This window comes from Neofelis nebulosa, chromosome 16 (assembly GCF_028018385.1).
Source record: "Neofelis nebulosa isolate mNeoNeb1 chromosome 16, mNeoNeb1.pri, whole genome shotgun sequence".
Taxonomy (NCBI): domain Eukaryota; kingdom Metazoa; phylum Chordata; class Mammalia; order Carnivora; family Felidae; genus Neofelis; species Neofelis nebulosa.
Window position 1 is genome coordinate 39,437,111 of NC_080797.1, and position 58,202 is coordinate 39,495,312.

At 48.2% G+C, this 58,202-nt stretch overlaps 1 protein-coding gene across 1 annotated transcript; it reads left to right on the forward strand.

The window, feature by feature from the left end:
• The first annotated feature begins 1,131 nt into the window (after positions 1–1,131).
• On the forward strand, positions 1,132–46,114 carry B4GALNT2 (beta-1,4-N-acetyl-galactosaminyltransferase 2). Its single transcript, XM_058702842.1, is given in 15 exon segments — positions 1,132–1,194; positions 3,440–3,528; positions 3,583–3,735; positions 20,875–21,063; positions 21,598–21,735; positions 26,719–26,825; positions 27,851–27,888; positions 30,192–30,372; positions 31,188–31,274; positions 40,256–40,443; positions 41,390–41,530; positions 43,975–44,105; positions 44,107–44,186; positions 44,678–44,870; positions 45,113–46,114. Coding segments are annotated over 14 exon segments (1,776 nt in total). The 3' UTR covers positions 44,869–44,870; positions 45,113–46,114.
• Positions 46,115–58,202: the final 12,088 nt, after the last annotated feature.

Sequence of the window (58,202 nt, forward strand, 5' to 3'; positions counted from 1 at the left end):
AATACAAAGATCTGTCCGTCGAATATAGAGCTTGCCCTTGTGACTTGGCTAAACTGAATATTAATGTAAAACCTAGTAATCACAGAAAGACTTCTCAAAGTACAAAAGCTTCCCTTCCGATAATAATTCCTAACACTTACTCTGGAAGTATGACGTTCTTGGGGTACTGTTCGAAGGACTTCACATGTGCCAACTCACTTAATTCTTAAACCAGCCTCACAAGACGGGTGCCATCATCATCTACAATTTTTAGAGAGCGAGAAGGGGAGAGGACAGTTGCAGATGGAGAAAACACAGAGAGAGAACGTTAAGCAGGTTCCATGCTCAGCATATAGCACGACGCAGGACTCGATCCCCCAACCCTGGGATCGTGACCTGAGCCGAAATCAAGAGTCAGACGCTCAACCAAGGACTGAGTCACCCAGACGTCCCTGTCATCTACAGTTTTACAAGTGAGGGTACTGAGGCACAGAGAGGTTAAGCAGCATGTCCAAGGTCACACAGCAGGAGTCAGAGCCAGGCTCTGGAGTTCATCTTTTAACCAGTACGCTGTGCTGTCTCTTGAAGGCGTCCAGACGGTTCAGAGAACAAGTGAGAAGAAATCCACGGCCTCTCGAGTCTGTGGGCCTTTTGCTCTGGTCCACGCCAGGGAAGCACGTTCTCGGCACCACGGTCAAGCTGAAGCCAACGGGACCCCATCCTTGACTTCTGTCCTTGTTCCACTGGTCCTTCCTGACTTCCTTTCTGCCTCTTCTGTGTCTCTTTCATTTTCACTAACCTGGGCTCTCCCTGACACCGGGCAGCGGGGCAGAGGAAGGGCTACGCAGCCAGCAAATCTGGCTCCAGTCCCTCTGGGTCTGTCACACAGCCCTGAAGTTCACCTGTCTCGTGTAAAAATGAGACCGACCAACACTGAAGGCCCGCCATTGTTCTGAGCTTTGAAAGGCATAATGAAACTCATTCATTCCTTTCTCCATCAGACGGGTTTTGAGTATCAGTTGTGAGCCGACCCCTCGGTTAGTGCCCGCGGGCGACAAAACCGTCCCGCCACTCCAGGCGACCATTCATTCAGCCGGTCAATGAATCGTACCCACTCTGAGCGGCCCTGTGCGAAACTCGAGGAGTAGCAAAATGACCAGCATGCAGTTGCCTTCCTCGGGAGCTAATAAGTGGCTGCTAGGCACCAGCACTCAGGTAGGGTGTCAGAAATCCTCTGACTTCCTTCTTCGCAGAGCTCCCCGCCTCTTGGCCAAAGGCACTGTTGTCATCGGACCAGGATGCAAAGCTGGCTTGATCGGTCTTCCAAAGAACATCTCTCAGAAGGCTCACCTATGACAACAGGATCCGCCAGAAGCACTCGCGTCCCCTGTGGGCCACTCGGAGCTCCTCCCACGGGGGACAAGTTGCCTGCTGGCCAAGGTGACAATGGAGGTGCGGGGAGTGGCTGCAGTCACCAAGCAGAGAGGTGATTCGATTACCTGAGAACCTGCCAACGGGCCCACAGCCAAGGAGAAGTGGAGGGCACGTCCCGGTGGTAAAAACTGTCACGATGAAAAAGCCACCCACTGGGGGAGAAGAGACCTACCTTCAGGGGGACCCCAGACAGCACCCGGAGTGAGAGATGGGCACAGGCCCGGCCACCCATCAGCTCTCCGGGGTCATTTCTTGTCTGCCCCTCAGGGCAGCAACGAACATCCTGCTTGGCTCTGGGTCTAGACATCCGGGGACCACAGCCCGTCAATGCCAGGCAGAGCTGGTGTTAGAGCTTCTCTGGCTGATCAAGCTGAAAAACAGCAAACACGTCGTCGCTTCGCCAACGCTTCCCTTCCAGCATGGTCACAGGGGTTAAATTGAGAAGGGTGATGGATGTGACAGCCTTGTGTAAGCAGTGACTTTGTATTGCAGGCACATGGTAAGCACAATGCTTTACCGATGTGATTTGTCCGGGAAAGCAGAGGATCCCTTTTCTAGCCGTTTTCAGAAAGCCGTCATCTGTAATCGTAAATCCTCCGGGCATTTCTTTCTACCCTTTTTGGACTTACCTGGTTTGAGTGATTGGACTATAGCATTTTTCTTTTAGTCACACGGCCTGGTATGCATTTGTGTCTTAAGTCCTCTTGGGGACCCAGCAGCATATAATTACATACATGCCGCATCAAAATAGAAACCTTGGTCATTTGGCAAGCGTTCTGCATGCTGTTGTTTTGTTTACTTAAAAAAAAAAATGTTATAGGGGCGCCTGGGTGGCTCACTCGGTTGAGCAAGGGTCTGACTTTGACTCAGGTCATGATTTCACGGTTCCAAGTTCGAGCCCCACATGGGGCTCTGTGCTGACTGCTCAGAGCCTGGAGCCTGCTTCAGATTCTGTGTCTCCCTCTCTCTCTGCCCCTCCCCTGCTCATGCTCTGTCTCTCTCCGTCTCAAAAATAAATAAACGTTAAAAAAAATTAAAAAAAAAATGTTACCTTTGCAATGTAAGCTAAGTGCTGGTAAAATATAGGACAGTCACACTGGGGCTGAACCACAGAAGGCTGCCCAGCACTGCGCCTGGCCTATGAAAAGGGTCCTGCGATATTTTCATCTGAAATGCACTAGATTCTTCCAGGCACAGAGGTGGGCCCACAGGTCTCTTAGAGAGAGGGATTCAACCCACTCCAGCTTCCCTCCCCGCGTCTTTTGCCAGAACCGAGTGGGTGAGGCGGTGGGTGGAGGCGGGGCCAGGGCAGAACCTGCCCTTGCGGGTATGTGAGCTGTAGGCTGGCGGTTTGGCTCAGGGTCGCGTGCGCCCAGTTTTCCACGGGGAGGAAAATGGAGGGGCCGCGGTGACAGGGAGGCTAGAGGTGACCGCACGGATTTTGTTGTTCTTTAAGGGGATCATAGATGTCCTATTACCATCCGAGGACAAGGAAAAGAGGTCCCAGACAGAGGCTGGGAGACGGGGCGAGAGAAGCGCGGGGGTGGGGTGCGGTGGGGTGGAGCCTGACCGCAGCTCCGGGCAGGGTGCGCTCCGGGTTCCGAGCGCGCAGCGAGGACCGGCTCCGGCAGCCCGGGAAGGAGACAAGCGCAGGTGACGCCGTGACCACCCGCGCTCCCGTCCAGCCTCTCGCAGCCCCTGGCCATTCGGAGGTCTGCGTCACGCGCTGAAGCCACGCGCTCCCGGGCACGGAGGGCCCCTCTGCCACCTCGGACCGCCGACGCGGTGGAGACTGGCGCGCTGGGGACGCCAAATGCGCCACTCGCCGGAGGGGCTTCCCAGTCCCTCAGACTCCGTTCCCACCCAGCTCCTCCACCTACTAGCCGATCGCCCCGTGGTGCCTCAGTATCCCCGCCCTAAAAAAGTGGGGCAAAGCGCAAAGAAAACGTTTAGCGCCCGGCCGGTCCCTAGGAGGTATCGCGAGCGGGGGCTGTGGACTTTATCACCACCTTCTCGAGTTCTCCAGGGCGTGGGCCCGCGGCGGGTCTGTTGGCGCGAGGGTCAGTGGTCCCCAAACGACGGCACAGATGCTTGGGCGGACCCGGAGAGCCGCAGGTGGGCGGGGACTGCCCAGAGCTCTCCAGCCCCGTGCACCTGCCCGGATCCCAGAAATTTGCCTCTGGCAGTCGGCGCGGGGAGGGGGGAAGGGGAGCCCCCGTCCTCCTCGACGGCCGCCGGGTCCCTGCGAGGCGGCGGGATTCGAGATGACTTGGTGCAGGCGAGTGTTGCGGGCGGTGGGGCGCGCCGTCGGGGAGCCGGCAGGTGCGGGGGCGGCCGGGGACGCCAGGGAGGGGGCCGCGGTCTCCGGGTGGGGCCCGACCCGTCCCCGCCTAGGTGAGAAGGGCAGCTGGAAGGGGACGGCGCTCGGGGACGCGACGCTGTGGCCAGCCCCTGCTCTTTCTGGAACGCTGCGCCCCCCTCCCCGGGGAACCCTGGTTTCCCCAGCTGGAAAATGGGACGTGGACGTTGCGTCTTGGTCCCGGGGAAGGTGTCGCGTGGATGTCCCGAGCGTGGGATTTTGCCCCGGGGGACCGCGGGCTCTGCCGGGACGCGTCCCCTCCGCGGCTCAGAAGCCAACCGGCGCTGTCGGCCGGGGAGGGGGGGGGCGGGGGGGGGGATTTTAGAAAGTCGGGTTTTCGGAGCGTCTGTTCTGTCGCCAGGGCGCAGTGGAGCCTGAGAACTGGTGCAATCAATAATGCGGAGAAGTGGACTGGGAAGTCTAATTTCATTTTTGTAGCCCGCCCCCCCCCCCCGCCCCCAAGGATCAAAATCGAAACACATTCTGTGCCCTTTTACCCTCAACGTTTATTTTCTCCGAATTTTTCAATACTAGAACAATCCTTAACACTGACAAGGCAGGCGTCTTGCGAAAATCTTGCAAAAGCGTCCGTAAGATGATTGATGTTTTCTTTTTTTTTTTTTTTTTTCAACGTTTTATATTTATTTTTGGGACAGAGAGAGACAGAGCATGAACGGGGGAGGGGCAGAGAGAGAGGGAGACACAGAATCGGAAGCAGGCTCCAGGCTCCGAGCCATCAGCCCAGAGCCTGACGCGGGGCTCGAACTCACGGACCGCGAGATCGTGACCTGGCTGAAGTCGGACGCTTAACCGACTGCGCCACCCAGGCGCCCCAGATGATTGATGTTTTCTAAGCATGAACGCGAAGCACGGGGTATCTATCCAGAGGATGTGACGGAGGGAGGGGAATATTCTGGCTCCGGCTTGGCTTTCGTTCCAGGCGTTCAGGCTCCTTCCGCGCCCCCCCCCCCCATTCTTTAGTGTGTGACCCAGGAGTCCTGGCATCAGGCTAGGTGCCAACGAATTATAGCTGGCAAGGCCTCGGCAAATGTGATTTTCCCTTCACACAAAGACAGCTGGAATGCAGAAAAGGTCTTGGGTTTTAATGGATGGTGTTTGCTCTCTTTATAACCCTGGGACCTTAAGGCTGTTGGCCTTTGCGACCATGATGGAACTAATGTTTCTTTTTCAGAAGAAACTTTTTTTTTTTTTTAAGAGAGAGAGAGAGAGAGAGAGAAGAGGGGCTCACCTTAAGCAGGGCTTGTGTTTTTTGTTTGTTTTTACCCAGTGAGAGGGACTCAGAAACCGTGAGATTCTGACCTGAGCTGAAGTTAGATGCTTAACCCGCTGAATCACCCAGGGGCTCAAGAAACTAATTCTTTAAAAAAAATTTTTTTTAATGTTTATTTATTTATTTATTTGTTTGTTTAATGTTTATTTTATTTTTGAGACAGGGAGAGACAGCATGAACAGGGGAGGGTCAGAGAGGGAGGGAGACACAGAATCTGAAACAGGCTCCAGGCTCTGAGCTGTCAGCACAGAGCCCGACGCGGGGCTCGAACTCACGGACCGAGAGATCATGACCTGAGCCGAAGTCGGATGCTTAACCGACTGAGCCACCCAGGCGCCCCAATGTTTATTTATTTTTGAGAGAGACAGAGACAGAAGGAGAGTGGGTTAGGGGCAGAGAGAGAGGGAGACACAGAATCCAAGCAGGCTCCAGGCTCCCAGCTGTCAGCACAGAGCAGGACACGGGGCTGGAACTCATGAACTGTGAGATCATGACCTGAGCTGAAGTCAGACGCGTAACTGACTTGAGCCACCCAGGCGCCCCAAGAAACTAATTCATTTAATCTTTTATTTGCTTTTTAGTTTCTTCCTTTCCTTTCCTTTCCTTTCCTTTCCTTTCCTTTCCTTTCCTTTCCTGTCTTCTCGTCTCCTCCTTTTTCTTTTTTCTTTTCTTTTCTTTTCTTCCTTCTTTCTTTTCTTTTTTTTTCTTTCCTTCCTTCCTTCCATCCTTCTTTCCCTTTCTTTCTTTCCTTCTTTCTTTTGAAAATTTTCTTGTCTTTTTTATTAAGTAATCTCTACACCCAACTGGGGGCTGGAACTCACCACCCAGAGATCAAGAGTCACATGCTCCCCTGACTGAGCCAGCCAGGCACCCCTAGTTTCCTTTTTTCAATTAAAAAAAAAAGTCTGATTTTGACAGGAGTATTTCTGATTTTGTCCAAGACAGGGTAGTTCGCCCCAACACGGGAAATAATCATTATAGTGTCAGCCGCTAAGCTCCGTAAACTGGTGAGTTCATGTCATTTCATACACTAGGCTTATTTATGTGTGGACCCTGTTTGAGATTGACCCAGTACTGCTCACAGCGGCACCCTCCTCTTGTGCCCACGCTACAGTTGTGGAGACTGAGGAAGGAAGTTGCCCAAGGAATACACTGGAAGAGGCAGGTTGGGATTCAGCGCCATGTGAGGCTACAGCTGATGCTTTTTGATTGCATGGGGCATTTTGGTCATAATATTTCACTTGACAAGTGTTTGATAATCTATTATGTGCTAGGCATCGTGGTAGGTACTGGGCACACAACTGTCCTCACCTCTCGGAGAAGCGGTGACCCTAGCATATTTGTCGTTCTCAGCTACTCATTTTTAAATCTTTAAAAAATGTGTATTTATTTTTGAGAGAGAGACAGACCACGAGTGGGGGAGGGGCAGAGAGGGAGACCCAGAATCCGAAGCAGGCTCCGGGCTCCGAGCTGTCAACACAGAGCCCCATGTGGGGCTCGAACTTGGAAACGTGAGATCATGGCCTGAGTCAAAGTCCGACGCTTAACCAACTGAGCCACCCAGGCGCCCCTCAGCTACTCATTTTTTTTAACACCCCCATCCTCTACAGGACAGAATCATTTTCAGCAAAAAGCGTGTAATAATAATGATTATTCTCTTGCTTTTCATTTTAAGATCATTAAGAAGACTGTCATTTCTAAAGATACCAAAATTGGGTAGAATATGTTACGTATGAATTAAAATTCGCACCCACCAAACAAAATACCACCCCTGGCAGTTTGTGCTGTGTTGCTGTTTTAAATTTTAAGCACTAATGGGGCTCCTGGTTAAACGTCCTCCCCTCTTGATCTCACAGTCTTTTGGGTTCAAGTCCCAAGCTGGGCTCTGTGCTGAGCGTGAAGCCTACTTAAAAGAAAGAAAGAAAGAAAGAGAAAAAGGGAGGAAGGAAAGGGAGAAAGGAAAGAAAGAAAAGAAAGCAAAGAAAGAAAGAAAAGAAAAGAAAGAAAGAAATGAAGGAAGGGAGGAAAGGAAAAGAGAAAAGAAGGGAGGAAAGGAAAGAAAGAAAGAAAGCAAAGAAAGAAAAAGAAAGAAAGAAAAAGGGAGGAAGGGAGGAAAGGAAAGAAAGAAAAGAAAAGAAAGAAAAAGAAAAAGGAAGGAAAGAAGGGAGGAAAGGAAAGGAAAGAAAAGAAAGAAAGAAAAAGAAAAAGGAAGGAAAGAAGGGAGGAAAGGAAAGGAAAGAAAGAAAAGAAAGAAAAAGAAAAAGGAAGGAAAGAAGGGAGGAAAGGAAAGGAAAGAAAGAAAAGAAAGAAAAAGAAAAAGGAAGGAAAGAAGGGAGGAAAGGAAAGGAAAGAAAGAAAAGGAAGAAAAGAAAGAAAGAAAAGAAAGAAAGAAAGAAAGGAAGGAAGGGAGGAAAGAAAAGAAAGAAAGAAAGAAAGAGAAGAAGGAAGGAAGGGAGGAAAGGAAAGAAAGAAAAAATGAAGCAAAGAAAGAAAGAAAAGAAAAAAGAAAGAAAGGAAGGAAGGGAGGAAAGGAAAGAAAGAAAGGAAGGGAGGAAAGGAAAGAAAGAAAAGGAAAGAAAGAAAGCAAAGAAAGAAAGAAAGAAAGCAAAGAAAGAAAGAAAAAAAAATTAAGCGCTAATGAAAAGGTCCGCAGTCACACGGAAAGACAATTAAAGTGACTGAAATTTGGTTTATTCATCTTTAAAATAGGTGATGGGGAGATAGGAGCTTGCTCGGGTCACTCCAAGCGTCGACCCGGTATTGTAGTACTTCCGGGAACGGTGAACCCTCTTGGGGATTAAAAAAAAAAAAAAAAAAAAAAGTGTGCTATTTGTGTTTATATCACATCCACTGCTTAAATGGAGGAGGAGTAGGTAATACCACCTGGGTTAGAGCCAAGCCACTCCCTGAGCCAGCCTGAACAATTCCCAGCGCTCTCCATTTACTCTGGTTCCAGGCTTATCTTTGAAAGGAACCTAGGGGGGTCCCCGAACAGCTCAGTCGGTTGTGTCTGTGCCATGATCTCGCTGTTCAGGAGTTCGGGCCCCGCATCAGGCTCACTGCTCTCAGCACAGAGGCCTCTTTGGATCCTTTCTCCCCCTCTCTCTGCCCGTCCCCTATTTTCTTTCTCAAAAATAAATAAACGTTAAAAAAAAAAAAGGGAAAGGAATCTATGTAGCTGAGTGAGGTGTGTGTTGGGAGCCGGCTGTGTAACTGAGTTGTTCACGTCAAATTCCACGAAGAATATAATTTTTATAAAGGATAGACAATAAATGGCGCTAATTTGAAGCTCGAATGGATTATTAAAACAACAAGGTAAGTGCAACGGTTGCTTGGAACTTAGACCAACGGTTCTCAATCTTTTTGGTCTCAGGATCCTTTACGTTCTTAGAAATTACGGAGGACCCACCTCCCCAGGGAGCTTTTGTTTATGCGAGTTGTATCATTCCCATTACCACATGAGACATTAAAGCTGAGAAAGTTTAAAAGATGTATTTGTGAAGTTGTTAAAAACATGGGACGCCTGGGGGGCCCAGTGGGTAAAGTATCCAACTTTGGCTCAGGTCATGATCTCATGGGTTGTGAGTTCGAGCCCCACGTCGGGCTCTGTGCTGACACCTCGGAGCCTGGAACCTGCTTCGGATCCTGTTTCCCTCTCTCTGCCCCTCCTCCACTCACGCTCTGTCTCTCTCTCTCTCTCAAAAAGAAAATAAACATGAAAGAATTAAAAAAAAAAAACCCAATCATCAACCTACCAGATGTTAACATAATGCATTTTCTTTTTTTTTCTTTTTTTAATTTTTTTTTAACGTTTATTTATTTTTGAGACAGAGAGAGACAGAGCATGAACAGGGGAGGGACAGAGAGAGAGGGAGACACAGAATCTGAAACAGGCTCCAGGCTCTGAGCGGTCAGCACAGAGCCCGATGCGGGGCTCGAACTCATGGACTGTGAGATCGTGACCTGAGCCGAAGTCAGCCGCTTAACCGACTGAGCCACCCAGGCGCCCCAACATAATGCATTTTAATGAAAAATTAATCATTTGAAGGCTTGACCGGGACTGACACCCTTCCTAGGTGACTCATGGGATTATTGGCTGGAGGCTTTGCTGTGTCTCTACATGGCACTTCATGGGCAACTCACAACACGACAGCGAGCTAATTACTTGAGAGGAAACGCGTCACCAAGGCGAAGACCACAGTGGCGTTTACTACCTAATTTCAGAAGTGACTGAGAAGTGACTTTCTCATCGTGTCTTTCTCAGGTTTTCATAAAACGGTTATGTTGTTTCACAAAATAAGCTGGGGAGTATTCCCTCTGTTCCTATTCTCTGGTCTTCCAAAGAATAGAATTTTCTATGCTTACAGAAAATGAAATAAAAATGAAAATGTGGCATTAAAATTATAATTATACCATTTGGATTATTCAGAATTTTCTTTTTGCCCGTGTCCGCTTTTCTAAGTTGTATTTTTTCTCGTTCCTCTGTGCTTTCAAATTTATTGGTACAAATTGTTAATTTATATTCTCTTATTGCTTCTTTAATGGCTGTAAGATTCTAGCGATGCCCTCAATGTTCCTGCCATTGGCGATTTGTGCCTACTCTTGTTTTTTTCTTGATCCCGCCAATGGGTTTATTAATTTTATTGGCTTTTAAAAATAAAACAACTTTGGCTTTGATGATCCTTTGTAGTGTATATTCCTATCTCATTAATTTATGCCCTCACATTTAATACTTCCTCCTTTCTATTTTATTTGATCCTAATCTGCTCTTTTTTCTAAACTCTGAGATAGATGTTTGGTTTCCCAACTCAGATTTTCATCTTTCTTAATGTAGGTGTTCAAGCCCCATAAATGTCTCCTTTTTTTCCTTCCCACTCCCCAGAGATGTCCAGTGCTAACAATCTGATGATATATTTGCTTTTATTTTTACACAAATAGGATCCTACTATATATGTTATTCTGGAACCTACTTTGTTTTTTTTTAAGACATATTTTATTTTTATTATTTTTTCAAGTTTATTTCTTTTGAGACAGACAGAGAGAGAGAGCACAAGCGGTGGGGGGGTGGGGGCTGTCGGCACAGAGCCTGATGTGGGGCTCGAACCCGTGAACTGTGAGCTCATGACCTGAGCTGAAGTCGGACACTTGACTGACTGAGCCACCTAGGCACCCCTAAAATTCTTTTTTAGAAACAATAAACTTAAAAAAGTTTTTTTAAATTTACTTTTGAGAGAGAGAGAGAGAGAGAGAGAGAGAGAGAGGGAGAGCGCATGAGCAGGGGAGGGCCAGAGAGAGGGGGAGACACAGAATCTGAAGCAAGCTTCAGGCTCTGAGCTGTCCGCACAGAGCCCGATGAGGGGCTCGATCCCACGAACCGTGAGATCGTGACCTGAGCCGAAGTCAGACGCTTCATTGACTGAGCCACCCAGGGGCCCCTCGCCGGAGTTTTTTTGTTTTTTTGTTTTTTTTTTTTTTCAACGTTTATTTTATTTTTTGGGACAGAGAGAGACAGAGCATGAACGGGGGAGGGACAGAGAGAGAGGGAGACACAGAATCGGAAACAGGCTCCAGGCTCTGAGCCATCAGCCCAGAGCCTGACGCGGGGCTCGAACTCACAGACCGTGAGATCGTGACCTGGCTGAAGTCGGGCGCTTAACCGACTGCGCCACCCAGGCGCCCCTCCTCGCCGGAGTTTTTGTCATGGGTGCAGAGGCCTGCATGACTGAACAGCCTTCAACCCTTACGCCATCAAACAAACTGAACCATTTGCGAGTTCGACAAAGAGGAGAGGAGGCGCTCCCCCAGGTTGGTTGAAAACACAGGCAAAGAAATGATTAGCTTCTAAAAACAATTGTTTAAAACTGTGCGGTAGCCAGGCCCTCTCAATGTGGAACCTCTTCCTCTGCGACCTCTTCATCAGGCTTCAATGCTTCATCCCTAGGATGAAGCCAGATTATTTTGAATGGTCACGTTTACCATCATCATATATGATATATTTTTTTAATATTTTTAAAGTTTATTTATTAAAAAAAATTTTTTTTAATGTTTATTTTTGAGACAGAGAGAGACAGAGCGCGAGCAGGGGAGGGGCAGAGAGAGAGAGAGGGAGACACAGGATCCGAAGCAGGCTCCAGGCTCCGAGCTGTCAGCACAGAGCCGGACGCGGGGCTCGAACTCCCGAACCGCGAGATGATGACCTGAGCCGAAGTTGGACGCTTCACTGACTGAGCCACCCAGGCACCCCAAAAGTGTATTTATTTTGAGGGAGAGAGAGTGCATGTGTACGAGCTGGGGAGGGGCAGAGCGAAAGGGAGGGAGAGAGAGAATCCCAAGCAAGGCTCCATGCTATCAGCGCCCCACGACTGTGAGATTGTGACACGAGCCAAAACCAAGAGTCAGACGTTTAACCCACGGAGCCACCCAGGCGCCCCTGCTACTTTTCCACGTAACAAGTTTAAGAGCCTCTTGTAATGTGCAGGGCGCTGTGACACAGGCATCGGGAAACAAAAGCGAATCAGGCCCCCTCTGCACCATCCAACCCCCTCTGTCCACACCAGCGCTTTTTAGCCTCTTTTGCAGCCACGGACCCCCCTTGAGAACCTGATGAAGACTGTGGCGGTAGGAACAGGTGCCCGTGCGACGTCCTGCAGTGAGGAACGCAGTCATCCCTTACTGTACTCTTCTCATTCATCCCGGAGGAGAAGGCACCCTCCCGGTGCCTCTCAACACCCTCACCTCGGTTTTTGACAGATGAGATAATGTGCTCAGAGAGATGATGTCACAAGCGCGCTCAGCTGGAAGCTGGAAGAACGCTGACCAGAATCCGGGCCCACGACTTGTGCTGTTTTGCCCCAAACGGCGTGGGTGACCGGTGTGATACGCCGCGAGCAAGGCGTACCCACGATCCTAGGCTCCTCCGTCCGGAGATGAAACGTCCTGCCCCGTGATCAGGAAGGATGACCTTTGTATTTGGACCTTTTTACATTTGGGAAAGGATTTCCCTCCGGTCTCTCCCTCTCCCCTTCTCCCCCTCCTTCTGTTCCCCTTCTTTCTCACCTAGAACCCTTGTGTTTATACGACTAGTCTCCGCCCCCATCAAGGGATGGATTCCTGGAGGAAAGAGACAAGAGTTGGTTTGTTTCCGTTTTCCCCCTGCTGCCTCCGGCGGGGCGGCGTCCGGGCTGGTCGGCACCTGCTGTGGCCTGCGGGCAAGTTCATTCTCTGCAAGAAGAGATCGGAGGCGGAAGCTTTTAGTAAATGTGTTGGCCTTCAGCTCACGCTGTGCCTTCAGAGATGATCTCTGTTACTCACCTGCCTGGCCTCCTCCTGACATTCATTCACCTTAGCCTTGGGGGGCGGTGCTGACCCACAATGGCAGGTGGTGGGGGCCAGACTTGGAAAAAGGGGCTTAGGGAGGGTATCACGTCGCGCTGAAATGCCCGTTTTATGAAGGCTCAATGTGTTTTTAAGGAAATGGTTGGCGAGACAGAGGGTTACGGCCGGCAGGTCATTGGGGACTTTATGGAAAATGCGTAATAGTACGCTTCTAAGTACTGCTCTCCAGCCGCCTCCCAGGGCCTCTGCTAGGTGCTATTTTCGTCTTCCTTTAGGTCACGCCATTGTCCAGTTTCCATTGTGGTTTCTTCTTGGGCCCGCGGTTACTTAGAAGCGTATTTGTGAATTTCCCAAATCAGGGATTTTTCTAGTTATGTTTTTGTCCTTCGCTGCTAGCTGCACGGAGTGGGGACCAGAAAATATGCGCTATGTATGTTCTTTGAAATTTTGGACGCTTGTTTTCTGACCCAGCATTTGTAATGTTCTGTGTATGGTTTTTTTTTTTTTTAATGTTTATTTATTTTTGAGAGAGACAGACAGACAGAATATGAGCAGGGGAGGGGCAGAGAGAGAGGGAGATGCAGAATCCGAAGCAGGCTCCAGGCTCTGAGCTGTCAGCACAGAGCCCGACGCGGGCCTGGAACCCACGAACCGCGAGATCATGACCTGAGCCCAAGTCGGACGCTTCACCGACTGAGCCACCCAAGCGCCCCATGTAATGTTCTGTGTACGTTTCAAGGAATGTGTATTCTGCCGTTGTTACATGTACTATGCTGTATGTTCTTTATATCAAGTTTGCTGATTGCCTGGTTCAAGTAATCTGAACGCTTGCCAATTTTTTTATTTGCTTGCTCCTTGGTTAGGGAGGGAAGTGAGTTAAAAATCCCTCACCATGGTTCCAGATTTGTCTGTTTCTCCTTGTCATGCTTTCACTCTTTTGCGTTTCGTCTTTTGAGGCGTTATGAGAAAAAGGAATTGTTACCTCTTCTTGTGAACTGAATATTTTACAACTTTGAGGTATCTGCGTTTGGCTTTTTGTCTTTAACATCTGCTTCCTCTGATGTTAATCTAGCGAGATCAACTTTATCTTGGTTACTTGGTATATTTATCTTCCTTATTATTCTCAGCATTTCCATATCCGTGTTTGTTTTTGACGTTTCTCTTGCAAAAGCGCATGTGACTGGGCTTCTTTTTTCCATGTGGCCTGACTATTCCTTGCATTTTAACTGGAGCATTTAACTGATTTGCATTTATGTAATTACTGGGGTGGTTGGTTTAAATCCAGCATCTCACGGAGAGCTTTCTATTTGTTTTACCTGATCTCTGTTCTTTCCTTTCTTGCCCCTTTTTGATATCGATTCTTTTTTTATTATCCCATTTGCCTGACTCTGACCTTGAAACTTACTCACTATTTATACTATTTCCATAGTATTTATGCAGTAGATCATAACATACTTTTGACCTACGAAAGTCTAGAATTACTCGGTATTTTTAATCCTCTTGGGCAATTCAAAGACCTTATCACACTTCTAGTCTACTTACTGCCTTTCCTGAGTTCCTTTCCTTTCCTTTTTTTTTTTCCTATGATATACAAAACAGTATTGTTGCTTTAGGCAGTCAGTAGTGACCTAGATTTACCCACTTATCTGCCATTTTTATTTCTCTTCATTCTTTCCTTATGACCTTCCCTTCCATCTGGGATAATGTGCCTGCGGGAGCTCCTTAGTGGGAGTATGCTAGTAACAGATTCCCTCAAACCTTGTTCATCTGAAAATGTCTTGGTCGCGCCTTTATCCTTGAATATTTTTTTCTGGTATAGAAGATATATATTTCTTAACATTTATTTATTTTTGAGAGACAGAGCATGAGCAGGGGAGGGGCAGAGAGAGGGAGACACAGAATCGGGACCAGGCTCCAGGCTCTGAGCTGTCAGCCCAGAGCCCGACGCGGGGCTCGAACTCACAGGCCCACGAGATCATGACCTGAGCCGAAGTCGGCCGCTTCACCGACGGAGCCACCCAGGCAACCCCTGAAAAAAATTTTTTTAACGTTTATTCATTTTTGAGAGACACGGAGAGAGCAACTCACTATCTTGGTAGCCACCCGAGTCCTTCACGCAGATGTGTTGGTTTTCCTTCCGTTTTTCTAGTTCTCATCGGTGGGCTGAACCAGGAGAGCAGGTGGAGTCCGCATGCATCGGGTGCGGGCGCCGACGCTAAGAGTGGGGCGTGGCTAACTTTAATTGAGCTCAAGAAAATAGGGGCGCCTGGGTGGCTCAGTCGGTTGAGCGTCCGACTTCAGCCCAGGTCACGATCTCGCGGTCCGTGAGTTCGAGCCCCGCGTCGGCTCTGGGCTGATGGCTCAGAGCCTGGAGCCTGCTTCCGATTCTGTGTCCCCCTCTCTCTCTGCCCCTCCCCCGTTCATGCTCTGTCTCTCTCTGTCTCAAAAATAAATAAACATTAAAAAATTTAAAAAAAAAAATAAAGGAGGTATTACTGGTGCTCAATATTGTGAAGCGATTCATAGTTATTATTATATAACGGCAGGTGATCCTCGGAGAAAAATGGGGGTTACGGGCACTGACCTCCCCCTTTCACCTCCTGTGTAGTCGAAAATCCATGTGTCACTTTTGACTCCCTCCGCCCCAGCTTAACAGTTTACTGTTGACTGGAAGTCTTACCGATAGCATAAACGGTTTGACACATACTTTATATGTATGCATGTTAGGCAATGTGTTCCTTTTTTGGTTGGGGAGAGAGAGAGAGCAGGTAAGAGTGAGGGCGAGCAGGGGAGGGGAGTGGGGGTACATGGGGAGAGAGAGAGAGAGAGAGAGAGAGAGGATCTCAAGCAGGCTCAATGCTCAGCATGGAGTCCCATTTGGGGTTCAAGCTCACGACGCTGGGCTCATGACCTGAGCCGAGATCAAGAGTTGGGACACTCAAGTGACTCAGCCACCCATGCACCCCCAAAGTTATTATATTAATTTCAATTTTTTTTTACCTCTCTGATGAAACAAATATATATCTTTAAAGTTTTTATTTATTTATTTTGAGAGAGAGAGAGAACAAGCAGAGGAGAGGCAGAGACAAGGGGAGGGATTCGTGTGATAAAGCAAACAGAAATTATGAGATTACTTTCTCACGCGGTAGGCAAATCCTGACTAACCGGCTTCCGTTGTCTGCTGAGACGTGGGGCCATCTGGACCAGCCCTGCTAGGGTACAAGAGCCCCTGAGGGCCGGGAGTGACACGATCTTCTGACTTGGGACCCAGGAGGTTCCTCCAGTTTCTTCCTGGTCCCAAAGTTCTGTACCTGGAATATGAGAACTGCTCGGCAGGGGTAAATAGCTTTATGGGACTTGAAGGGACAGGTTGCCATCAGCCGACACGGGTGACTGACTCATTGTTCCTCAAACATGGTCCCACCAGAATAGCAGCCTCATACAATTACAATTTGAACCGGTCCCCACGTTAAGAACGTGAAGAGTGCAATTTTAACATCGTAGGACATTTGTAGTTATCTGATAAAAATTTGGCTGCTTAATATTTGATTGGTAATCTCTCACCAACCAGTTCTGCTTCATGACTGAATCACAAATGCTGTCCTTGGCTGGAACCAAGGTTTGGTAAAATCAGAACTCCAAAGCTGAGACGGGGGTGATCACATGGTCGAACTTGAGTAAGGGTTAAGTAAAGGTGTATTTTCTGCCGGGGTTTCTAGAATGTGATTAGTTTAAACATGTCTGTCTTTGTCTGAATGTCATTTTATTGTTATTTTTAAAATTATTTTGGAGAGAGAGAGAGAGAGAGAGCGTGAGCGAAGGAGGGGCAGAGAGAGAGGGAGACACAGAACCCGAAGCAGGCTTCCAGGCTCCGAGCCGTCAGCGCAGAGCCTGACGCGGGGCTCGAACTCGCGGACCGCGAGATCATGACCTGAGCCCAAGTCAGACACTTAGCTGACTGAACCAGCCAGGTGCCCCTGAATGTCATTTTTAGAAGATGCAGATGTTACAGAAATCTATAACAACAGAGTGAAAATTCCACGTGAACCTTTTATATATATACTCAAGTATTTCTGGGCTTTGGTTTATTCCATTCACCTATTTGCTTATTCTGGAATCAGTATTATGCTTTAAAAAAATTTTTTTTTTGACGTTTATTTATTTTTGAGACAGAGAGAGAGACAGAGTATGAACGGGGGAGGGGCAGAGAGAGAGGGAGACACAGAATCGGAAGCAGGCTCCAGGCTCTGGGACATCAGCCCAGAGCCCGACGCGGGGCTCGAACTCACAGACCGCGAGATCGTGACCTGAGCCGAAGTCGGACGCCCAACCGACGGAGCCACCCAGGTGCCCCAAGTATTATGCTTTTAATAACTGTAGCTAATAGTTTTATGCTTTAGTAGTACAGCCATCCCTCTTATTTATATTTTCGCTGCTATTCTCGTGTGTTACTTCCCGTTAGAGTCATTTTGACAAACAAATCCTGTTGTGGATTCGTTGACGTGTCATTATGCTGAACTTACAGGTTGATATAGAGTGAAGTTACATCTCTGAACTGTGGAGTTACTCTAGTTAAAAATAAGAAATTGGGGCGCCTGGGTGGCTCCGTCGGTTAAGCGTCCGACTTCAGCTCAGGTCATGATCTCGCGGTCCGTGAGTTCGAGCCCCGCGTCGGGCTCTGTGCTGACAGCTCGGAGCCTGGAGCCTGCTTCGGATTCTGTGTCTCCCTCTCTCTCTGCCCCTCTCCTGCTTGTGCTCTGTCTCTCTCTGTCTCTCTCTGTCTCTCTCTCTCTCTCAAAAATGATATAATATTTTAAAAAATTTTAAAAAGGAATATGTTGACTGAAAAATTCCTCACTGTAATCTGATTCTTAGCATTGACTATAATTAATAACTTGTCACTTCAGATATTTTTTCTGTGACTCTATGCTTTAAATATGCATGTGGTCTTGTATTCAGTCCAATAAGGTCTTAGTGTTTTAAAGGATTTATACTATGTCTACTCAGTCGTCTGCTTTTTAAAAATTTTTTTTTAATGTTTATTTATTTTTGAGAGAGAGAGAGAGGCAGACTGCCAGCAAGGGAGGGGCAGAGAGAGAGGGAGACACCGAACCGGAAGCAGGCCCCAGGCCCTGAGCTGTCAGCCCAGAGCCTGACGCGGGGCTCGAACTCGTGAACTGTGAGATCATGACCTGAGCTGAAGTCGGACGCTGAACCCACCGAGCCACCCAGCCGCCCCTCAGGGATTTGCTTTTCAAAATAAATGGAATTTCAGTATTTATTCAGCTGTTTAAAGTCTCACACTAGGGCTTTACAAGCTGTTGGACATTTGACAAATTATTTCTCCCGAAGAAACGTAACGCACATTCCCAGACAGTATAAATATATAATGGAACTAGTATTAATGTATATCATTATTTATAAACGGATTATCAAGTACGGCTCAGTTCATTGCCAGAAATTCACTTCCTTTTTTTTTTTTTTTTTTTAAAGGAGAGGCTGGGAAGAGGGGAAAAAATTCACACTTCAAACAAAAATAGTGGTAAACAACTTCCGATAGGTCTGTAAAAGGAGATGTCCAGAAATTTTATGATTAAACTTCGTTTTAGTTTCAATAACAAAGCCTCACTGGCCTTTCAGAAATAGTTACTAAGTTAAAGGATATATTCTACATGTTTTGCACAAGACAAAAGGCAACCTTTTATTAAAAGTAGGAATCGGGGCGCCTGGGTGGCGCAGTCGGTTAAGCGTCCGACTTCAGCCAGGTCACGATCTCGCGGTCCGTGAGTTCGAGCCCCACGTCAGGCTCTGGGCTGATGGCTCGGAGCCTGGAGCCTGTTTCCGATTCTGTGTCTCCCTCTCTCTCTGCCCCTCCCCCGTTCATGCTCTGTCTCTCTCTGTCCCAAAAAAAAAAAAAAAAAAAAAAAAAAAGTAGGAATAACGCCTGGGGCGCCTGGATGGCTCAATTAAGCATCTCGACTCTTGATTTCAGCTCAGATCTCAGATTTGATCTCACAGTTCGTGAGTTCGAGCCCTGCATCGGGCTCCGTGCTGACGGTAGGGAGCCTGCTTGGGATTCTCTCTCTGCCTCTCTCTCTCTCTCTCTCTCCCTCAAATAAACTTTAAAAAATTAATAAAATAGGAATAGTCTTCTCATTCTTCTTTTTTTGAAGTTTATTTTTCATTTATTTTTTTGAGAGAGAGAGAGAGAGAGAGAGTGCAAGTGAAGGGCCGAGAAGGAGAGAGAGAATCCCGAGCAGGCTCTGTGCTGACAGCATGAAGTCACAGGGACTCAAGTTCCTGAACCGTGAGATCATGACCTGAGCTGACGTCGGGAGTTGGACACTTAACCGACTGAGCCACCCAGGCTCTAATTTTCTCACTAATTTTCAGGCTTTCCCTGTTAAGTTGCACAGCAGGTGCAAACATTCCATGAACTGTAAGGCTTTTGCCTGAAGACTTTACAGGGTGTGCTGCTGTCCAATGTAGAGTTTCCAAGTGGAGGTTTTCTATTACAGCACAACGTGAGACTTACAGAAAGACAAATCATCACGGTAAGAACTTGGTTGACATCCAGCAGAAATCAGCGATTGTAGAAACCCGATGTACTTGGGTACAAATTCGGCAGAAGTGAACATAGAGTAAGCAGGCAAATCACCATGCGAGCTTCCACTGGCAATGTTTGAAATTCCTGAAGGCATATACCACATCCAATGAGAGTGTTCATGGCGCCTGGGACTTTCATCCATGTGATACTGAAAATATACACATATTGGGCTGGGTATTTTGGTACTTCGCATCTCTAAATTTTCTTGGCTGTCGATAAGATCTTGGGATGAGAACGGATTTTTTTAAAAAAGTTTATTTATTTATTTTTGAGAGACAGCGTGCAAGTGGGCTTAAGCGGGGGAGGAGCAGAGGAAAAGGGGGGAGAGAGGATCCCAAACAGGCTCCGTGCTGTCGGCGCGGAGTCCAATGCGGGGCTCGAACCCACAGACCGTGAGATCGAGACCTGCGCCGAAGTCAACAGCCAGACGCTTAACTGACTGAGCCACCCGGGTGCTGCTGGGATGGGAATAGATTAAAAAAAAATTTTTTTTAAACGTTTATTTACTACTGAGAGAGACACAGAGCGTGAGCAGGAGAGGGGTAGAGAAAGGAGGAGACACAGAATCTGAAGCAGGCTCCAAGCTCCGAGCTGTCAGCACAGAGCCCGATGCGGGGCTTGAACCACAAACCGTGAGATCGTGACCTGAGCCGATGTCGGACGCTTAACCGACTGAGCCACCCAGGCGCCCCTTAAAAAAAAAAAAAAATTAATGTTTATTTATTTTTGAGAGGGAGCGCAAGTGGGGGAGGGGCAGAGAGAGAATCCGAAGCAGGCTCCAGGCTCTGAGCTGTCTGCCCAGAGCCCGATGCGGGGCTCGGACCCACGAACCGGGAGATCATGACCTAAGCCGAAGTCAGACCTGAGCTTAACCTGAAGACTGAGCCACCCAGCCTCCCTTCAAAGTTTTATTTTTTAAAACTGTCAAACTGAAGAAAACTTAGAACAGTGTCACCATGAATACCACGAATACACCTTCCACCTGGACATAACAATTATTAATATTTTATCACATTTGCCTGATGTCTCTTTTTGTCTTTCAAATGGCTGAGCCATCTGAAAGGACGTTTGAGACACGTGGACACGTCACCTCTAAAGATTTCATCGGACTTCTCAGAATGACCCCATTCCTCTATATAATCACAAGAGTACCAGCTCACCTAAAAAAAAAAAATGAACAATTCCCTAAGATAATCTAACCTTCAGCCCATGTTCAAATATTCACGATTGTCCTGAAAACGTCATTTAAAATTGTTTTTTGGAACAACGATCCCAACAAAGTCCACATGTTCTGTCTGGTTGCCAGATTTCTTTGATTTCTTCAGTATCGAAAGCTTTCCCCCTCCCTCCACTGTTTTTCCTTTTGGTAATACTGTCTTTTTCAAGAGTCTAAGCCAGGGGCACCTGGGTGGCTCAGTCAGTTAAGCGTCCCGCTCTTGATTTCAGCTCAGGTCACGATCTCGTGGTTCTTGAGATCGAGTCCCACGTTGGGGTCTGTGCCGACAGCGTGGAGTCTGTTTGGGATTCTCTCTCTCACCCTCTCTTTGCCCCTCCCCCCATGCACCTTCTGTCTCTGTCTCAAAATAAATAAGCAAAAACATTTTTTTTAACATTTATTTTATTTTTGAGAGAAGGAGGGAGAGAGATTGACAGAGCATGAACAGCGGAAGGGCAGAGAGAGGGGGAGGCACGGAATCGGAAGCAGGTTCCAGGCTCTGAGCCGTCAGCACAGACCCCGACGTGGGGCTCGAACCTATGAACCGGGAGATCATGACCTGAGCCGAAGTCGGACGCTCAACTGACTGAGCCACCCAGGCGCCCCTCAAGAAAAGAGATTCTAACACAACTTGTTCTTTCGTGTGCCTACAGGTGTGAATTTCTACGGCTCCTCAAGATTTCAGTGTTTCTCTTAGGCCTTGGCACCATTGGGTTTCTGTGCGTAAGAGTGGGGCTCAGTAGGCTCACACCAGAGCTCCCTCCTTCTGCTCTGGCTGACCAGCCGCCGAAGCTTCTACCTGAGGAACGTCTCCGGAACCTCTTTACCTACAATGGAATCTGGTGAGGTTCAAGTCAGTCCACGTTGTTCTGATGTCTACCTTGCTCCCCCTACGGTTTACTGTGCCTCCTGGTGCCCCTTGTACAGCCCCTTCCCCGCCTTCCCGAGCCTGTGCCCGTCGCCAAAGTGAACCAAACCGGGGGACCAGGAAGGGGTTCGGGCTGCAAGGTGCACAGCACCTACCAAAGTCCCTTACAACTACGGAGGGCCTGTCCGGCCAACAGTGTGAGAAAGGGGCAGCCTTTTCCATCCGCTGGCCTCCTCCTCTGGTGGGGCCAAGATGCCCCTGGCATCCATGTGACTCGAGTTTAAAGAAAGTGGGTGCAGGGGATAATTCCAGAGAGGGGACCTTCTCCCCCTTCTCCGTCCCCTCCCCTCCCTGCGTCTCTGGGAGGTGTTGCTGCTGGGATCCCAAGTAAGACCTGGGCGGGTGTGGGAAGGAGATGCCCAGGGTGGATGGTGAACCGCACACTGGGTTTTAGATGGCAGGTTCTCCCCCCTCCCACCCCCTGTGCACAGCCCTTTTCTGGTTTTAGGCTGTTCCCGAAAAACCAGTGCAAATGTGAAGCCCCCAAAGGGCAGGGAGGCTATAACTTCCAGGATGCCTATGGCCAGAGTGAACTCCCTGCGGTGAAAGCGAGGAGGCGGGCTGAATTCGAACACTTCCAGAGGAGGCAATGCAGACCGGGGCGGGGGGCGGGGGGCTTCTGGGTCTCTCCTGCGTCCTGAGGGTGTGGGTCCCAAGAAAACAGGGAGGATCTCCTCTCTTGCAGGGGCCCCTGGGGGTGTGGGGGAACCGTTAGGAATAAAGCAAGGAGTGAGAACCGAGGAAGATGGAAAATGGTCCGTCCATGAAGATGTATCAAACTTTGCACGTCTAGGGCATTTCCTCGTAAGAATCGAGCAGAGGAATGAAGATAGTCTGAGGCGTCCCTTCTTTCCTTCCTCCCGTCCTTTCCTTTTTTCCAGCAATCATTTATGAATCATAGTGGAAGGCATGCTATAATAAAAAATAAAAAGAACAGAACCACGCTTAGGGACTTGAACTCTGGAACAAGCTGGATGCCAAGTTACCTGACCCCCCCCAGTACTTAAGTATCTTTATATGAAAAATGGCGATAGAGATACTTCTTTTGGAGGTTTGTGAAGGCTCGTAATGAACATTGTGTTAACACAGCTAGTATCCCGTAAAGGGTCTGACGGACTGAAGCATTGCAAAAATATCACCTACTATTATTGTTGTGGTTTACTATTCATATTATTCTTCTTATGGTTCTTACAGGAGATACATGATTCATTAAGAGATACATAAGTCACCTAAATATTAGATCGTTATAAGTGCCCTATGGAGGTGCCAGTTAAATTTGTGTGGTAGAATGCTACTAAATGCCTAAGATTTAATGGGATGGTGAAGCAAAGTGACCTTGGACTCTGATTTGTATATGAAGCAGGAGTCCCCAGCGTCTCCTGTAAGGGAGCATCTCAGAAGGAAGAGTTAAGGCAGGGCCCAAAGCCCGGGCAGGTGGTGGAGGCGGGGGGTGGATTTTGTGATGGCTGAATGACAAGAAAGCAGGAGACGGCTGTTGGAACCTAGTAAGTCAAGGGAGGGCTGGTGGTGCATGAACTCAGAGAGGCCAGGAGGCCAGGAGGAAGGGTGCGCATTTTGCTTTCTGAGTAATGCAAGGAATTAGACGGGGTTTTTGTTTTTGTTTTTAATGTTCATTTATTTATTTTGAGAGAAAGAGAGAGAGAGAGGAGAGGGAGAAAGAGAGGGAGAATCCCAAGCAGGCTCCAAGCTGTCAGCACAGAGCCCCACGCGGGGCTTGATCTCACGAACCATGAGATCACGACCTGAGCCCAGATGGAGAGTCAGACGTTTAACCGGCTGAGCCACCCACGAGCACCAGAACGGTTTTTAAAAGTGGCCCGTTCTTACCTGAGATGCTTTTGTAAAACGGGGCTCTGGCTTTTCGGTGCAGAGTACACAGTAGGGAAGGTATAGGGAAGGCGGGGCGACCTGTTGAGGAGGCAGCTGGAAGGTACATGTTCCTTCTACTCCTGGGACAGCGGTGTCTCTGGGATGAATGGTCCCCGGGTGCTCAGTTGACTGAGCCTGAGTCATGAGTCAAGGAAGGGGAAGGGTGAGTAGGGCCCCTCCGGGTTTGCTTGTGGGAATCAACCACTACCCGCCCCCCTCCCCCAAACTACATACAAATAGAAGACTCCAGAAAAAGAGATGGGGCAGTGGCAGGAGGCAGCGTTGCAAGTCGAAGAGCCAGGGGAACCCAACAGATGATTCTGGCATGGCTTTGAAGCCTGGCCCCACCTAGCTGCGTGAGGAGCATTCGGGCTCCGCGGTTAACAGTGCGTCTTCCGTGTCCCAGTCGGATGACCTTGGGCGAGCTGCTTACCCTCTTCTGTATAATGGGGACAATAACAGTACCCGGGGTTGTTGGGACCTGTAATGAACTGATCCACGAAAGGGCTCAAAACGGTACCGAGGTTGTAGCCTCAATGAACTGATAGGACAGCAGAGGTCAAAAAAGCATATAAACAACCATAACTTGATGTGATAAAGCTGTCACGCCAAGCGGGACCTGTGCCTGGCTCTGCGCCCCATGGCAGCCTCTGCTTGCCTCCTGCCAGTACTGTGGTTCCCACTGGCTCTCCTGGTCTCCCTTTGCCACTGCCTGTTAGGTCCCTGTAGTCGGGGACTTGAGGTGGCCTCGGCGAGATGCCCGCTCTGGGCGAGGCGCCGAGTTAGGTACCGAGACAGGACTGATCTGAATGCTGCTCCCGGGACGCTCCCAGAGGAACAGAGAGGACACAGTCCGCGTCCACCTCGCCGTCCCTGCCGCTGCTGTAAGGACCACCGAGCCCCAGCCCGGTGCGGGGTGACTGTGGGCGGGCTGTGGCCCACGGAAGGTGGTCAACGACCCGCGCGGAGCTCAGAAGTTCAGTCCCAAGCTCAGTGTTTACAGGACCAGTCAGAGGGAGGGCCGGGGAGGGGGGCGATGCCTGAGGAGGGAGAACGGCTTCCCATTCTGGGAATTCCAAAAGGGATGGTTCCAGAAGGCGGCCTTCAGAGCTGGCCTCATTTCTGTGACTGAACAAGTGACCTAGGATTCCAGTTATGGGTGCTTTAGTCCTCCAGGAGTGGGACCTTCTCGTCTCCTTGCCTCCTCTGTAACACAGGGGGGCAACGCGATCACATAGAATAAATAACCCAGAATCTTCGGCCCCTGGTGAATGTCACCTAAGCTGTGCAACTCTCTGGGGGTCATAGAATGGAGATGATTCATACCTTACATGCTTTCTGCCATGTGAGGGAATTCAGCCAACCCCCATTTGGAGATCACATTATCCTCGGCCAGAGAGCACGTCTGACGTGGGAAGGCATGACAGGGGATCCCCCCCCGGGATTCCCAAGATCTCTGTGTGCTCTGTCTGTGCCGCGTAATTGTCTGTATCCTTGAAACTATTATCATGATTTTATTTATTTTGAGAGAGAGGGCGCATGAGAGCAGGGGAGGGGCAGAGAGAGAGGGAGAGGGAGAATCCCCAAGTAGGCTCTGTGCTGTCAGCCGGGAGCCCTACCCGGGGGCTTGATCTCACCAACCATGAGATCATGACATGAGCTGAAATCCAGAGCCTGTCACTTAACCGACTGAGCCACCCAGGCGTCCCTGTATCCTTGAAATTATTGGTGGAGCTTAATATTGGCTAAGATCTCGGGTTCATTTGAGTCTGGTTAGCGCCGTGTTATACTTCAATTAGAAAATGGTGCATGGGGGGGGCACTTGGGTGGCTCAGGGGGTTAAGTGTTGGACTCTTGATTTTGGCCCGGGTCACGAGCTCATGGTTTGCGAGTTTGAGCCCCGCATCAGGCTCTGCGCTGACAGCCCCCATTGTGGGGCTCGAACCCATGAGCCCTGAATTCATGACCTGAGCTGAAGCCGGACGCTTAACCGACTGAGCCACCTGGGCACCTCTGCTTAAAAAAAATTTTTTTTTTCTGTTTATTTTTTTAAATTTTTTTTTTTCAACGTTTTTTTATTTTTATTTTTGGGATAGAGAGAGACAGAGCATGAACGGGGGAGGGGCAGAGAGAGAGGGAGACACAGAATTGGAAACAGGCTCCAGGCTCCGAGCCATCAGCCCAGAGCCTGACGCGGGGCTCGAACTCACGGACCGCGAGATCGTGACCTGGCTGAAGTCGGACGCTTAACCGACTGCGCCACCAAGGCGCCCCTTTTTCTGTTTATTTTTGAGAGAGAGAGACACACAGAGTGTGAACAGGGGAGGGAGGGGTAGAGAGAGAGAGGGAAACACAGACTCGGAAGCGGGCTCCAGGCTCTGAGCTGTCAGCACAGAGCCTGATGCGGGGCTCAAACCCACGAACTGCGAGATCATGACCTGAGCCGAAGTCGGACGCTCAACTGACTGAGCCACCCAGGCGTCCCAGCACCCCTGCTTTTTTTTTGTTTTATTTTAAGTAATCGGTACACCCACCGCGGGGCTCGAACTCACAACCCTGAGATCAAGAGCTGCATACTCTGCTGAGTGAGCCGGCCAGGGGCCCCTATGTCATTGTTTTAGAAGCTGCATTTCCCCGATTAATTTTGAAGCAGAGCACGTTTCATATATGTATTCGCCATTTGTAGTGTCTCTTCTGCTAGTTGCCTATTTATATCATTTTCCATTTTAAAATTTTCTCTCTTTTGTATCGTCATAAATACTCGCTACAGTCGTCTGATCTTTCTTCCGGGTGATCTAAATGATACCCTTGGCCACACTGGATCCCTAAAAGGCTGCGTTTCAACCATATTCCCTTAGTGCCTCAAAGACTCAATCTCACTGGATTCTTCCGCGCTTGCCCTTGACTGAGGTTGTTATAACAACAAAACCATATGAAAACTGTCACTGTGTTTGCTCTGAAAATATCAAGGCAACGAGTCACGTTTCTTACGATGTATCTTCTTTGTGAGTTCAGTGCCAGGAAGAAGTGTATTCACCTCGGGAGTTGTTTGCTTTTGTCTTTTTGATAATAAGACCAGAGTCCGGACTGGCCACCCGTTTGTACCCTGGCTACCAGGAAGTGACCCTGGCATTGGGCTACCGCAGCTGGGTTGGCCCATATGCTCTGATTATTTTGTTTCTTCTTTTTCGCTGGTTGTGATTTGGATTTCGCATGTGCCTTGTTGTAAACTGCCTCGATTCCTTTGTGGGATTCCAGGCTGGAGGGAAGGGCAGGAATAAAGGAGGGAGGGGATGGAGGGGTGCACAGGGCAATCCGCTTTCACTTTCTCCCCCTGGCAGCACAAAGCTCTGGACACAGGTACCACTTTAAGAACTGACCAGGGTGGGGTGGGGGGGGCGCCTGGGTGGCGCAGTCGGTTAAGCGTCTGATTTCGGCTCAGGTCATGATCTCGCGGTCCGTGAGTTCAAGCCCCGGGTCAGGCTCTGTGCTGATCGCTCAGAGCCTGGAGCCTGTTTCCGATTCTGTGTCTCCCTCTCTCTCTGACCCTCCCCTGTTCATGCTCCATCTTTCTTTGTCTCAAAAATAAATAAACGTTAAAAAAAAAAAAAAAAAAAAAGAACCGACCGGGGAGACACGTCAGAGCGGCTGCTAACGGTTCCGGTTCTGTCCCCTGCAGAGAAGGGTTGCCCCGTTCACCACCGCTGCTGGCTCAGCCCAACCTCCCCTTTGGGTACCCGGTCCATGGGGTAGAGGTGATGCCCCTGCACACAGTTCCCCTCCCAGGTAGGTACGTCTCCGTCTGGAGAGGAGCCAGGCAACTTTCTTAACCCTTCTGAAGCAAAATTGGGGAGTGGAAGGGGACAGTCGTGTATTGAGTGCCTGCTGTGTGCTCAGCACAACGCAGGAAGCTTGGCGTGATTTCGCTGAATGTCAGTCTCACTGCTTCCGCCCCTGGGAATCACCCTCAGTGGTGGTGACCTCCCAGGGGACCCGAGATGACACAGAAGAGGACAGAAATCTGTGTGCCTCAAGGGCTCTTAGGACATCGTTGGCTTTTTGGCGTCCCGTCAATCATGGGAACAGGCCAAGATGAGCCCACCTCCTGGGACAGCATATTGAAAAGAATATTTATGTTGGTTAAAACGCCCCTCCAACGAGGGATTTCTAGACACGTCTCTAGTTCAGGACCACATCCCTGTGAGGTAGATGTTACTTTGCCAATTTCACGGATGATTCCTTTTTTTTATTGTAAAATGTGCATATCCTAAAATTTACCGTATTCATCATTTTGAAGCACACGGGGTTGTGGCATTATATTCTCAGCGTTCGGCAACCGGCACCGTCATCCGTCTCCGGAACTTGTTAATCTTCCCCAACTGAAACTCTGTACCCAATTTAATTTTAAGTCCCTTCCCCCCACTGCCCGTGGCAGCCACCATTCAGTAGAATGTTTTGTCTCTGCGAATTTGACTGTTCTAGAAACCTCACATATAGTATGATCCGTTGCGGCCTTCCCTTCAGTAACAGAGATGCCTGGAAAGTGCTGGATTAATTCACAGTCCCCATCCAGTGCTGAGGGTGGGCATCAGAGGTTTTAGAACCACTGGAATTTGAGGACAGGGGACACCCCCTAACACAAACCCCAGGGAGAGAGGAGTGTTCGGCAGATGCCCTGGATAGGAGGGGACACTGAAGGGGTTCTGGAAGGATGTATAGGATCCACCGGGAGGGTAGGAGCGTCAGGGAACATTTGACACCCTCTCAACTGGAGTTTTTTTTTTTTTCCTCCTTTCATCTGTGTCTTCCAGGCCTTCAGTTTGAAGGACAAGACGCCCCCTTCTATAAGGCAAGTCCCCTTCCCAGCCCCGTTTTGCACTTGGCCTCCTGTCCACACCCTGCTTCCCCAGTGGTGGCTGGTCTCAGATTTTGACAGAGTCTTTATCCAGATTGAATATCTGACATGAGTCCCAGGTGGGGAGAGGAGAAAGGGTGCCTCCAGAAGGTATGATTTTCATGAACTCCAGCGGCCGGAGCTCCGAGGAGGACTTCTAAAGACCTGGGCCATCACAGATGCTGCTGCTTCCGCCTCAAGAGGAAGTGGCGGCCACGGCCACAGCCATGGCTTCTGTGCATGTTGCCTCGGTCAGGGTGAGCTCCGGCAAGACCGATGCTCCATGCCCTTAGCCTCCCGTGGCCTGCTTAACACGGTTCCAAATCCAGCTCTCCTGCGCGTAGAGCTGATGGGTTGGAGGCAAAAGACATCCAGAGCCCTAATTTGAAAAGGAGTCTGGGAAATGTAGTTTGAGTTTTCCCACCCGGCATGCCAGAGGTTGGAATGGGAGATGAATGAGCAAATCTGCAAAACTACTCAGTGCCCGATGGCCTTCCCCCCTCCCAGCAAAGCGCTCCCCCCCCCCACGCCACGCCCCGCCACTTTCCCAGTACTCTCATATCTTCTTCAGGGTGCCTTTCTGTACCTGAGTTATTTTATATGCATCGTGATAGACTGGTGGCCGACCTCCCCCACCAGAATAGAAGCTTCTGGAAGGTGCGGAGTTGGTTTTATTCACTGCTCTTCTCTCAGTGCCTCTAGTTGGGATCTCAGAAAACACCTGCCCACTGACCAAAGCGTTCTCAGCAGACGTGACATAACCCAGTGTACCTTTCACAAAAGACGTCTGGATGCACAGAGGACGAGGAGGCAGGAGAGGGGCTTTAGGGAGTAGCAATGGGATGGAGAGAAGGGGACCCGTCCTGGCTACGTGTTGAAGGTAGACCCGGCAGGACTCACTCAGAATAGCAGTGACCTCCATCAGGGACGTCACCGGTTGAATGGATGAAGGCGCCATTCACGAGGCCGGGAGAAGCAGGGAGAGAGTGGAAAACAGGTTGATAGAGAAACATCAATAGTTTGGTCGCGAAGACTTAACTTTGAGTTAGTCGCCTGGGGAATTTCCTAGCAGAGCAAACAGCCGGGCAGTTAGGGCTCAGAGAGATGGGAGCTGGAGGCATCCATTTAAAAAAAAAAAATTTTTTTAATTTTTTTAAATTTATTTTTGTGACAGAGAGAGACAGAGCATGAACGGGGGAGGGGCAGAGAGAGAGGGAGACACAGAATCCGAAGCAGGCTCCAGGCTGTGAGCTGTCAGCACAGAGCCTGACGCGGGGCTCGAACCCACAGACTGTGAGATCATGACCTAGGCCGAAGTCAGACCCTCAACTGACTGAGCCACCCAGGAGCCCCTGGAGACTTACATTTTTTTTTTTTTTAATTTTTTTTTTTCAACGTTTTTTTTTTTTTTTTTTTTTTTTTTGGGGGACAGAGAGAGACAGAGCATGAACGGGGGAGCGGCAGAGAGAGAGGGAGACACAGAATCAGAAACAGGCTCCAGGCTCCGAGCCATCAGCCCAGAGCCCGACGCGGGGCTCGAACTCACGGACCGCGAGATCGTGACCTGGCTGAAGTCGGACGCTTAACCGACTGCGCCACCCAGGCGCCCCGAGACTTACATTTTTAAGCCATCAGCCTATGAATGGTATTTAAAGATGCCTCCTCTAGGGGCGCCTGGGTGGCTCAGCTGGTTCAGCGTATGACTCTTGGTTTTGGTTCAGGTCATGATCTCGGGGTCTGTGGGATCAAGCTCCGTGGCTGACTGGTGTGGAGCCTGCTTGGGATTCTCTCTCTCCCTCTTTCTCTGCCCCTCCCTCGCTCAGGCACATGCTCTCTCTCTCCCTCTCAAAATAAATAAATAAACTTTCAAACATATATACATAAAGCCGCCTCCTCTAGAAGGTGTTGAGTAGGAAGAGAAAAGGGGACAGAACCGAACCCTGAAAAACTCCATTTGGAGGTCAGACGGAGGAAGAGGCAGCCAAAGTCAAAAGAAGCAGCCCGCGGCAGTAGGCAGAAATCTAGAAGAATCCCGTAAGCCAAGGGATGAGAGAGCGGTGGCCCTGGAACACTCCAGGCCCCAGGACTCGATTCTACTTTGCTGAGAGTAAAGTTACAACTGCCTGCGGTGCCAGACCCCAGCTTTCAGGAGCACCCCGGAGCGCCTCCTCTTTCCCGCCTGTGCCCTGCCCCCTGCTGGCCATCCCGGGTATGTGCCTTTCCTCGCATTCAGCGTCCTTCTACCTCACCCACCCTAGGTCACCCTGACAGCGTCTCTGGGGACACTGAACACCCTTGCTGACACCCCGGACAGTGTGGTGCAGGGCAGAGGCCAGAAGCAGCTGACCGTTTCGACCAGTAACCGGAAGCTTTTGAATTTCGTCCTCCAGCACCTGACATACACCAGCACAGTGTACCAGCACCCCAGGGTGGATGTGGGTGAGAGCCTGTGCTTGGAGGGCAAAATGCGAAGGGAGCGGGAAAGCAGCCACGGGACCCTCTCAAAGTCTTCCTCCTCCAGGAAGCCCGCCTGCATTTAGCACGCTTGCCTTGCTCCTGTTTCTAACCCTGGATGTCTCACCTTCCCAAGTACTGTATTCCATATTATCCCCCTGTTGCCACTGACCCCATAGCATGACTGGAAGGAAAGAACACGTACCTCTCTGTGAGGACGGATCATTCGTGCTGTGTACCTGGAAGCCATCGGGCCCTGTTCCCTGTTATCTGTAGCTCTCAGCTGCGGGAGGGGAGGGAAGCAGTCTGCGCATCGGTATCTCATCCTGGGCACTGACAGGAAAGAGGGATGTGGGGGAACTCCCAGTCCCAAGGGCAGTGGTTTTGTCTCCCACCCCCCACCCCCCACCCCAGGGATTCCCTGGGAGAACAATCCTTGTCGCCCTGATGGCAGCCTCAGGTTCTTTCCGGATGAATTCAAGTCGCTGTTTTCCCTTTGGGGGCGCCTGGGTGGCTCAGTCGACAAAGCATGCCACTCTTGTTCTTGGCCTCGTGGGTCGTGAGTTCGAGCCCCGTGTGAGGCATAGAACTTAATTGAAAAAAAAAGGGGGGGGCAGTCAGCAGGTTGCCCCAGGGACGCAGAGCAAGTCAGGTGCCAGAATGCTGTCAACGTTATGGGGTCCTCAGTCTCATCCCAGGCGGGACATTCTCTACCGGGCCTTCACCTGGCTTCAAATCAGCTTCCTTGGGGCAGCGTGGAAAGTGACCCAGGCCCACCTTGCCCTTCTGTCTCCCTCCAGTGAGTCTGGAGTCCAAGTCCTCAGTCGCCAGATTTCCAGTGACCATCCGCCATTCTGTCATCCCCAGGTTGTATGACCCTGGACCAGGTGAGGCCCTTGCCCCCGGGGCTCCAGGGTGGGATCCTGTGGAGCTTTTGGTGACATTCGGAAGGGATCCCCCCCCCCCCCCCCGTCCCCTGAGAGGTGGAGGAGGAGATTCAATGAAAATAACAGCTCTGATTGGATTCCTGACAAACAAGCTTTGCTTGGTGGGGGTGGGGGTGGGGTGGGGGGCGGATTCGAGGACACACGCTCCTAATATCGCTTAATCATATTTAACTTATTATATGGTTGGGCTTATTTTGAAAAAAACAAAATGAATGACAACGTCTTAATAAGTAATAGTAACAAGAACAGAATGGTACTAGAACGTGACTAGATGTGTCAATGGAGTCCAACTGGAAATCCAGAAACGACCATGTTAGAATTCTACCATGTAACGAAGGCAGCTTTTCAAATTAAAGGGCAAAAAAAGATGGATTAGCCAAGAAATCCCATGGGACAGCTGTGGAGCTGTGGAAGATAGAAAGTTGAATCTGTCTTACAGCTCATACCAAGAGAAATTCCAAATTGATCAAATATCGCATATTTTTAAGCGCCAGAGCAAAAAAAAAATCCATGGAGTGAAAAAAAAAGCAATACTAGAGTATAGGACCTTTCTAAATACGTCACAAAACACAAAGGCCAGAAAGGAAAGACTACCCACGTAAAATACCCAAAATTGTTCAATGTTTTTATGGCAGAAACCCACCCAAGGCAAAGGCAAATGACAAAGAACAAATTGGGAAAAAAAAAATATCTTCAGCACACATTAAAGTCAAAGGTGTGCTTTTATTTGCAAGCGCCTGTGAATCAATAAAAACGCCTAATAAGCCAGGGCACCCGGCTGGCTCAGTCGCTGGAGGGTGTGTCTCTTACTCTGGGGGTTGGGAGTTCGAGCCCCAGGCTGGGTGCAGAGATTACTTAAATAAATAAATGTTTGAAAAAAACACCTACTTGGGAATGCAAGCTGGTGCAGCCACTCTGGAAAACAGTATGGAGGTTCCTCAAAAAAGCTAAAAAGAGAATTACCCGAAGACCCAGCAATGGCACTACTAGGCATTTATCCAAGGGATACAGGTGCTGTTTCGAAGGGACACGTGCCCCCCCCCCATGTTTATAGCAGCACTGTCGACGATAGCCAAAGTATGGAAAGAGCCCAAATGTCCATCGATGGATGAATGGATAAAGAAGATGTGGTATATATATGCGATGGAGTATTACTCGGCAATCAAAAAGAATGAACTCTTGCCATGTGCAACTGCGTGGATGGAACTGGAGGATATTATGCTAAGTGAAATTAGTCAGAGAAAGACAAAAATCATATGACTTCACTCATATGAGGACTTTAAGAGACAAAACAGAGGAACATAAGGGAAGGGAAACAAAAATCATATAAAAACAGGGAGGGGGACAAAACAGAAGAGACTCATAAATATGGAGAACAAACTGAGGGTTGCTGGAGGGGGTGTGGGAGGGGGATGGGCTAAATGGGTAAGGGGCATTAAGGAATCTACTCCTGATATTATTTTGCACTATATGCTATTTGGATATAAATTTCGATGTAAATTTTAAAAAAGAAAAAAAAATTGAAAAAATAAAAAAATGCCTACTAAGCCGATGGAAAAATACACAGCTTGCTACAGATTAAATCCAACGATATTTTCAGCCATTAAAATATGTACTCAGTCCCACGCTTAAAAAAAAAGCACAAATGTGAAATACATTCATATCAGAAAGGATTGGAGGAGGAGTGGGGGGAAGGCACTGTTTGAAAAAATTTTTTAATCTTTATTTATTTTTGAGAGAGAGAGAGAGAGAAACAGAGCACGAGCGGGGGAGGGGCAGAGAGAGAGGGAGACACAGAATCCGAAGCAGGCTCCAGGCTCTGAGGTGTCAGCACAGAGCCCGATGCGGGGCTCGAACTCACAAACCGCGAGATCATGACCTGAGCCGAAGTCAGACACTTAAAGGACTACGCCATCCAGGTGCCCCAGGGAGCAGGCATTCTTATGCCTGGTGTAAATTGGCATAGCCTTTCTGGAGGTAGTTTGGCAATATCTATCAACATTTGGGATGTGTACTCCCTTCGGGCCAGCAATGACACTTCTAGAAGTTATGCTATACTTATATCTGTGTGAAATGACGTTTGTTTGAGGTTCTTTATTGCAGCCAAAACCTGAGTAGTGGGATGCATTGGTTAGATCAAGTGGGGTCCATCCATATAATGAAATTCCACGCAGTGGCATTCTGAAGGAGGGAAGGGGGAAAACAGGAGGAGATTTTTTTTTTTTTATGCTGGTACAAAATGATTTCCGAGTTATAGGCGGGTACAGAAGAGAGGGAAGGGTAAGCTACCATGTCTGTAAAAAGGAAGAGAGAAAAAAAAATGCATCTACATTCATTGCTGGATTAAGGAAAAACGAACAAGAAGTTGGTAACATTGGTTGCCTCCTGGTTTCCTCATTGGGGGACAGAGATGGGAAGAAATTGTTTCATGGTATAACGTTTGATATATTCAGAATTTTGAACCGCTTGGCATTTTTTGAATATATTATGTATGTATTCAAAGTCTACTCTATCCAAATAGAGTCTATTCAAAATACAAACTGAATTACTATTTAAGGGTGATAGCATGAAATATCCAGGGAGAAGGATTTAAAATATTTGCCTAACACAACTATCTCAAAAATAAGAGAATTAAGTACAAGAAAGTCACATAATTTGTTTTCTTTTTTGGCTTCAGGTTTGCTTTAAACACAAGGTGTTATTTTTAGGTAGAAACTTCCAGAATCTTATCCCCCTCCCTTCTGTTAACAAATGATCACATATATCTTTCTTTTCCTGGTTTTTGTACATTTCATATGTACATTTCTATTCCCACCCGCATGTGTGTGCGCGGGCACACGCATAGAGCATTGAGCGTGGTTTTGAGCTGTTGTTCATAAAAGTTATCGTACCTTATGGTATGAAGTTCTAGATTCTGACCTTTTGTCAATCTGCGGCTTGTCTTTTGATTTTGTTTCTGGCGTCGTTTGTTATGTGAAAGTTGTATCCTTTAATGTAGTAGAAGTGATTTTTTTTTCTAGCTTTTGCTTTTTGTGCTTTGCTCAAGAAACTCTTCCCTACCTTGAAGCCATAACGATATCCTCCTGTTTTTTTTTTTTTTCAAAGTTGTAGGTTTGGCTTTTCACATGTAGATATTTAATCCTTGCACAAGTTATTTTTATGTGTGGCATGTGCTGGGGATCTGATTTTTTTGTATATGAATAGCATATCGTCCCCGCACCATACGTTAATGAGCCCATCTATCCTCCTCCTCCATGGCTTGTGTGACCAGTCTGTCACATACCAAGTTTCATATACGCAGGGGTCTGAATCTTGGCTTTGTTGGGTTGCATTGGTCTGTTTCTCCTTGGGCCAATCCCATAAGACTTCAGTAAGCTGTATAATAAGTTTTACATCTAGTGGGGATAAAATCTATACTTCAGGGGGCGCCTGGGTGGCTTAGTCAGTTAAGCATCCGACTTTGGCTCAGGCCAGTGATCTCGCAGTTTGTGAGTTCGAGCCCCGCGTCCGGCTCTGTACTGACAGCTCAGAGCCTGGAGCCTGTTTCCGATTCTGTGTCTCCCTCTCTCTCTGACCCGCCCCCTGTCTGTCTCTCTCTGTCTCAAAAATAAATAAACATTAAAAAAAATTTTTTTTTTAATCTATACTTCAGGATGACTGTACTTCGTTTGCACCATTTTCTTAACTCTTCTTGGTGTTTGACTTTTCCATTAGAATTTCAGGATCCTCTCATCAAGCTCCTCCAAAATCCCTTGAGATTTTGATTAGCATATCATAGAATTTATAGATGATTTAGAGATGAGTTGGCAACTTGGTAAAGTTGAATATTCTCAGTCACGAATCTGGTATACCTTTCCATCTTATGGTTTCTGCGATAGTCTCTTCATAAGCTCTTCAATAATTAATTTATTTTGTAATTTTATTCGTAAAGAAATTGCACACATTTTGTTGGATTTAGTCTTAGGTGCTCTATGTTTTTTATTGTTACTGTGAATTGAATCTTTTTCTTCTTTAAAAAAATTTTTTTTAATGTTCATTTATTTTTGAGAGAGAGAGAGAGAGTATGAGTGAGGGAGGGACAGAGAGAGAGGGAGACACAGAATCTGAAGCAGGCTCCAGGCTCCGAGCTGTCAGCACAGAGGACGACGCGGGGCTTGAACCCACGAACTGTGAGATCATGACCTGAACCTAAGTTGGACGCTTAACCCACTGAGCCACCCGGGCTGTCCTTGGATCTTTTTCTTCTACCTCTTGATTCGTTGTTGGTAATATACAGGTCAGCAGTGGTTTTTTTTTGTTTGTTTTTTGTTTTTTTTGTTTTTTTTTGAGAGACAGAGAGAGAGAGCACGCAAGCAGGGAAGATGGGCAGAGGGAGGGAGAGAGAGAACCTTAAGCAGGCCCCATGCTCAGCAGAGACTGTGACGTGGGGCTCGATCCCGTGACCGTGAGATCACGACCTGAGCCAAAATCAAGAGTTGACATTTAACTGACTGAGCCCCAGGACATCAGTGAATTTCGAACGTTGGACTCATAAAAAGCATCTTTGCTGCCCTCTTGATGATGTGTTTAAACACAAACACAGCGTCTCTTAGATAAGTACTGATTTTTTTTGTCCCTTCCTTTGCTTTTAATCCTTATACTTTTTTTTTTCTTGTCTTACTCCATTTGGCAAAAACTTCCGGTATAGGGTTGAATAGTGGCAGTGAGTCCTAGAGGGTGATTTGACTTGTTCCTGAGCAATTTAGTGCTACACTATTAATGTTTGCTGTGTGGGAGTGGTAAATGTATCAGGCTAAGAAAGTTATTTCCTTCTGTTTCTATTGCCAAGGCTTTTCCTGTTTCTACCTTCTATTTTCTGTTTTCTTACTAAGAGTTTTTATTATGGATGAGGGTTGGATTTTAATCAGATAATTTATCTGCATCCGTTGAAATCATTTTTCTCCTTTAATTGGGTTCATGTAGTGATTTACATTGGGTGATTTTCTTTTTTTCTCTTTCTTTCTTTTTCTTTCTTTCTTTCTTTCTTTCTTTCTTTCTTTCTTTCTTTCTTTCTTTCTTTTTCTCTGAGGGAGAGAGAGACGTGAGTGGGGGAGAGGGGGAGCAGGAGAGGGAGAGAGAGAATATTAAGCAGGCTCCACACCCAGCATGGAGTCCAACGTGGGGCTCGATATCACGGTTGTGAGATCATGACCTGAGCTGAAATCAAGAGTTGGACCCGTAACTGACTGAGCGACCCAGGAGTCCCTGATTAATTTCCTGCAGCGGAATATCCTTACGTTTCTGCAACAAACCCATTTTTTAAAAACTGCTTTGTTCTATTTATTTATTTCAAGTAATCTTGATGCCCAATGTGGGACTCTTGATCTTGGGCCAAGAATCACATGCTCTACAGACTGAGCCAGCCAGGCGCCTCTGCAACAAACCCATTTTTTTTAAAAAATATAATTTATTTTCAAGTTAGCTAACATACACTGTGCTCTTGGCTTTGGGAGTAGATTCTCATGATTTATCGCTTCCATACAACAGCCAGTGCTCATCCCAACAAGTGCCCTCCTCAGTGCCCATCACCCGTTTTCCCCTCTCCCCCACCCCCATCAACCCTCAGTTTGTTCTCTGTATTTAAGAGTCTCTTATGGTTTGCCTCCCTCCCTCTCTGTTTGAAACGACTTTTTCCCTTTCCCTTCCCCCACGGTCTTCCGTTAAGTTTCCCAAATTCCACATATGGGTGCAAACATGTGACATCTGTCTTTCTCTGACTTCACTCAGCCGAATACCCTCCAGTTCCATCCATGGCAACAAACCCATTTGGATGGCAGTGTGTCATTTGACCAAATGCTGAATTAAATTTGCTACTATTTTGTTTAGGATTCTTGCGCCTGTGTTCAAAACTGAGAGTATCTTTTCTGGTAATGTCCTTGCCCGGTTTTGTTATCTATATTATACAGTCTCATAAAATGAGTTGAGTAGCTCTCCTTTTTTTTTTTTAAAACTAATTTTCTGAAATGAATTGTAACAATACAGGAATTACAGGTCCCTTGAAGTTTTTTTCTTTTAGCTTGTCTGGTCCTTGTGTCTTTTTTCTTTTCTTTCTTTCTTTTCCTTTCTTTCTTTTTTTCTTTTTGTCTTTGGTCTAAGTTTGCAGGGGACGTGTTTGGGGGTTAAGGGAAGGAATGTGAGTGGGAAGAAGCGAGAGAAAAAGGAGAAATTTTAAAATATCAACACCCTGTGTCTTTAGTGCTTATTGATCTGTATGTACATTGAGTCCGTTTTTAAGTGTTTCTATAGGATTATCCATTTGATAGAAAATCACCAATTTGGGGTCATAAAAGTTGTTCATAGCATTCTCTTTTGCTTTTAAAAATATTCTAATACATGTGAAGTCACGTCCCTTTTTTGGTTCTCACCATTTATTTTCTATAATTTTGAGTTGTTTTCATATCCAAATATTTTCATTTCACTTATGCCTGATTTATTTCATATTTTCTTTTTCATACATGTGAGTCTGTTATTTCTTGCTTCAAAGATTAAACAAACAAAAAAAATGGGGCACCTGGGTGGCTCCGTCGGTGAAGCGTCCGACTTCGGCTCAGGTCATGATCTCACAGTCCATGAGTTCAAGCCCCGCATCAGGCTCTGTGCTGACCGCTCGGAGCCTGGAGCCTGTTTCGGATTCTGTGTCTCCCTCTCTCTCTCTGACCCTCCCCCGTTCATGCTCTGTCTCTCTCTGTCTCAAAAATAAATAAACATTAAAAAAAAGAACAAAATATTAAAGATTAAAAAAAATTTTAACGTTCATTTTTGGGAGAGAGAGAAAGAGAGCGAGCATGAATGGGGGAGGGGCAGATCGAGACGGAGACACAGACTATGAAACAGACTCCAGGCTCTGAGCTGTCAGCACAGGGCCCGATTTGGGGCTCAAACCCATGAACCGCGAGATCATGACCTGAGCCAAAGCTGGACGCTTAACTGACTGAGCTACCCAGGTGCCCCATATTGCTTCAAACTTTTACGCATTCTCATTTTAAATCGTTTTTGGATTCCTCTGTTATTGCCAGTCTGTCCGAATGGGTTCGTCTCTATGTGGTCGATCTGTGGTGGACTCATTGGCTGTTGTTCATCCTAATTTTTCTTTGGGTGTTTTGTAATTTTTGTGGGTGAGCTCATCCTGAGTAGGAGATTTTGCTTGCTTGTTTTGTTTTCTCTCTCCCTTCCCTCTCCGGACTCTGCCTCATGGTGATATCGGGGTTATGGAAGAGACAGTTTCTGGGCCCGACGGTGGCGTGGCACAGGTCATGGCTGGGGGGGTGGCGTCATTTCTGCTTGGGCCCAGACGTGTGTGCAGGGCTGATAGCCGTCCTGGGGTTCCTTGCCTGGCAGGGAGTAGGTGGCGAGGGATGGAGGGTGTGCAACTTAGCTCCATTCTGTGGCTTCTAGCAACAAGCCCGGCTCTGGGGGCGCCTGGGTGGCTCAGTCGCTCAAGCGTCTGACTCTCGATTTGAGGTCGTGATCTCAGCGTTTGTGGGATGGAATGCACCACTGGGCTCTGTGCTGACATCGCGGAGCCTACTTATGACTCTTTCCCTCCCCATCTCTCTGTGCCCCTCCCCCCAACACGCACAAAATAAATAAATAAACACTAAAAAAAAAAAAAAAAAAAAGAAGCCCGGCTCTGGACCCGCACGTCCCATGAGACACCTTAATTCCGTCACCCCTCAGAATCAGCCTCCGCCGCTGCTTCTGGTTCCAGAATGCAGCAGGCCCCAGCTCCAGCCCTGCTCAACTGCTTTTTATTTCTGTTCCTTGGGAACTAACGTGTGCTTTGGAGCATGGCTATATCTTTGTATCTTTATGATGGCTCTATATCGGGAAAACTAAGGAATCTCGAACAGAAAGCTACACCACCAACTTAGCCAGGAGTCCCCTACCTTGACCACATCCTACAGTAATTCGTGCCCCGGGTTCTCTCTTTCCCACAGAACAAAAGAACCAGAGGTGTCTTGTGAGCCAAGGAAAGGGAGGAAATGATTCATTTGACAGGCCCTTGAACACGATTTACTTGACCCTTTCCACCGATCACTTTTCTCTCACTCCCTCAGACCCGAGGGGAGCTGATGTAATGGTGCAACAGGTGTTTACAAAAGGGGTTTCTGGAATGATGACGTCTGTCATTCTGAGAAGGAGTGCTGCAGTAGGGATCTGGAGCTGTCGCCCACAAGCCATGGGTGGGGTGATGGCTTTCAGCATGTTTTTATAATATTTTTGCTTCCCTTCCCTTATGTTCATCTATGTTTTTTTTTTTATCTTAAATTCCTCAAATGAGTGAAGTCATATGGTGTTTGTCTTTCTCTAATTTCGCTTAGCGTGATACCCTCCGGTTCCATCCACGTGGCTGCAAATGGCAAGATGTCACTCTTTTTGATTGCCGAGTAATACTCCATTGTATAGATATCCCACATCTTCTTTATCCATCCATCCATCGATGGGCATTTGGGCTCTTTCCATACTTTGGCTATCGTCGATAGTGCTGCTATAAACATGGGGGGGGGGCACGTGTCCCTTTGAAACAGCACCTGTATCCCTTGGATAAATGCCTAGTAGTGCAATTGCTGGGTCGTAGGGCGGTTCTATTTTTAACTTCTTGAGGAGCCTCCATACTGTTTTCCAGAGTGGCCGCACCAGTTTGCATTCCCACCAGCGGTGTGAAAGAGATCCCCTCTCTCCGCATCCTCACCAACATCTGTTGTTGCCTGAGTTGTTCATGTGAGCCATTCTGACAGGTGTGAGGTGGTATCTCATGGTGGTTTCGATTTGTATTTCCCTGAGGATGAGTGAAGTTGAGCATTTTTTCATGTGTCGGTTGGCCATCTGGATGTCTTCTGTGGAGAAGTGTCTGTTCATGACATCCACCCTTTCTTGCCCAGAGAGGAAGCTCAGAGACCTGGTGACCATCGCCACCAAAACTTTCCTCCGTCCCCACAAGCTCATGACCATGCTCCGGAGCATTCGGGAGTTCTACCCAGACTTGACCGTGATCGTGGCCGATGACAGCAAGGAGCCCCTGAAGATTAAGGACGACCATGTGGAGTATTACACCATGCCCTTTGGGAAGGTGTGTCCCCGGCAGATGGGGAGGCATCTGGGTCCTGGGACCCAGAGTCAGTTCTTCCCTGGATGGGGCTGCCTGAGTGGCCTTCCCAAGGAAGCCCGATTCGGGGGGGGAGGGGGTGGGGCTCTTCTCTGAGCCCCGTTGCTGACTCCACCTTCACAGAGAAATCGGGTCACTCTTACTTTTCTGCACTAACGAGGTGATCAGTCCGTCTTTCCTCACGCTTGGTGTGGACATTAGTCTTTCTAAGTGACTTGAGGTGTCGGACATCCTAAGGATTCCTGACCTGCAGATTCAAGAGCAGAGAACCTCGTGATCCCTATGATTCCACCCAAGCTAGAGGCACTCTCCCTCTCTCCCTTTCTCTCTCCTTCACATACCCTTTCCTGCAAGGACACACAGAAAGAAAAGGGGATGATATATACCATAGCGTCCTACCCTCCAACACTTTCCAGGCACCAGGAGGGGAAGTGGAAAGAGAGTCACAGAGTCAGGCGAGAAAGGACTCCGGTCACCCCACATTGGCCCTGGGACCAACGAAGGGCTTCCTGGCCTTTTCTTTTCTTTTTTTTTTTTTTTTTTAACGTTTATTTATTTTTTGAGACAGAGAGAGACAGAGCATGAACGGGGGAGGGTCAGAGAGAGAGAGAGGGAGACACAGAATCGGAAGCAGGCTCCAGGCTCCGAGCTGCCAGCCCAGAGCCCAACACGGGGCTCGAACCTGCAGACCGCGAGGTCACGCCCTGAGCCGAAGTCGGACGCTCCACCGACTGAGCCGCCCAGGCGCCCCTCCTGGCCTTTTCTTCATATCAACCTCTGATTCAGGGAGTCCCTGTCCTTCCTCCCGTTTGGGGTGCAGCCTGGCTGTTGGGAATTTAGCAAGCTCCCGGGGGATTCTAACACACGCCCGGGGCTGGCAACCTCTGCTCTCCCCTCATTCCACCCGCAGGGCTGGTTCGCCGGTAGGAACCTGGCCATCTCTCAGGTCACCACCAAATACGTTCTCTGGGTGGATGATGATTTTCTCTTCAATGACAAGACCAAGATTGAGGTGCTGGTGGATGTCCTAGAGAAAACGGAACTGGACGTGGTAAGGCTGAGATGCCGCTTTTTACCCCCCCCCCCCCCCCCCCCGCCACTGCAATCTGTAGAGACAGCCAAGAGAGGGAAGGGGAAGGGGAGGGAGGAGAGGTAGGGGCAGGGGAGGGAGGGCTCCCGGGAGGGCGAGGGGCTCATGCAGGAGATGGGTAAGCCAGCACAGCTCGGGTTGAGAGCGCCACACCAGGGATCAGGAGGTGTGCGGCCTCCGTCTCTGCCTCCATATTTACTTTTCTTTGAGTAAACGACACCCCCGCCCCACCCCTGCTCCGCTCCTAACCCTTGTTCTATCTTTAAAACGGTGTGTTTATGGGATCACTTCTAACTTCCTCCCTGGACCGGTGTGAGGGGAAACAGAGCAGTGCTCTCTGTTGCTGTCACACGCCATTGATTTGTTTTATTGTATTATTATTATTTGTAAACACTTTTATTGTTTGTTTATTTTTGAGAGGGTCCGAGCTTGAGCGGAGGAGGGGCAAAGAGAGGGGGGAGACACAGAATCGGAAGCAGGCTCTGGGCTCTGAGCTGTCCGCACAGAGCCCGACGCGGGGCTCCAACTCACGGACCTGAGATCCGTGATCTCACGGATCTCACGGATCTCACGGATCTCACGGTCATGAGATCACGACCTGAGCCAAAGTCGGCCGCTTCACCGACTGAGCCCCCCCAGGCGCCCTTCTGTCACACATCATTAAAAAAAAAAATGTGAAGGGTACAACGTTTTTAAAAGCGTACGTAGCCTTATTGAGGTTAAAAAAAAGAGGAAGAAGAAGGAGAAAGAAGGGACGCCTGGGTGGCTTAGTCAGTTAAGCATCCGACTCTCGATTTGGCTTAGGTCACGATCCCAGGGTTGTGAGATCGAGCCGTGCGTCAGGCGCTGCTCTGAGCGTGGAGTCTGCTTGGGATTCTCTCTTTCCCCTCTGCCCCTCTCCCCTGCTCTCTCTGGCTGTATTGTAATTTAGTCCACTTAAAGCTCAGAGGGTCTATTTGCTGAAGGAAGAAGGAAAGAAGTGGTGATTCTTCTCTCCTCTCAGGGTGGGGGTGGGTGGGTGGGGGGGCCAGGAGCAGAGCAGGGGGAGGGAGGCAGCTCGAGACCCAAGGCCCCTTGCAAGAGGGCCGGCAGTGGTGACTCCACAAAGGGACCCTTGTGCACGCAGGCTGCTGCGGGCCTGCACCCAAGCACTGCTCCGCCTCGCGGGAGGGAATGACTTACCTTCTGGAAAGAGCGAGCTTGCTGTAGGGTAAGCGGAGCAGACTTGTCTGCCCTTTGGACATGGTGCTTTCTGCGAGATTTCCTGGGGTGAGCAGGAGTGAAAAGGTCAGGGGCGCCTGGGTGGCTCGCTTGGCTAAGCGTCCGACTTCAGCTCAGGTCGTGATCTCCTGGTTTGTGAGTTCGAGCCCTGCATCAGGCTCATCTGCTGTCAGCCTGGAGCCTGCTTCGGATCCTGTGTCTCCCTCTCCCTCTCTCTCTCTCTCTCTCTCTCTCCTCCTCCCCTGCTCACTCTCTCTCTCTCTCCCCGAAATAAATAAACATTTTTTAAGAAGGAAGGAATGAAAAGATCAACGGACCTTGCTGGTGTGTGGAAAGTCATGTTGCGACAGCAAAAAGAGTGAATCCAAGGGATAGTATGAAGGGTAGATACGGAACAGGTGTGATCCTTGTTTCTATTTTTATCTTTTTACATTTCTAAAAATGTTTATTTATTTTTGAGAGAGAGAGAGAGAGAGAGAGCGCAAGCAGGGGAGGGGCAGAGAGACGGGGAGACACAGGATCTGAAACAGGTTCCAGGCTCGGAGCCGTCAGCTCAGACCCCAACACGGGGCTCGAACACGGTAACGGTGAGATCATGACCTGAGCGGAAGTCAGATGCTTAAGCCAGGCGCCCCAGGCGTGATTCTGGTAACTGATGTGGTTTGGAGTGTTGGGGTTTGGAGCCGATGGGCCAAGAAAGAATTCTTGAGACACCTTCGGTGCAAAAATGTGTTTTTATTATAGCACAAGGAGGGGACCCTCAGGCGTTATAAGTGTGTGAGAAGCGACTGGTTATATGAGAGTTTCTGTCCTCTGGAGAGGAGGGTGGCATGAGGGTCCCAGGAAATCGACTCTATATGTTTCTGAGATTACTTTTTTCTTGTAAATCAACAGAGTTGCAAACTGAGGGGGACTCAGGTCCCGCAGGACTGTGATCTCTATCGGTTAACCATTTGTTTTCGCCTCTCCTTTGTTCTTGGGCAGGAGTGCCTGAGGAACCTTGCGCACATCCCACCGTGGCTGTGGGGGTGAGGGGTGGGGGGTGTCAGCTTCTGCTTTGCCCTCAGCCTGCCTTTTGCTCCCTCATCAGTGACTGAGGTTCAGTCCAGGAAGGCTTCCTGGCAGAGGCAACCTGAATATCAAGTCTGCGTTCTCTGACGCGCGTCTCTCTGCCCACGGGTCAGGTAGGTGGCAGTGTGCTCGGGAACGTGTTCCAGTTTAAGCTGTTGCTGGAGCGGAGTCAGAATGGGGACTGTCTTCACCGGAGGCCAGGCTCTTTCGGACCCCTGGATGGCTTCCCCCGCTGTGTGGTGACAGGTCAACTTCTTCCTGGCCCACACAGAGCGACTGCAGAGAGTTGGCTTCGACCCCCGCCTGCGGCGAGTGGCTCACTCAGGTGGGGAAGAGCTGGAAGGGTGAGGAAGGTTCTGGCCTCTGGACTTGACCTCAGGAGTCTGTTCTTTCCAAGGGACATGCACCACCGATCGTGGTCCTTGCCTGCCACGCTGGGCCTCTCTCCCTTTTCCCCCAGACAAGGTCTCTCTTGCCTCCCTTCTCCCCCCTCGTTTTGCCTCTTATCCCCCAACGGCTGCTCCCATGTGAGACGCCCTCCCCCTATAGGCCGGTCCCCTCCCTCGTTCCCCTCTTGCTCCCTCAGTTCAGACGTTCATAGTTCTGTCCAGCCAGAAAGCTGATCTGTGTCTCTCTGTGTCTCTGGCCACATCCCTGAGAAACGTGCTTATGAATTCCTTCGCACTCTTCAGCCTGGCAGGAGGCTTTGCATGGACTCCACCTCCTGAGGGGTATAAACTGTGCCCTGCCCCCCTGCCCGGACCCTGGGATATGGCCCTGGGGTCTCTCCAGCTGATGTTCTCCCTCTCTTCACAGAGTTCTTTATTGATGGGCTTGGGAGCTTGCTTGTGGGGTCGTGCCCAGAAGTGATCATAGGTCACCAGGCCCGTTCTCCAGCGGCGGACCTGGAGAAGATGTACAGCACGTTCCGGACCAACACCCACGACCAGATCCGGTTCAAGCTGGCTCTCCATTACTTCAAGAACCATCTCCAGTGCTCCACATAAAGGTGCCCGGGGGGCGCCTGGGTGGCACAGTCGGTTAAGCGTCCGACTTCAGCCAGGTCACGATCTCACGGCCTGTGAGTTCGAGCCCCGCGTCAGGCTCTGTGCTGACAGCTCAGAGCCTGGAGCCTGTTTCCGATTCCGTGTCTCCCTCTCTCTCTGCCCCTCCCCTGTTCATGCTCTGTCTCTCTCTGTCCCAAAGATAAATAAAAAGCGTTGGAAAAAAAAAAATTAAAAAAAAAAAAAGGTGCCCGGGCATCAGGAATGCTCTAGACGTACCCGTCGTGGGACCCAGAACAGCGGGACTGGTGCTGGGGATACCCAAGTATAGACTCCTGAGAAGACGGATGTTGGAAAGAATAAGCCAGCGGGTGGGGCAGATGGGTCAGGCTCAGTGACGAGAAATGCCCGTCAGAGCCTAAGGGTCGTTAGAAAGGGACCAACCCCCGATAAGGGCAATATAGGCACATCAACAACAGTCATTATTTGTTTGTAGGACGCGTTACCAGTTAGGGACACACAGCATCTCGCATCGTCTCATTTGACCTCACGCAAAAGAGTCCATTGTGGGTTGTATCCTTGGTTGAAAGGGTGACTGCTGGGGTTTTGAGGGTTATTCGGTAGAAGTTATATCATGGTCAATGGCACCACTTCCGGCATCCACAAATGTTTATTTGTTGTCACCCTGGGGGCTCCGATAATGTGAATGACGCAGGGTCCTTGCCTTCAGGAGGCTGCAGCCTGGTCCAGTCGAGTCCGCTAAGCGGAATCGTGCAGCCAGGTTTGGAGAAGCGGAGGAGGAAGGGTGACCAGTGCCCGGGCAGCTGAGGAAGGTTCTGTGAAGTGAGCTTGTCGGGAGGCTGGAAGCCGAGGGGATTCAGGCAGTGGGTGGGGGTGGGGGGGACAGCGCTGGAGTCCACCGCCCGCCAGAACAAAGGTTTCCCTGGCATCAGACTCACCACCGCAAGGACACATTTCCAGAACGCCAGGGATTGAACTCCGACCCCGTGCTAAGCAAGGTGCCGTGGTAAACAGAGTAAGTGCAAATTTCTGGGAACTGGACAGCAACTGCTGACCACTCAAGTCCCTCGTCGTCTGCAGAGAGGAGCCATCACATGTTGTTGAGGAAGGCTTTTTCTGTTATCTCAGGAGTCAGCAGATTCCCCAAGTGCCCTGCCGTTAGGGTTTCCACTCTTTCCTGCGGAAGATCGTCTAGGGTAGTTCAGGATTTCTGAAAACGGGGCTGTGGGCTGGGAATAAAACGTCATGAAAAAGGTTTTGGTGGTCCGATGATTTTGAAAAATACTGCAAGACGTAGCTCCCTCTTGGAAAGTTGCGATCCACATTAGCACACGTGAATTAGCGTGTCAGTTCGCTAATTCACGTTAGCGTAGGCTCTGAGAAGTCCTGCAATAAAGAAAGTCAGGTTAATTTTGTTTAATTCGGGCTTGCCTGGGTATGGATATACGCTGGCAATCTTTTTTTTTTTTTTTTTTAATTCTCCCAAACCCAGAATTGAACGCATACCTCGTCCCGTTGTGTAGGTCATAAAGATTCTATTGCAAAAGCTGTGACAGCTTTAACTAACAGGGACAGTCATTCGGTGCTGGTCCATGCACTTGACCTCCAATAACATAGCTATATAGGAAGACCATGTTGGATTGTCCCATCCAGCCCTGCCTTTAAAACCAGGCAAGAAAAGCCACTATCTGGAACCTTTAGAGAATCCTGTATATCACATGTGTTTGCTGACGAACATCTGGGCATCTCTGTCACTCGGATCCAGTGCTCTGTTACTCTCGATATTCACTCCTGGGACTAACAGCATTCAGGCCCCGGGGAAATGCTTCTCCACACCTTATGTCTTCAAAAGACGGCTGCATCCGGGGGGCCCAGTGAAAGCCTGAGGCCGTTCTTTGGATGCAGGTAAGACTTGAGCTGCAAAATGCTTAGGTAAAAGAAAAAGACGAATGTTTTAATTTGTTAAATTCTTCCTCTCAGATCCCACACAGAGCAGGAGAGTCGTGGTTCTAAAAACGCTAAAAAAATCAGCGTAGTTTTCACAACTGCACATAGTGTCTTCTGGGACATTTAAAAAGAATAAACCATTTGTACTCTTTAGTTTAAAAAAAATTTTTTTTAAATGTTTATTTATTTTGAGAGAGAGAGAGATAGAGTGCGAGCAGGGGAGGAGCAGAGAGAGAGGGAGACACAGAATCGGAAGCAGACTCCAGGCTCTGAGCTGTCAGCACGGGGCCTGATGCGGGGCTTGAACCTCGGACTGCGAGATCATGACCTGAGCTGAAGTCAGACGCTTAACCGACTGAGCTACCCAGGCACCCTCTCTTTAATTCTTTTTTTTTTTTTAATTTTTTTTTAACGTTTATTTATTTTTGAGACAGAGAGAGACAGAGCATGAATGGGGGAGGGTCAGAGAGAGAGAGACACAGAATCCGAAACAGGCTCCAGGCTCTGAGCTGTCAGCACAGAGCCCCGTCGGGCTCGAACTCACGGACCGCGAGATCATGACCTGAGCTGAAGTCAGCCGCTTAACCGACTGAGCCACCCAGGCGCCCCTAAATTGGGTTTTTATTTTTATTTTTTTATTTTTTTTTCAATGTTTTTTATTTATTTTTGGGACAGAGAGAGACAGAGCATGAACGGGGGAGGGGCAGAGAGAGAGGGAGACACAGAATCGGAAACAGGCTCCAGGCTCCGAGCCATCAGCCCAGAGCCTGACGCGGGGCTCGAACTCACGGACCGCGAGATCGTGACCTGGCTGAAGTCGGACGCTTAACCGACTGCGCCACCCAGGCGCCCCTAAGTTGGGTTTTTAAATGAGCTTTTGTCCATTATCATTTTGATTTTGCCTTTTAATCTTAACAGGTCATTTTGAGTATTTACAATTTTTTTCAAGATCTCTTTTTTTTTAAAAGCAATCTCCACACCCAGGGCCCAAACCCACAACCCTGGGATCGAGTCAACATGCTCCAGCAACTGAGCAAGCCAGGTGCTCCAATTTTGAGTATTTCAGAAGAAAACTCACTTTCAAAACATGAAAAATAATTTTAATTTAAAAATTGTTAACATTGGCTTCAGTTTACCCTTAGGGTAAATTTCTTGCAGTTTGAACACAATCATCTTTTATTTTTTCAATTCCTTGGATTATTGCGACTCAGTGTGCACGTCTATAGATTCCTAAACAGCATGTGTCAAAATGTAGTCAACACACTGCGTCCTTCATTGAGAAAGTCTTGCCACGAAAAGCATCAGCTCATCTAAAGCAACGGGCCGAAGGATCTAGATGGTTTTAATTCTGATGCAACCTCCTTATCTCAAGGCAGAGAGGTAGCAAAGAGCTCGCAGACCAGACCTCAGGGCATACTTTGGATTAAGGGTTGACAAAATTTTTGCAAAGGACAAGATGGTAATTATTTTAGATTTTGTGAGCCACTTAAGGTCTCTATCACATATTCTTTTTTTTTTTTTTTCCATAACCCTTTAAAATATAAAAACAATTCTGAGCCTGTGGGGCCCAAACTAAACCATATAGGCTGTCTTCGGTCCATTGGATATAGTTTGTTGACAGTTTAGCACTGTCATTGGCAAAAAAACAAACCAAGACAAAAAACCGAGGTGCCTGGGTGGCTCGGTCAGTTACGTGTCCAGCTCTGGCTCAGGTCATGATCTCGCAGTTCGTGGGTTCAAGACCCGCATCGGACTCTGGGCTGACGGCTCAGAGCCTGGAGCCTGCTTCCGATTCTGTGTCTCCCTCTCTCTCTGCCCCTCCCCTGCTCGTGCTCTGTCTCTGTCGAACATAAACATTAAAAAAATTAAAAAAAACAAACAAAAAGCCCAAAGTGCCATTGGCTACAAATTACGTGAAAAATGTCGATTATAAAAACATAATTAGTGAATTTCCACAAATTCCAATAATTTGTGGAAACAAAAGCAAGAAAGTTACATTATGTGGCATAAATATATATGATAAATTATGAATTATATTCATTATCTATCTACTTTTTCTTTTTTTAAATGCTTATTTATTTTTTGAGTATGTTTATTTATTTTTGAGTACATATTTTTTCTTATCCATGTGTCACCAGTGCATGAACTAAACAACCAGACATGCTCAATGATTGTTAAATTCCGTTGCTTTGGTATCTTGCCAACTTTTAGTCCTGTGGAAGCCACACCTTGACAGTATTTGCGATTTTGCCATTATGAAAATTTTTTAAAAATGTTTATTTATTTTTGAGAGAGAGAGAGTGAGACAGAGCATGAATAGGGGAGGGGCAGAGAGAGAGGGAGACACAGAATCGGAGGCAGGCTCCAGGCTCCGAGCTGTCAGCACAGGGCCCGACGTGGGGCTCAACCCCACCAACCATGAGCGCATGACCTGAGCCGAAACTAAGGGTCGGATGCTTAACCGACTGAGCCACCCGGGTGCCCCTACAATATTTAAATATTGAGACAGCTATTTAATTTGTCCCAGGCCTGCTTCCAGAAAAATGTCTGCCTTCCTAAGTAAATATTGCATTCAGGCTATAGGAAAACACAGTTGTGTGCTTTCACAGAAATGAGAGCGTCCTGCAACGTCCTTCAGCGGGGACTATTCTGACATGCTGTCCTTGTTGTGGGTATGTTCCAGCCGGGCACATTTTTTCCGCCCCCGTCCCAAGATCTGGAACCGTTTACTCCAGCAGGGAAGAGTAGTTCAAACGGAGCTCTTGTAAGGTGTTTGCCTAAACTGCGAGCCAACTTTCCAGGCGGATCAACTACCCAGAGAGTGTGGGACTCCACAGCCTGGTCAAAGTGTATCAGACCAAGACCATCAGGCTCCTGCACCCACGGCCGGTCAGGCTGCGTCTCTTGGAATTTGAATCGGTCCCGCAAAGCAAGGCTCTCCGGGTGGCCGGACGTCAGATGTCACGCACGCAGGAGCTGCGGACATGCCCTTTCCGCCGTGTGGACTGAGGGGCTGAGAAGGCCGGCCTGCAGCTAGGAAAAAAATGCAACGTGTGCTCAAGGAGAAGCTGAAATGAGAGATGCCTGCCAGCCTTCTGGTTCTTTCCCGAGGTCTGGCTACAGTCCTGCCCTGGGATTTTGTGAAACGCTATACCCTTATAATTCTTCCTTTTTGCTTAACCTAATTTGAGTTGGCTCCTGTTACTTATAACCACAGTGTCCTGAATCATACAACCATTCTGTGTGTCCGCCTGTTCTCAAACCAGAAAAGCATAAACGAAAAGTCTTCTCCTTGGGTGGTTTGGAAGCAGAAATCGGGTCACAGACAGTAACAGGCACACAGGCCTCCCTCGAGCCTTGAATTTCAGACACGAGCAAGCAGCCCGGACCAAAGCAATGACACAAGTCTCCTTCCAGGGCAGTGAAAGAAAGTGAAGTGTCCTTTACAATGAAGTGATGGTGAAGGAGGGCAAAGGTAGTGAAGGAATCCTTCCGGATACTTCTGCGAGACACCAAATGGCAGGGCAAGCTGGTGCAAATAATTGTGTTGGCCTGTAGGGGGAGCTCGAGCCTGCTCTCTCCGTCTCCCCTCTATCCACTGATTCCCAGCGCCTTGCTCAGGAAAATTGCTACAGTAATGACTTTCAGAAAAGAGGAATTTGTTGGCAACCGTGGTACTTGCTTGTTTGTGAGGGTGTGTCCACTTCACGTGGGTAAACGACATGGGGCTGGGAGCTCTCTCCTCCACCCTTAGGAAGGTCCCTCCCCAACTGATTGTGATTTTTAATAGACCAAAACCATATATAAGCCACTACGAAAAGGTTCTCTAAGAGGGCCACCTGGGTGGCTCAGGTGGTCAGGCATCTGACTCTTGATCTCAGCTCACGTCTTGTTCTCAGGGTTGAGAGTTCAAGCCCCGTGTTGGGCCCCATTCAGGCCTCTTGTTGGGCCCCATGCTAGGAGTGGATCCTACTTTAAAAAAAAAAAAAAAAAAAAAAAAAAGGATTGTCTATTAGAATGCTTTTACCGACAAGCACCAGAAACCTGACCCAAGTTGAAACTTGTCTTGAACGGTCTCATATACAGCTTGAAGCCTAGAGATGGGGCAGACCACAGGTGTCCTATGATCGGGAGGGAGATCAGGGAGTCTGAACGCTGGCTGTTCAGACCATCTGGCAACTCCAAGTTCTTCCCTCTCGTAGGAGTCCCCTTTTCCATTATCTTCCATATCCCCGTCTGAGGTCCTTGGGCAGGGTGACCCTTCCGTGGCCTGTCAAAGCTTTAACTGCCCACTCCCTGTTAGGCAGGTGTGCGCCTGCGTGGGACTGGCCCTAGGAGGTAAAACTCATTAGCAGTTATCAGTCAGATTTTTAAGGAAACGGAAATTGCCAGTGAAACCTTGTTAGCTACTCCGTAAAACGTAAGAGGTTTTCTGTCATTTCTAGTCAATTCCAGACATCTTGTCTAGATGTAGTCTTTGAGACGGGGAAACTCGTTCTGGTAACCACAGGTCTCTATGCTTCGTTTATCCTCTGGCACTCAGTTAAATGGCTTCTGCCTTGAGGCTATTCAAAATCTTCTGTCTAAGGTACAGAGAGACTATAATCTGCTCTTTGCCCCCAGCTGTTTCCTCTTTGTGAGCAGAAAATATTTATTTTTTTTAATTTTTTTATTAAAAAAATTTTTTTTAATGTTTATTTTATTTTTGAGACAGGGAGAGACAGCATGAACAGGGGAGGGTCAGAGAGGGAGGGAGACACAGAATCTGAAACAGGCTCCGGGCTCTGAGCTGTCAGCACAGAGCCCGACGCGGGGCTCGAACTCACGGACCGAGAGATCATGACCTGAGCCAAAGTCAGATGCTTAACCGACTGAGCCACCCAGGCGCCCCATGTGAGCAGAAAATATTTCAAACATCACAATGTACTAGGCTGGTCTTTTGCTCAAACGGGTCTCCTGCGAAGTCTCTGGTCTCTGTTGGTGCTTTCTCTCGGGGTCGAGAATTTAGCTTTCCCCCGCCCTGCAAGGCTCCAAATTATAGGATTGCCAGTAAGCTTGGATGGTATGCCACCCTTAAAAGAAACATGTTACACCTGCTTGAAAACAGGGCGCCTTCAGCCTGAAACTTGTCTTCATTTACAGGGCCATCCTAAAAGCTACTGCATGAAGTCACTAACGGATACTGACATCCTGATTTTTCCTGCCAGTTCCCATTCTCAACACTCTTGATAAGCACATAGTCTGTGCTGCGGACACCAGCAAGTTTCAGGCACACCAGTCTTCCAGAGGTCACCGTCTCTACCCCTTCTCTTCCGTTCTTCAGTTAAGGTTTGTGCCTTTTACTTTATGTAAATAATATCTCAATAAAATATCATTAAAAAAATTAGACATATATACTATTATGGAACAATCCTCAAGATGTGGTGCTAAATGAGTAAAACAGAGTACAGAACAGCGTTTCCACTTCTCAAAAGAAAAGGAGGGGCGCCTGGGTGGCTCAGTCGGTTGAGCATCCGACTTCGGCTCAGGTCATGATCTCACAGCTTGTGAGTTCGAGCCCCGCGTCGGGCTCTGTGCTGATGGCTCAGAGCCTGGAGCCTCTTCAGATTCTGTGTCTTTCTGTCTCTCTCTGCCCCTCTCCTGCTCACATTCTGTCTCTCTCTCTCAAAAATAAACATTAAAAATTTAAAAAAAAGAAAAGAAAAGGAGTATGGGGTGTCTGGCTGGCTCAGTCAGTAGAGTTTATGACTTGATCTCAGAGACATGAGTTCATGCCCCACGTTGGACACAGAACTTACTTTAAAAAAAAAAAAAAGAAAGAAGTATGCATATTCACGTATATTTGTATAAGAATAAAATATCTCTAGGGGCACCTGGGTGGCTCAGTCGGTTAAGCGTCAGACTTTGGCTCAGGTCATGATCTCATGGTTTGTGAGTTCAAGCCCCACGTCGGGCTCTGCGCTGACCGCTTGGAGCCTGGAGCCCGCTGCGGATTCTGTGTCTCCCTCTCTCAATGCCCCTCCCCACTTGTGCTCTGTCTCTCAAAAATAAATAAAAGTAAAAATAAATAAATAAATAAAATGTCTCCAGAAGAATATCAGAAGTTGCCTCTGAGAGCAGAAAATTATAGTAAAGAAGTTTTATCTGTGCATTTACTTTTGAATTTTATATTGTGCTCGTGTATTACCCATGTAAATATTTTAAGCTTTTTAAGGAAAGAAACAAGGTTTTTAGGTAACCTGTCATTATTATGTTAAGTGCAAAAGCGGAACATGAAATTGTACAGTGAAGATTATGTAGAAATGCATTTTAAAAAAGGAAATGAAAAAAAATCCAATGTCAAAGGTGCTTGTCGGCTCAGCTGGAAGAGTGTGGGGCTCTTGATCTCGGGGTTATGGGTTTGAGCCCCACATTAGATGGAGAGATTACTAAAGAAAATAAATAAAAAACAAACAAATAAAAGGGCTTGTTGGAATTGTAATTATTTTCAAATCTTTCGCCGTCCTTATCAAAATAACACCCGCCATCTTCACAGAGTCTAGAACAAACAATCCTAAAATGTGTATGGAACCAGAAAAGACCCCGAATAGCCAAAGCAATCAGAAAAAAGAAAACCAAAGCCGGAGGCATCACAATTCCGGACTTCAAGCTGCATTACAAAGCTGTAATCATTAAGACAGTATGGTACTGACACAAAAACAGATACTCAGATCAATGGAACAAGAATAGAGAACCCAGAAATGGACTCACAAATGTATGGTCAACTAATCTTTGACAAAGCGGGAAAGAGTATCCACTGGAAAAAAGACAGTCTCTTCAACAAATGGTGTTGGGGAAACTGGACGGCGACATGCAGAAGAACGAAGCCGGACCACTTTCTTGTAACACACACAAAAATAAACTCAAAATGGTTGAAAGACCTACATGGGAGGCAGGAAGCCATCAAAATCCTTGAGGAGAAAACGGGCAACAACCTCTTTGACCGTGGCCGCAGCCAACTTCTTACTTGGCATGTCTCCAGAGGCAAGGAAAATAAAAGCAAAAATGTACTATTGGGACCTCAGAAGATAAAAAGCTTCTGCACGGCGAAGGAAACAATCAGCAAAACTAAAAGGCAACCGGCAGAATGGGAGAAGATATTTGCAATTGACATATCAGATCAAGGGTTAGTATCCAAGATCTATAAAGAATTTATCAAACTCAACACTCAGGGGCGCCTGGGTGGCGCAGTCGGTTAAGCGTCCGACTTCAGCCAGGTCACGATCTCGCGGTCCGTGAGTTCGAGCCCCGCGTCAGGCTCTGGGCTGATGGCTCGGAGCCTGGAGCCTGTTTCCGATTCTGTGTCTCCCTCTCTCTCTGCCCCTCCCCCGTTCACGCTCTGTCTCTCTCTGTCCCAAAAATAAATAAAAAACATTAAAAAAAAAAAAAAAAAAATTTAAAAAGCAAATAATCCAGTGGAGAGATGGGCAAAAGACATGAATAGACACTTTCCCAAAGAAGACATCCAGATGACTAACAGACACATGAAAAGATGCTCAACATCACTCATCATCAGGGAAAATACAAATCAAAACCACCATGAGATATCACCTCGCCCCTGTCAGAATGGCTCACATTCACAACTCAGGCAACGACAGATGTTGGCGAGGATGCGGAGAAAGAGGATCTCTTTTGCATCGTTGGTGGGAATGCAAGCTGGGGCAGCCGCTCTGGAAAACAGTATGGAGGCTCCTCAAAAAGTCAACAATAGAACTACCCTATGACTCAGCAATCGCACTGCGAGGTATTTATCCGAAGGATACAGGAGTGCTGATTCGAAGGGACACACGCACCCCCATGTTTATAGCAGCGCTATCGACAATGGCCAAAGTATGGAAAGAGCCCAGATGTTCACTGATGGATGAATGGATAAAGAAGACGTAAAAAAAAAAAAGAAAAAGAAAAAGAAAAAAGAAAATGTGGCGTATATATACAATGGAATATTATTCGGCCATAAAAAGAATGAAATCTTGCCATTTGCAACAATGTGGATGGAACTAGAGGGTACTGAAATCGTTATTACTCTGTATGTTAACTAACTTGGATTTAAATTTAAATAAATAAATAAATAAATAAATAAATAAATAAATAAATATCTTTCTACTTGGGGCGCCTGGGTGCCTCAGGTGGTTAAGCATCGAACTTTTTTAAAATTTTTTTTTTTAACGTTTATTTATTTTTGAGACAGAGAGAGACAGAGTATGAACGGGGGAGGGCATAGAGAGGGAGACACAGAATCTGAAACAGGCTCCGGGCTCAGAGCCCGACGCAGGGCTCGAACTCACGGACCGCGAGATCATGACCTGAGCTGAAGTCGGCCGCTCAACCCACTGAGCCACCCAGGCGCCCCAAGCATCGAACTTTTGATTCTGCCTCAGGTCAGGATTTCACAGTTCTTGAGATCCAGCCCCGCGTTGGGCTCTGCGCTGACAGCACGGATCTTGCTTGGGATTCTCGCTCTCCCTCTCTGCCCCTACCCCGCTCGCATCCGTGTGCCTTCTCTCTCTCAAAATAAATACATAAACATTTAAAAATCTTTCCACTTTAACTGCCTTTTCTACAGTTTCCATTAGAAATGCTTTACCTTTTTTAAAATTAAAAGAATTGTTTTTAAATGTTTATTTTTGAGAGAGAGAGAGAGAGAGAGAGAGAGAGAGAACGTTGAGAGAGGGAGACACAGATCCGAAGCAGGCTCCAGGCTCCAAGATGTCGGCACAGAGCCCGACGCGGGACTCGAACCCACAAGCCATGCGACGATGACCTGAGCCAAAGTCGGACACTTAACTGACTGAGCCACCCAGGCGCCCCTACCTTTTCTTTTTTTAAGTTTCTTTCTTTATTTTGACAGAGACAGAGACTGCATGAGTGGGGGAGGGGCAGAGAGAGAAGGAGAGAGGGAAAATCCCAAGCAGGCTCCGCACTGTCAGCCCAGAGTCCAACATGGGGGTCGAACTCACGAAAGCATGAGATCATGACCTGAGCCAAAACCAAGAGTCGGACGATTAAGCGACGGAGCCACCCAGGCGCCCCATAGAAATGCTTTACCTTTAAAATCTGAAATGATAAGGTAATTATTTTAAAAAGAGAAAGTGAAAACATTCGAGAAAAGGATAAAATGTGGATGCTGCTTTGTTCACAGAAAGTAAACAGCCAGATTGCCCCATCAGAGCCTGAGGAACGCGAGGCCCAGAGCAGGGGGCTGGGCAGGAGGCTCAGAGACTCAGGGCATCACGGGTCACCTTGCACGAGGTGGCACTTAAACGGCTTGTCTGACATAGCTGGGGCTCCCAAGGCAAAGTAGGGGATTCGTGGCAGATGTCACCTATCCTGGGCGCAAGGACACAGAGAGTCTATTCTCCAAGGCTTCACGAGATGCCGTGTTTGGGGGGTCACGCATGATGCATTTACGTTAAAAGAAACTAGTTATGCTGGGGCAGGGAGATTACATATCGTCTCTGTTTTCTCTGGTGTCTCAAAAAGAACAAATGTGATGTTAAAGGAAATGTAGCTTCTTCCTCCCCAGTTCTCCTGGGCCCTCCCGAGGGGGTTCTGTGAACGTGTTTGGTATGGCACTAGCCACATTTAAAAACCAGCAAGTCCTGGACCCTGCCCCCCAAAGAGTTCACAGTCCAACCCAGGGGAAGGGTGGGGGGAGGGAACATGGGAGAGACTGAGCCACAGGACACAAGTACCTATCATTCCAGCAAGTAATGACACAAGCTGTAAGGGAGATGATGCTTTTCTGCCACTTGACGAATTCACGAGTGGGGATTTCAGCGAGGGTGTCTGGCTGGTAAAAGTTTTCAAGCTGAGGAGGTGGAGGGAAGCGGAAAAGAAGTAGGGAATAGGAGGAGGGTGAAGTCCTCCCGCCGGACAGAAGGAACCATCTCCTGTCCACTTCCAAAGGGTATAATCGCAACTCTTTAGGGTTTCTATAGTAGCTTTTGAAAAATTAATTCCAGTACACGTTCACCGGTACAGAAGGAAATAGATGGGAAACCAGAGATGCCAAAGTCCTTTGATATTTAGTCAATTCGATATTGTCGCTCCAGCCTAATAAAGAGACACCCTTATCTCACCATAGAAACTCAACGGGAGTTTGGTTCGTTCCTCAAAATGGAAGATCTTTAATGTTTCTTCTGACAATATACAAGAGTTATATTTGTTCAAGGAATACAGAAAATCGTAAACTAGGAGAAAAGAGCCTCATCAATTTATTCCCCAGGGCTCTCTGTCAACAGCAGACCTTTTTGGATCTGGGCTCAGCAGATTTTTGACCCAGTGCAACAGAAAAGGATTCTGGGTAACTTACACAGGAAAGGTACTTTGCTGGAAGGAAGTCAGATAGCTCTTAGCATCAGAGAAGCAAACTCAGGAAAATGGACAAGAACCAAGGGGAACTAGGCAACCAGGAACGGCCCCAAGGTCAGGACCCTGGGCTGTCTGTCTCGGGCGCCACTTCTGGGGCCAGTGGGCATGGCTGCTACCACTGACCCCGAGGCACTGGGTGTCACAGCAACTGCCAGCTGCAGGCCAAGTTCTAAAACGTCCCCGTTTCTGGGCATCCGTCCCTTTGGATTCTAAGTCCAGCAGAGCAAGCTAAGTACACACTCACTGTCACTCTGGAGAGCAAGTGTATCTGTCTTGGAGCACAGCCGTGCTATCAGCCAGACCCACACAAGGCTGGATCCCTCAAGACAGGCAGTCAGATGACACAGGGCAAATCAATCAGTGGCAAATGTCTGTCACACACACACGGACACAGCTTTTCTGTTTCTGTGTAAGTGGGCATTCTACACACGAATTAGTAAATAGATTTTTGTTTGGGTTGGGTTTGTTGAGGCCTGTCGCTCTTTTCATGTCAATACAACAAATCAAAATAATGCAACAAACCAAAACGATGTCAATGCAATAAAAACGCATCCCCCCAATACCTGCACAGCATTCATCGTACAGAAGCTGTCAATATCTACTAAACCGATTTTCAACTGACGGACATTTCTCTTCTGCTCTTTCCCATGATGAACATCACCGCCGAGAACACCCCCGAACACTCCGCCGCACCGGTCTTAAAGTAGTCCTTTAAGGATAAAGTTAACAGAAGTGAAACCGCTGAGCCAAAGGTTCTAAAAGGCTATTCAAAAGTTGACGCGAAAAAGCCCAGGAGCCAGTCTGCCTCCCGCGGACCCCAAATCCACAGGTTGAAAGGAACCACCGCCGCCCCCACGGGGGTCCCGCCGAGCAGGACGCGGAAGCGCCTGATCCCGGGTTCCGCCGTCGCCCCCGAGTTCCGGTAGGAACCCCGGGCTCGCGTGCGCGCCCGGGTTTTG